Source organism: Vipera ursinii, assembly GCF_947247035.1.
Source record: "Vipera ursinii genome assembly, chromosome: 3".
Lineage (NCBI taxonomy): Eukaryota > Metazoa > Chordata > Lepidosauria > Squamata > Viperidae > Vipera > Vipera ursinii.
The window spans coordinates 92,973,551-93,025,613 of NC_139516.1; the positions used below are offsets into that span (position 1 = coordinate 92,973,551).

At 42.3% G+C, this 52,063-nt stretch overlaps 1 protein-coding gene across 1 annotated transcript; it reads left to right on the plus strand.

Annotated features, from left to right (window-relative positions):
* Positions 1-4,834: 4,834 nt before the first annotated feature.
* ATP6V1G3 (ATPase H+ transporting V1 subunit G3) lies at positions 4,835-42,558 on the plus strand. Its single transcript, XM_083359785.1, has 3 exons — positions 4,835-5,084; positions 28,758-28,858; positions 38,019-42,558. Exons 1-3 carry the CDS (start codon positions 5,003-5,005, stop codon positions 38,190-38,192), a joined length of 357 nt encoding a protein of 118 aa, XP_083215911.1. The 5' UTR covers positions 4,835-5,002; the 3' UTR covers positions 38,193-42,558.
* The last annotated feature ends 9,505 nt before the right edge of the window (positions 42,559-52,063 follow it).

Consider the following 52,063-nt stretch of genomic DNA (forward strand, 5'->3'; position numbering starts at 1 on the left):
TTTTGAAAGATAAAATTGAAATGCAAAAATTCCAGCAATTCTTCAATTGACACATAAGGTGAAAACAGTGGCATTTACTTCTCAACCTATAACACAGTTAAATTTGCTTTAGAAAGATACTGGCTTAAAACAAAAGCAATGCAAACCCACCAACTCTCAGGCCTACAATCTCACATGCACGCTAGTATTTATACCACTCTTTGCTTTTACAACTTTCTCAACCAAGAACAAAGACTTACCCTGTAAGTGTGCTGTTTTTAATCAGGCTCACTTTTAAATTTGCTAATATGGAGAAAGAGTGAATTCCAGGTAAAAGGGAATAAGTCAGAATGCCTGTTTCAAGAATTTGGGCTATTTCACTAGAGAGATAAATACTTTGTCAGAAGCTTGCAATAAGATCTTTTGAATGTTTTCTGTGTGTATTAATTTTTTTATTCTTTATTATGTTTATCTCTTTGTATAAGTTGTAAAATGGCCTATCCTAGCCAGGGTAGTTGGATTATGTTTTGGAGTTTTACAGATTTTTCTCACTGTTATGCCATGATAAACTGAAGCCTTGTAAAACCCACTCAAGGCAGTAAAATTAGTGATTTGTGTTCTGAGTCGATTTATTTGTGTTCTGAGTATGATTTATTTTACTTTTTTTAAATAAAAACAAGGTGCTAGTTATACATTGCCCAGCTCAGGAAGCTATCTTTTTCCCCTAACCTTTTGCATTTTCATATTTAAAAGGAAATAAGGGTTTTACATTTGAATTATAAAAATTATTTTCTTTAATTAAGCTTTATCTCCATGGGAGAAAGAAGATGGTACTGTAGTCCCTTGCCTCAATGCTATATCGCTGGGAAATAGCCCTATAACTTTTTTTTCTTAGAATTTGACCTAGTAATTGGAAAAAAAAAACCCCACAGGATGTGGGTGACCCCTCATGTGCCAGAATTAGCAGAAAGAGAAGGTTATAAGTAGTAGTTACGTGCAGTGCTGGGATTCAAATATGTGAACAACTGGTTCTCTGTGTGGATGCCGCTTCCAGAAGTCCATTCTGGGCCTGAGCAGCAAAAAATTAGCTACTGGTTCTGCCGAAGTGGTGCAAAATGGCTGAATCCCACCACTGGTTACGTGGTAAAAGTTAGAAGTTAGCTGGTTGGTAGTAATAAGAATTACGCAGCCTCTGTTCCAAGAAATAGAAGGCAGAAGCAAGTTATCCTTAGTCCTTCTTAAAAAGGTGATTTGAACCCAACACCCTTCCTATGGGTTCTGCCCTGCCCTATTAACTTTGGTTACATCTAATCTTGATTCTTTTTTCCTTTGGGGTGACTTCATGTATTGTGCAAACCTAGCCAAGTTTGGTTAATTTGTGATAAAATGTAATTTGCGTGTAAAATGGTGCAAATCCAGATTAAGCCTCTTGTTAGGATGCAACTAAAGAGTGCCTATGCAGGTTAGGAAATAAAAAATGTACTCTTTTAGTCTCTGGGTTCATTCCATTTTTTTTAGCTAAACTGAAGGAAGTGATTGGGACAATGGCAACTATAGATAACCAGGATCAGTGTTTTTAGGAACAAATAACTATTTCCATTGAAAAGTGCCATTTGCACTTTTCTTCATATTAGCTGAGCTTTGTGGTGATGGTGGTGGTGGTTTTCTGACCTCCCTAAAGAGAGTGAGCAGCATATACTAAATCCAGCTACTTCAATCTCCAGGAAGAGGCCCCAAATTTTACTCAGTGGTTTAAACATATCCTAACTCCATTGTTTACTTAGTGATACACATTATCCATCTGTGTCGTTTTTCCCCATCTTGTCATTCACAGCTACAGGGGTTTGCAATCTGCTTGCCAAAAACTGAAGCATGGAAAAGATGAAATTCATCCTTTTGTCTTTGCAAAGATTCCTAAGTTTCGTTAATAAAGAAAGTAGCTCCCCTACCTCTGGACCAGCAACAAAACTGTGTTCATTTGTAAATCTCTTTATACGTTTCTCCAAAAAGTGTTAAGATAATGAAGTTCTCTTTACTTGTTTGTCAGGCCAACAACAGATTAATAATCCAGTTTCTCATCTGTAGAAACTATAATAAAGTCAATCTGCTGCTAATTGGGAAGTCTACCTCTTTTGGGCAATGGCAGGCTTCCATGTAATGGTCACAGATAGAATTCACTGATATCCCATTTGCATAAAGTCATGAAAGGAAGCAATGCTGGTTTGCCACAAGCTGAAATGCTTATTTGATTACTTGGCCATGTAAACAATGCATAATGTGGGAGGGGGAGGGAGGGATACTCTATGTTTGTGTGAGGTCCGTGTGCGCATGCATGCATTTGAAGGCAAATGGTATGAATGGCCAAGCAAATGGTGCATCTGCTCCTTAGCACATTGCCAGTTTCAGGAATAATGAAATAGTTCCATGCTTGGCAACCAGTTCTAACAGGGGACATTTTTAGAATTGAACGAAGGACAGGAAAACCAACAGCCTATTAACTCTTAAGAAGCCAAAGAAACATTTTTTTTATCTCTTCTTCTAATTGGAATAGTACTGTGCCACAGATCTTCTTCCTGTGTTCTACCCTTACGTGATGAGGAAGAGAGTGAAAATGCATGGTAGTTTGATCAGAATGTAGTCTATTATTTGGCCTTTGAAATCCTCTTCAGAAGATAATAATCTTTGAAGGGGAAGAGAACCTCTGGCAGAATGCTGCAGTTCAATACCACAATTGTTCAAGACCCATTTGTACCTGGGGTGGAGCAGCTGGGCTGCAAAAGCAAGTCACACAGTGCATCTGTCATCTTTTGGGCATTCTGAATAGGAAGCGGTTAAAAAGATGTTTTTCTGTAGGTGCATTCTGTGTGCAGGAGAAAGCTTCTGCAATTGTGAGAAGTCAGTCTTTAGAATGGGGAACGGTACTGATAAACTAGTGAGAAGGGAGATTCCAGAGAGCAGAAGTGAGGTGTGTGGGGGGAGGGGGCTAGATGGAGCCTTGGCTGGGCTGCTAGGTTTATATCTGGAAAGTAAGCCCATTGGTTGGTAGACAAATGAAAACAGATTGTTTCAATTCACTTTCTTTTGCTGCTTTGCATTTTTGTTCCCAGAGTAAGTGTCAGGAAAAACCTATGTAGCTAAACAATGCCAGTTTGGCCTAGTAGTTAAGGCACCAGGCTAGAAACCAGGAGACTGTGAATTCTAGTCCTGCCTTATGCATGAAAGCCAGCTGGCTCTCTCAGCCCCATTTAGGTCCCAGAATTGTTGTTGTGGACAAAACAGGAGAAAGAAAGAACATTAGGTATATTTGCTGCATTGGGTTTTTTATAAAGTAATAAAGCCAGGGTAAAAAAATTTAATAAATAAAAGCAGCTCTAGCATTTTAGATAGATATCCTACACACTCCCTTTCACGGAAGGAAGGAAGGAAGGAAGGAAGGAAGGAAGGAAGGAAGGAAGGAAGGAAGGAAGGAAGGAAGGAAGGTTTAATCAGATAAAAGTAGATAAAAGCTTCTATCAGTCAGGATAGGTAGCTCCCTACCTCCTACTTTGCAATCCCTAAGTGAATCCCTACATCACAACTATCCTGCCAAAATATGGAAACTAAACAATCAGGGACATCTTTGGGAGGAGAGTAAAAAATATATATTTAGTTGTTGAATGAAATAATGGAATCAAACCCCTGTTTTTACATATATGTGATTCAGACTGACACCTTAATAGCACAATGTCTGCTATGTATAAAAATTTAATAAATATAAATATATGTCTGAATATGCCCAAAGACAGTGGAGAGGAGCTCAAAGGATAAAATACTATATACTTTTTCTTTCTTCCACTATATGACTTCAGCATCTACTTCAGCACCAAAGTGGCTCAGGGGTCTCAAGCCATCCCATGCCAGGATGGTAATTATATATATATATATATATATATATATATATATATATATATATATATATATATATATATATATATATATATATATATATATATATTGCTTCAGTCTGAAGAACATAGATCAAAATCTAATGGTATTCATTATAAGGAGAGACAAAGTTATGAACAACTTTATTTATTGAGGCCTTCTTCACAGGCTAATCCTTAAGAGCGATGCAGGCAGCAGAAAACCCAGTAAATGGGGGGAGGGGGGAGGAGAAGAGGGATAATCATTCCTCATTGGACTAGTCCTAGCTATGTGTAATTCTATTGACTATGAATTGTTTAAAAAAACTAAACAAAAATGTCTCAATGCATAGAATTTACATATATTTGTGTGCTTTAATGCACTTTTGGAAAATCATGTTTATCTTTTTGGAAATGTTTGTTGACCATTTCTGTATTATTATTGTCTCAAGAATAGAAATCAAGGGTATAAATGTATATATGTACAACTGAAAAATAAAAATATGTGCAAACAATACCAAATACTAAAATGGAAGCCATGTCATCACATGATCCATATATCCTGACTTTTAATCCTAGTAATGGTAGTCACTTTGGAGATCTTGACATGCCTAAGTGCTCATGTCTGCAATATTAAACAAAGAAGTGGGGGATATAATATCAATGATTGATATGCCTGCATTAATGGCAGCTACTGCACAGGAAAAGATCTGCAATGCAAGCAAGTATTAAGGAAAAAAATCCAGGTGGTTTCTGAGTTTTACTTACTCAAATCATGCTGCTACCTTGATATTTTTAATCTAAACATTGCATAAATATCACTGTCAAACAGAGCTGGCAAAGATTTTGTGTTGATAGTTACATATAAGCCATGTTGAAGAGGGCAGCTATGGTGGGGGGGGAAGGAAATCCCTCAAACCAGTTGATCCACTTCTTTGCACCTGCTTTTTGTTTTCTTCCATGGTTTTTAATCTGGCTTCATCCTGAAAGGAACAGAGCAAAGTTTATGATTTGATTATTGACACAACAGAAGAAGTGTTGAATAAATATGGTGTCACGCCATAAAGCCTTCTTCCTCCTTTGTAGTTACCATAGGCATTTTCTGAACTCAAGGAGGCAAAATGACTAGCCAGTCTCAGGGAATACAGCAACTTCTCCAGGCAGAAAAACGGGCCAAAGATAAGCTTGAAGAAGCCAAAAAAAGTAAGTAGCACCCTATGATGGAACTCTATTGAACCTCCAGAAAACATTTGTAATATATAACTACAGATAAATCACAGAGGCATCGACGAGGAAGTGATATAATGCATTTAAAGGTTATTGTAATTTAACTTTTTTCCCCATTGGATTAATTTTTAAAACTAACTCCAATGTCTTTTTCCCAACATTTTAATAATGGGGTGTCTAATTTTTGAGCTGAATTAATGTGAATCAACAATCATCTTTCTAGATTCTTTTCTGGTCCTTTAATGAAAATTGTGTCTTCCATTTTGGGGTCTAGAATAGGGAGAGTGAAATAACATATGTGGCATTTTTGTGTTTGTGTGAGTGCGAATAGAATCCATCTTTTCCAGCTGTGCCATTATAACCTTCTATGCTTTAATGTTGGTTGCCTCTCAGAACTAAAGGAACCATTGCTCTCTGTCTATTCATTCACTACATTTCCTATCAGCCTCAGCCAACGAGGCCTGTGGTTAGTAGCACTAGTTCTTGTAGATCTTCTATGTAAGGTAGACTTGTTTCAATTGCCAATATTATTTATCACTTTTTAATCCACCTACTAACATTTTGTTAATCTAATTATACATTTCAGGCTTTGTTGAAAGTTACACACTACAAAAGAAAAACCACATGTAATTTTATTCTACAGCAGCTTCTATAAAGTATTATTCATCCTTACACAAGATTTCATGTCTTGTTTCCTTAGATCTCTTTCTCCTTATTATATTGGGGCCCATCAGCAACTCTGCATCTGCTACCAGGATTTTTTAAAATATTTTTATCAATTAAATTGATTTCATTTCCATGAAATTGGGTTTTGCTATTATTCCTTTCAGAGTCTTTCATTCACGTAAGCTACTACAAAAAGGTATTTGAGGAACTCCATCTTTATGAAAACCTTGATAATCTGCCCTGCCTTTATTTTATGATCTAATGGGCTGTTGGGGATAAAATGACCTTTAAGACAGACAGTTTCACTTAGTGGGGAAGGTGGTGGTCTAGCAACTCAAACACTCAATTCTAGTCCTTTCATAGCATGAAAACCAGCTGAGTGACTTTGGGTCAGTTACTCTTTCTCAGACCAATCCACTTCACAGATTTTTTTTTGTGGGAAAGTAGGTATTATGTACACCACCCTGAGTTGTATAAAATAAAGATGAAATATAAATGTAGTGAGAAAAGAAATCATCTTTTAGATTATACATTTCTCTGATTTGGTGAGGGACAAAATTTCCAAAGAAAAATCTATAAATAGTAGACTCAGCAATATGGACTTTGAATTAAAGGATACTTTTCAAGCTATGTTTCATGACAATGTGTTCAAAATTTGGGTTTGCTAGTCTCAGTTCTGTAGAGGTTTTGTATTGCAATGGTGACACTGTGTGCCTTGTGCAGATGCACTGATGATGTGATTTTTTTCCCCCTCAGGAATTCACTTTGGAGTGCTTTCTCCAACAGAAGCCTTTTCTGTCTACTAAAGATCCAGAAAAGGTCCCAGGAGAAACATAACATGATATGACACATTTGCTTTATTCTTTGAATTTGGGGGTATTGCTTGGTAGAATATCTTCAGAATACAGTAAAGCACTCTACTAAAGCTTTACACTGCCTTCATATTTCATAGAATCATAGGACTGAAGGGATCTTGGTGGTCTTCTAGTTCAATCCCCTGACCAAGGCAAGAGTTCTTATATTATTTATTAGGATTTTTTAAAAAATTGCCAATAAATACAAAATCTGGCTAGAATGGACTTTTCCCAATAACATTCCCAATAACAGCTGATAACAATCTTCTGTTTGTTACTCCAGAGTCAGTAGCCCATTATTAAATGACTTCATAATGTGTGACCTAGCAGGTGCTCCTGAAATCCTGATTCCCACCATGCTCAAGTTGACCATGTTGGCAGGGACTATCAGGAGTTGGAGTTCAGCAATATCTAGAGAAGCATCCATTGTTCTTCCATGTCTTTGGAGGGGAAAATGTGCTTTCCAAAAACAATGAGAATAAATGTTCACAGGTGACACCCATAATAAGGATGTACTAACCTTAATTACAAAGCATCTGAGAAGTCTGTGGGAGTTCAAGCAACCAACAGCAAGTATCGGTTCTCCTGTGAACAGCTTCCCATGCTTCCATTAAAGTCCAGTGAAAATATCTTCCTATGAAGCCTTTGCATGGCTTACATGGGAACATAAACAACATTAAAGAACACCATACAAAATAAGAACCAGGAGAAAATAATTACTATCTGTTGTGTAGTGAGTTCGTTGTGCAGGAATGAGACGAGGCAAGTGAGTTCAGCAATGGTCATGTTTATTTGCTTGCAGGATCTGAACTGAGAACTGGGCTGCAGCCTGCAGCAATTTATAGCCTGGCTCCTAGGTGGCAGCCAATAGGTTTAAAGCAACCCATTGCCACCTTGGAGCAGCCAATAGCAGCACTGGAAACCAGGAGTCTGAGTTGCTGGAGAGCGTTAGCTGGCTCCAGCTTACCACGTGGTGTTACAATTGAGCTCAATACATAACACCCCTCCCCTCTTAGAACAGACAACATCATAGCAACAATTAGCAAAACAACACAAGTTACATGATTTAACATCATAGCAACAGTTAGGCAAGTTACACAATTTTAACACCAGAATGAATAGGCTTCTATTAACAGCACAGTAGACAGTTAACAACATCATAGTTCCATTATTGTTTCAGTACAGCAACAAGTCAACAGTACAGACAACGTTATAGTTGTCAACATTATAGTTCCTTTATTTTACAACATAATCTGCTAGATAAGTAGGAGGCTTGTGTGCCCTTGTGGAATGCCTCAGGGTTCCAGTCACTTTCTGGTCTACCAGCTTACCCATTGGGCCAGGCAGACCAATGTCCCTTAATGCACTTGAGTCAAAGGAATTAGGTGCTCTCTGGATGGCCTCCCTGGGTCGGCCAACCCCAGAGTCAGATTGTTCAGCAGAGTTGGCACAGTGGCTGTTAAAATCTGGTTGGCTTGCTCCGTCAGGGAATCCATGTTGTACTTCTGGATTCCCCTCCTCCATGCCCAATTCTTCATTGCTTATGACGAAAGAGTCTTTATAGTCCATGTGTGGGCTGGCTTGGCTGCAAGTTTGGGGACTTTGGGAGGGACTTATGATGCAGTCCTCGCTTAATGGCCGTTCTGGAAACTGTTTTCTGAGTTGATCAATGTGGCGTCTGACGACTCACCCTCCCTCCATCCCCACTTTGTAAGAGAGGGGACCAGATGATTTGGTAATTTTACCAGGAACCCACAGATTCACATGTCCATAGTTTCTGGCCCATACCCAATCGCTCACTTGCAGCCCCCTTGGGGGTTTTGGTCGAGAGGCTTCTGCTGCCACTCTCTCTGGATGCAACCTGTCCAGTTTAGTGATCAGTCGCCTCCCCCAATGAAGTTCTGCAGGACTTTTGCCTGTAGCCGTGCAGGGTGTAGAATGCTGGCAAAGTAAAAAATCTGCCAGTCTGTGATGCTAGTCCTCTGTTACTATGCATTTAAGTGACTCCTTTGTTGTCCTCACCATACGTTCTGCTTGACCATTAGAGGACAGAAAAAAGGGGCAGACATTGCGTGTCTGATGAGATTTGCTCTTAGAAAGGCCTGAAATTCAGCAGCAGTGAATTGAGCCCTATTGTCTGAAACTAAGACATCTGGCAACCCATGTGTGGCAAAGAGTTTTTTCAGCACCTGGATGGTCCTAGCAGTAGTCATGTTTGCAACTGGGATTACTTCAAGCCATTTGTCTACTACTATGAGGAAGAGCTGCCCCTGAAAGGGCCCAGCGTAGTCTATGTGAATTCTAGACCAGGGGGTGTGCGTCTCCTCCCACCTGTGAACTGGAGCATGTGGCATTTCAGGACTTGATTGATGGCATGCATAATATCCATGTACCTGTGCCTCAATGTCCTTGTTTAGACCTGGCCACCAAAGGTAGCTTCTTGCTAAAGCTTTCATTCTGACAATCCCTGGATGGCCTTCATGTAGTGACTGTAAAACAATATCTCTCACTGATGAGGAAATTATGACTCTGTTCCCCCATAGGATGCACCCCTTGTGAGCTGATAGCTCGTGTCTTCTAACAAAGTAACTCTGGAACTCAGAGCCTGGGCTTTTATCTAACCACCCCGTGAGTACCCATGAAAGCACTCTACTAAGTGTTCTATCTGTAGCTGTTTCTGCGGTTATGTCCCCAGCGTGGAGGGGAAATTCTAGCAGGTCCTGAATGGACAGAATTCTGTCCGCAGGGGCCGGGTCTGGTTCTGTTAGTGGCAGTAGAAGTCTGCTCAGGTCATCAGCATGGCCCATTTCTTTGCCGGGTTTGTGAACCAGCTTAAATGTGTATGCAGACAGGAAAATAGACCATCTCAGCATTCTTGAGGAAAGTATGTGGGGAGTTTGTTTCTCTGTTGTGAAGAGTCCCAGCAGTGGTTTGTGGTCTGTGAAGACCGTGAAGTCACTGCCATATAAATAGTCATAGAATTTTTTAATTCCTGCTACAATGGCTAAGGCCTCTTTGTCAATTTGAGCGTAGTTACGCTCAGCAGAGGACAGTGTCCTCATTTAAAATGCAATAGGGACTTGTGTTCCATTCTTTTCTAAATAACTCGACTGCCCCCACCCCATAAGGAGATGCACCACATGCTAAACAGACTGCTTTAGACTCCCTAAAATGAGTTACAGTAGATTTAACTGACAATAGTGCCTTTAGGTCCTGGAAACATTTCTCATGAATGCTGGTCCATTTCCATGGAGCTTTTTTTATCTAAGAGCCTGTGAAGAGACTCTGCCAATGCGGCCTTGTTAGGCAGAAATGCATGGTAGAAATTGAGGAGGCCCAAGAATGCTTGTAGCTCTCCTTTGGATTTAGGACTAGGAGCCAATTGAATGGCCTTCACTTTGGACTCAGCAGGGTGAATACCATTAGCATCAATTCAAAATCCCAGAAATTTAGTTGAAGAAACCCCAATACTACATTTACTCTTTTTTAATTTGAGGCCTGCTTCATGCAGCCTTTGTAGGACAGCTCTGAGCCTGCTGGCTAATACCTCTGTAGATTCTCCAGCAATTAGTACATCATCAAAATAAGGGCAAACACCCTGAATGCCTTTAAGTGTGCGTTCCATGATTCCCTGGAAAATGCCTGCAGCAACACTAACCTAAATTGTAAACACTTCACTTTGAAAGCCCCCCTGTGAGTCACGATCCTCTGAGCTGCAGCTGTGGCCTCATTGACCAGTAATTGCTGATAGGCCTGTGCCAAATCTAACTTTGCGAAAATAGTGCCCCCTTGCAAAGAAGTTAAATGTGGTTCACCACTGGGACAGGGTATGCGTGTTGCTTAAGGGCTTTGTTAATAGTACATTTATAGTCTGCACATATTCTAATTTTTCCGTTGGCCTTGAGTGGTGTGACTATAGGAGTTTCCCACTCCCCACCATCAACTGGTTGTAAAATGCCCTGTTCTACAAGCTTGTCTATTTCTGAGTTAATTTTATGTTTGAGGGCAAAGGGGACCCTTCAAGGCTTAACCCTAATGGGGACCACACTGGGATCTACCTTGAATGAAATAGGCGGGCCTGTGTATGTTCCTAGGGCTGAATCAAAAACATCTGCAATGTCCTCGCAAACTGACGTTAGATTCGCAGCTTGTGTCCAGTTGATACCGGTTACTTGAATGCCTAAAGCATCAAACCAATTGAGTCCTATTAGACTTGTTCTCTGGCCCCCTACTACTATGACATCCAGGTGCCCATAAAACCTTTAAATTTTACAGCCAAGGTGGCTTCCCCTTTAACTTTGACTTTAGCGCTTTGAAAATCAGTTAAAATTATGTCGGAGGGCCTTAGCTTGGCATATTTTCTACTGCGAGTGCACACAAAATTAAATGTGTCCAGGGAAATAATGGAGACAGCTGAGCCTGTGTCCAACTCCATTTTACAGGGGATGCCTTGTAGCTCCACCTGAAGTTTAAATTTTGGTTTGAGGGGGCGTTGAGCCCCAGTGTGGCATACACTTCTGCGGCTTTTACAAAACCCCACACTAAACGGTCCCTGGGCCCCGGTACCTTTCCTGGTCGGATCTTCCGACTGGTGTTTCAGTGGCCGGTCCCTCTGGTGAGCTCTGCAAACTGCTGCGATGTGGCCGGTTTTGCCGCAGGCCCTGCACATGGCTGACCAGAATCTGCAATCAGCACATTGGTGGCTGCCACCACAACCTTTACATCTAGGTAAGAGAACTGCCTTGTAAGGAGTCTCTTGTTGCTTGCTGCTGTGGTGCTGTGTGTTGGGCTGCTTGTGTAGCTTGTTGACTTTGGCATCTTCTTCCTCTGATGATTCCTCTGAGCATTTGGCATCCTCGTGGTGTACTGTTTCTTCGTCTGCCATGACTTCGTCCTGGGCTTCAGTGAAGGTTAAATTCAGTCTAGCAAACAGTCTTTGCTGCAGTGTTCGGTTTCGTAGGCCGCAGACGAGGCAGTCTCGCAGTCGTTCTTCAACGTCCACGGCCTGCCTCAAGGCTGTGATGTATTCTAATGCTGTCTCACTGGGCTGCTGCATTCGCTGTTCAAATTTGTAATGCCAAGCAATCACCGACATCTACAGCTGGAAATGTTCTCCCAGCTTCTTCTTAAGCTCAGTGTAGGAGACTGACTCCAGTGGCGTCGGGGCGAACAGATTTTCAGCCAGGTCGAATGTGGCTGGGCCGCACACACAGAGCAGTGTGGCAGCCTTCAGCCCATCTTCTGCAACCTGATTTGCCCAGAGGTAATTTTCTACCTGGGACAAGTAGGATGGCCATCCCTCCAGACACTTGATATCGAACTTTCCCACCAGGTGTGTGCTGCCTCTCCCCAGTGAACTTCAGCTCTTTCGGAGAAGCAGGATCCCATCCTCATCACCAGTGTTGTGTAGTGAGTTCATTGCGCAGGAATGGAGATGAGGCAAGTGAGTTCAGCAATGGTCATGTTTATTTGCTTGCAGGATCTGAACTGAGAACTGGGCTGCAGCCTGCAGCAATTTATAGCCTGGCCCCTAGGTGACAGCCAATAGGTTTAAAGCAACCCATTGCTGCCTAGGGGCAGCCAATAGCAGCACTGGAGATGGGGAGTCTTAGTTGCTGGACAACCGTTTGCTAGCTCCAGCTTACCACATGGTGTTACAATTGAGCTCAATACATAACACTATCAACTTTAATTATGGTCAAAGACCAGCATAACAATGGTGGGGTATAAGGAATTTAAAAGCATTAAAAATACAAAAATTAAATTACATAAAAACATTAAAATACTTTTTAAAACCTTTTTAATCTCTAAAAAGAGGAACAAAAATCATAAATGAACATTAAAAATGGCAAACTAAACCTATCTAATATAAATAATGCAATGAATCTAATACAACACATGATATAATAACAGACTAGGTCAGGGGTAGGCAACCTCGGCTCTTTTATGACTCATGGACTTCAACTCCCAGAATTCCTGAGCCAGCCATGCTGGCTCAGGAATTCTGGTAGTTGAAGTCCAAGAGTCATAAAAGAGCCGAGGTTGCCTATCCCTGGACTACGTGCACATTAAAACAAATATGAACAAAATCTCATGAGCTCTGAGAAAAGAGAAACAACCATGTTTCCTAGCAATTTTTTTAGGAAAGAAGATAGCAGTTTTAGACTCTACAGCAAGCTGCAGTGATATTTTTCCCTATTCTTTTTTCCAGCAAGAGTAGCTGAATTGGCTTTAGATTAGCACTTGGCAGGCCTGTGCCCATTGTTTTGTCAATGAAATTGGTTTCATTTCCATGAAATGAGGTTATGCTATTATTCTTCTAACAATGGCAATAGCCCTTAGACTTATATACCACTTCATAGTGCTTTACAGCTCTCTCTAAGTGGTTTACAGAGTCAGCATATTGCCCTCAACAATCTAGGTCATTTTAGGGTTTTACCAACCTCGTAAGAATGGAAGGCTGAGTCAACCTTTAGCTGACCAGGATCAAACTCCTTCTATCTCTTATAGCTCTTTTATCTCCTACATTTTTTCATAGCCAATCTCAATGTATTCATGGTTGTACTTTGACAATAAAGGTTCATTCATTCATTTCCTTAAGCTTCTATAAAGATGCATTTACTGTAAAGAATGTTGTCATGTTATAGGGCTCCCTGCTTGGACCTCCCTTTCAACTCTATTATTCTGTTGTCTTTCTGAAACTCTGAAAATCTGACCTATCTTTATAGGTTGTTGGGGATATAATTATCTTTAAGACAGACAATTTGGTATACTGATTAAGGAACCAGACTAGAAACTGGGAGACCATAAATTTTAGGCCCACCTTAGGCACAAAGCCAGCTAGGTGACCTTGAGCCAGTCACTATCTTGCCAAGAAAAGTACAGGGACTTGTCCAGGCAGTCGCCAGGAGTCAAAACCTGTGCCATATTCAGGAAATACCAGTTCCAAGGCACCCTGCACAAGTTTAAAGAGGTACACCCTGCTTGCTCTTCCACCTTCAGCAAGATTTAATTGCAATGTGAAACAGGTTTGACCTTCCTGAACTGGAAAATTGAAAACATGACTCTCATGTTCACAAGAATAGGATCATTTCTTGTTGGCTCTGAAGAAGAAGAAGGAAACCATCCAAAAAAGGTTTCCAATAGTATATGTAGAAAGCTTTCACAGCCTACTGAAAATCAGCTTTGCGTGTATTGGTTTTTTCCAGTTTAAGGTAATACACTCTCTCTCTCTCTCTCTCTCTCTCTCTCTCTCTCTCTCTCTCTCTCTCTCTCTCTCTCTCTCTCTCTCTCTCTCTCTCTCTCTCTCTCTCTCTCTCTCTCTCTCTCACACACACACACACACACACACACACACAACTTGAGTAAGCAAGTTTGTGAATTATTTCTAGAAAATAAAACATTAGAAATTCATCTTTCAACAAAACCTTGATAGAAAATATCTATCAAAAAGTATGAAGTATCTGATTATTGTTTTCTACAGTATGCCTTCAAAATACAGAACAAGGATCACTTGCAACATGGCTTATCCTGCTGGCACATTTCAGTTCAGAACATATGTTTTTTAAATGTGTTCAAACTTTTGTAAGTCCATGAATCAAAGCATTCCAGATCCCAATCCTTGTAATCAACTATATGTGTAAATGATCAAATCACACAACCCAAATGCTTTGGGGAATAAAAATTACTGGGATCCAAACCAGCCATTAGTTTTTCATTCACCTTGAGTGAGCAACAGGTTTTGCTCTAGCTTCAGGTACACTTGGTTATAACGCAACCTGATATTGAATATCTACAGTATTGATAGTAATTGAAAAATATCCATTATACTGAAATAGCTGGCTGATTTACTCAGTTTCCAAAGAATAGAATAGAATAGAATAGAATAGAATAGAATAGAATAGAATAGAATAGAATAGAATAGAATAGAATAGAATAGAATAGAATAGAATAGAATAGAATAGAATAGAATAGAATAGAATAGAATAGAATACTTTATTGGCTAAGTGTGATTGGACACACACTAGGAATTTGTCTCCAGTGCATAAGCTCTCAGTGTACATATAAGCAACAAGTAATAATTATAATCATAAAATACAATCATGAAATGAAGTGAGATACCACATATCATTGGTATGGGTGGAACAATGACACAATGGGAGACCCCAAAAAAGATGTCATGTACAATCTGGACTTGAAAATATATATATTGACAAGCTAGTTTGATTTTGCAGGGTTAAAGTGAGAGAGAAGAAGCTATTTTATGAGACAAACGTCTGGTAACAAAGATTATGGTATTTTATAGTATTTTAGTAGATAATTTCAGTAGTCACGGATAATATATTTTTTTAAAGTTTTAAAATGTCATGTCTAATTTAGAAGCAGTGTGATTGTATATAAAATTCTTAATCATTTGAGAAATATTTGAAGTGAAGTATTGTAGTCTAATAAAAATTGTAAATAAATAAATTTGGGACATTATTCATAAAACATGTAATGTTACTTAAGGAACATATGTAACTTTTATATAGTGTCATTCTTACTATATATCCTGTGGTAATGAAACCAAGTGTCACTGGAAATCCATCAAAAATTGAAACTAGAGCACAGAAAATAATATAGTGGCCAACAAATTATGCCAAAGTGGATTTCCAAAATGAACTGGATAGTTCTTCTCAAAAGCAACCTTCTGTACAAATTTCAACCTAGTTTTCAGAATAAGAGGTTGGGAAAGGCTAATCTAAGGAATTAATGATAATGATAACTTTATTGTCACTTTGAATGTACACCAATCGACATACATCAAAATGAAATTTCGTTGCATACAGCTCTCAAAGGGTCACCACCTCCGATATATACTTCTTGTTCGTGGCCCGCTCAAATTTCACATTGTCCATTTTAGTCTCTAGGGAGTGAACGATGGCACACAGGACAGATGGAAATGGGGCTTGTTGTGTCAGTAGATTATTTGCAAAAGGTTTCTTTGAAGCGGGAAGCCCGGTTGCATTTATTGGTTAATGTTGTAACGGTGGGAAAGTCCGGGCTGGGGATTGGATACAGTTCAAACGGCCCGACTATATAAGCCGGAGTTATTCTGACAGTTGACAGTTGACATATGTGTATTAATAAACGTTCTTACTGTTAAACCTCACTGAGTCATTCGTCTATCTGAACCTAACAAGTGGCGACGAAGGTGGGATTGACGGCGGACTAGTGAAGGATCAGCGACAATCAGCTGAGCGTAAGGCGGTAAAATTTAAAAATACACAGTCAACCACTAGCGGCCGCGGCGGAATTAAACAAACCTCCGAATGGCGCAACTTGGCTCTTTGAAAGAATTTGATCCAAACTACCCAGAGGATTGGGAAGAGTATGTTGGACAGGTCGAAGGGTTTTTGCTCGTTAACGGCATAACCGACGACCGGAAGAAGGCTGCTGCCTTATTGACCATCAGTGGCACACCCGTGTACCGGGTTGCCGTTGGACTCTGTCAACCTATGCCGGTATCTAGCGTCTCGTACGCTGATTTACAAGCCAAATTAAAAGTACATTTTACGCCGAAAAGATCAGAACTCTATTGGCGGTGCATTTTCGAAAAACGCAATCAGAGACCGGGCGAGTCAATCACGAAATTCGTCGCTGCGGTCAGAGAAGCAGCATTACGCTGTAAATATGACAATCTTGAAATTAGGATTCGAGATAGAGTGGTGCTGGACTTGCGAGATGAACAGTTACAAAATCGTATTATCGCTAAGCCCACCGGCGATCTACAAGAAGTCCTTGACGAACTTTTAACTTATGAATCTACTGGAAGTCGCGACCCCCCCCCCCGCAATAGCATGGCTGCTTCAGCCGAAATAAATCTAGAAAGCCGTGTGGACACTGGGGAGGTGGATCAACAATGGGAAGCCGACATAGCCGAAGTCACCCGAAGATTTGGGAAAATGGCGGCAAGACCCTCTCGCAGCGAAGGACCAGAACCGGGACGCCGATTTCAACCAACAGCACCACAACGACAACCGAGAGACAACCCGACCAGACCGCGTGACAGCGACACCAGATGTGGAAGCTGCAGGGGCAACCACCCCAGAGCAACATGCAGATTCCGCTCTGCTAAGTGCAGAATGTGCGGAAAGACCGGCCACATTCAGGCCATTTGCCAGGGACGTCCTCGCGACAATCGTCTTCACGAAATCGACATTTGGGCCGAAGGTAAGGTAACCCCCTACTATAGTGGCAAGGAGACCCCCAGACCTTTGGCATGTTAGCCCAACCGCGGGGAGGTGGCACGAGTCAACCACATAGGGAAGTCAAAAATAAACCATATTCTGAGGCCAAAATTAAAAATCGTAGTCCATCTGCAAGGAATCCCTTGCAAAATGGAAGTCGATTCTGGGGCCTCAGTATCAATAATTTCCAATGAGACCCTTAAATATATTGAACTTAAAAGTGGCAGAAAATTTCCACTTAGTTCAACTAAAATTCAATTAGCTGATTTTCAAAAAAAACCCAATAAATATTAAAGGGAAGGTCACCCTTAAAGTTAAGTATAAATGGTTTAATGGCTTCTTAGACTTGTTAGTCACCGAAGGCCATAGAACTAGTTTAATTGGTCTTAATTGGTTCCCAGCCCTGGGAATTTGGGTTGGGGGAATAAATACCATTAATAATAATAAGACCCTCAAATCTGTCTGCGATGAATTCGCAGACGTATTTGATGGGTCTTTAGGTAAATATAAAGGGCCCCCAATTAATTTTAATCTAGACCCGGCAGTTAAACCCATTAGGCTTAAGGCCCGACGGGTGCCTTTCGCCCTTAAGCAAAAAATCAAGGCCGAGCTCGATAAGCTTGTAGGCCAAGGCGTATTAGAACCGGTCGAGGGTGGCTTGTGGGAAACACCAATCGTCACACCCCTAAAACCCAATGGGGATGTGAGGATTTGTGCTGATTACAAAGCCACCCTGAACTTAGGAATGAAAAAGCATGCTTACCCGGTCCCGACGGTGAAACAGGTCCTCGCGACGATCCAGGACGGCGCCATCTTTGCCAAGCTCGACTTGGCACAGGCGTATTTGCAACTCACTGTTTCCAGGGAAGCTGCTGAAGCTCAAACTATTGTTACCCACAAGGGGGCGTTCCGAGTCCACAGATTGCAATTTGGTATTGCAGCAGCTCCAGGCATCTTCCAGGAGGTGATGGAGAGGACTTTGAAGGGCATACCTGGTGTATGCCCTTACTTTGATGATGTCCTGATTGCTGGAAGAACTGAAGAAATTTTAGCTGAGCGTCTGGAACAGGTACTGGGGAAATTTAGAGAGGCTGGACTCAAATTAAAAAAGGAAAAATGCTGTATTGGAGTTAAATCCACTGAATTCTTAGGGTTTAGAATAGATGAAAAGGGAATTCACCCTACAGCTGAAAAAATTAAAGCAATTAAATTAGCCCCTGAACCTAAAAACAAGGCTGAATTACAAGCCTTTTTAGGATTAGTCAATTTCTATCACACATTCTTGCCACATAAAGCTGCCATCGCTGAACCATTACACAGACTATTAGATAGAAAAACCCCATGGCAGTGGCAAGAAAAACATAGAATCAGCTTTCAAACCTTAAAAGATATTTTATCTAGCCAATCCACGGTTACACATTTTATTGAGAACAAACCGATCTATTTAGCTTGTGATGCTTCACCTTATGGTGTAGGGGCTGTCATCAGCCACATGGATAGTCAGGGTAATCAAAAGCCAATTGCATACTATTCCAGGACGCTTACCAAAGCTGAACGGAATTATGCACAGATTGATAGAGAAGCATTAGCTATCGTGGCAGGAGTAAAAAAGTTCCATGATTACCTTTATGGTAGGAACTTTACCATATTCACTGACCACAAACCATTACTGGGACTGTTTACCACTGATAAACAGACACCCCAGATAATGTCTCCCAGGATGCTGAGGTGGTCAATTTTCCTCTCTGCATATTCATTTTCCTTGCAACATAGACCTGGTAAAGAAATGGGTCATGCGGATGCTCTTAGCAGACTACCTTTAACTAACACTGATGGTGACCCTGCGCCGGTTGGACAAATTCTGTCACTACACGAAATACCTGAATGCCCCTTAACAGCTAGAGAAATAGCTGAGGCCACTAAAAAGGACTGTATTCTCAATAGGATTATGACCTGGGTACTAGGTGGATGGCCAAGTAAAAACCCTGACCCTAACTACACTCCATATTTTAGAAGGAAAGATGAATTATCTTCTCACTTGGGTTGTATATTATGGGGTAACCGAGTTGTCATTCCTGAACTTCACAGGAATACTGTTATAACTGAATTACATGAAGGTCACCCAGGGATTGTCCGCATGAAGGCATTAGCCAGAAGTCATTTGTGGTGGCCGGGGTTAGATAAGGCAATAGAAGAGTGTGTTTCAGGGTGTTATCAGTGTCAGCGCTCTAGGCTTGAACAGGCACACGCGCACACGCATAAGTGGGAAATGGCCAGGAATCCATGGTCTCGGATTCACATTGATTTTGCGGGGCCATTTCAAGGCCTAACCTTCCTAGTTGTGGTGGACAGCTTCTCCCGGTGGTTGGAGGTTGTGCCTGTTACTTCTATGTCATCTGCTAGAACAATACAGGTTTTGAGGGGCCTCTTTGCCACTCATGGGTTACCTGATGTGATTGTATCTGATAATGGGCCCCAATTCACCTCTGCTGAATTTCAGGATTTCCTCAAGGCCAACTCGATTAGACACGCAACATCGGCACCCTTCCACCCTTCCACCAACGGCTTGGCTGAACGCAACGTTAGAACCACTAAAGACGCCCTGAAGCGAATCATCCGAGGCGACTGGCACCAAAGACTTGCAGACTTTTTGCTGACCCAACACACAACCCCTTGCACGGCTACTGGGAAAAGCCCTGCGGAAATGAGGTGGGGCAGACGGCTAACCACTAAACTGGACAGGTTACACCCTGACAGATTACCCTCAAGTGCTGAACCTGACATCCCAAACAGGTCCCTCAACATTGGAGACTTAGTTTGGGCCAGAAACTATGGACCGGGGGACAAATGGGTTCCAGGGGTAGTCACTGACATATTGGGGCCGTTGTCTTACACCATTGAGGGGGAAGGGAATAGAGTAAGCAAAAGACATATTGATCAATTAAGGAAGAGGGTTCCCAAAAGTGTGTCAGTCAATGGGAGTCAAATAGAACACAGGAGTGATACTGCATCTTGGCTTACCCAACATGACTCTTCAGTTAGTGGGGGGGAAGTGGAAACTCAACCCTGGTTATCTGTAGCAACTCCACAGCATAGTCAAATCGATTGGGAGTTGTTTACTATGGAAAGGCCAGTAGTACCTGTACAACAACAACAGCAACATCAACAACAACAACAACAACAACAACAACAACAGCCACAACAGCAACAACAATCTGCTGTTAGAGAATCTTCAGAGCCAGTGACCCAAAATTCTAGGGCCATAACAATTAGCCAGTCTGTTAACAATGATGTAAGTTGCAAGTCCAATAGATACCCATCAAGGGTCCATAAGCCACCAAAATACTTGAGAGATTACGTCAACAAATAACATCAACTGGGGGGGGGAAGGGGTGTTGTGTCAGTAGATTATTTGCAAAAGGTTTCTTTGAAGCGGGAAGCCCGGTTGCATTTATTGGTTAATGTTGTAACGGCGGGAAAGTCCGGGCTGGGGATTGGATACAGTTCAAACGGCCCGACTATATAAGCCGGAGTTATTCTGACAGTTGACAGTTGACATATGTGTATTAATAAACGTTCTTACTGTTAAACCTCACTGAGTCATTCGTCTATCTGAACCTAACAGGGCTCCATGCGGATTAGCCCTCAAATTCGCTTGTATTCTGACAACCTCGCCTTCTTTCCTTTTTCTGATCCTGACTCTTCCACCTTTTCCTTAAAGAGGCCTTGCTTCTTTTCGCCCCTGGAGCACGCTGCTGCCGCCGCCACCAACTCCTCCAAAAGCCTCTCTCTCTTCCTCTGGGCCTGCTGACAGCCTCATCCAGTTCCTTCACTCCATAAGCTCCAGGTCCTCTCCTCCTCTGCCTCCTCTGGAAACAGCCCTGATTTGCAATACAATCCATCACTGGGCCAGCAGTCAGATCTTGCTGCTGGTAGAACAAATTCAAACAGTGCCAATGACTTTTAACGGCCTCACCAACAGTTCCAAAACAACTAGAAACTTGCCATGCCAGCAAAGATTGTTGGTCGTATGTCGTATGTTACCTTAGTTCCACCATGTTGCTCAAACACATTAAAATCTTCCTGATCATGTGGCCTATAGCCCTTACTATCCCTCCCAAAACTATTTGCCTTCAAGAGCCAATGCAGCCGCAGCCATTCCAGGCGCCGCCATCTTAGATCAGGAGAAAAATAAAAGATCCTGACAAATCTCATATGATTCTTCAGTGCTTATTGTCATCTATCTCAATATTGCTAGATATCACCTTGGAAGGATATACAGCTTCTTCAGTTTTCAAAAGTAGCAGGTGAAATGATGGATGAATGGATGGATGGATGGATGGATGGATGGATGGATGGATAGATATTTCAGGATCCACAGGTAACCCTGAGGCTCAGAACAAAAACTGCATTTCATAGGAGCAAGATCCACATAGGTTTCTTTTTATTATCTGTGTGGTATAGTAGATGTTACAACTGTAATTTCTATTCAAGGATTAAACACTGCAAATTCCCTTTTTCAAGACATTTTTATATCCATTCCCTTTTTCAAGACATTTTTATATCCATGGCTGAAAGTCCAAAAATGTTCATATTGGATATGATATTGAGATTAAATAGACATATTTGGATTCACCCTATAATTTTCAGCTGGCAAAGCAATGGCTCCTGAAATCTTCAGAATAGTTACTTAACATGTTGCATCCTAATCATCTTAAATTTTAACCACAATAAATAAGGCAGGAAAAATAAGCCTATATTGCAAAATAGTTTGCCTAATCCAAGACCTCTACATAATAACTAGATCTGGGCAAGTGCAATTAACTGATGGACAGAGGATTGTTTGTGCCTTTGAAGAAAAGGGATATTCAAAGTGATTGCTTAATCACTTCAGGACTTCGGCTTCATCACTCACTTAAATCATCAGCGAAACAACATTAGCAAAACTGACATAAGGTCTGAAAAAGTTTTCAGTTCATTTGGTGTTTGGCCACTTCTTAAATCTACTAATTCAGAATGTTGGTTCTCATTGACAAAGAATGTACTGCCAAATTGATCAGCTCTATTCAAAGTTGTCTCAAAACACAGATCCAGGATTTCTAACCTCAGCTGTGCCATGCCCAGTTTCCAGTGTGCAACATAACTCAATCCAACATGGCATGGCAACCTAAAGAAAATATATGAGAGTTAATAATGGCTTCCAAGCTGAGATATAACCATGCATCCATTTATTCATTGTGGTATGGCTAAGATTTGAGCCTGATTTTTTTTAGCAAAGAACATCCATATATATCCTGGAATATCAAAGAAAACAGTGTCTCTGTCAAATTTTCATGGATAAGAAGCAGAAAGTAACACAGATACTTTCCTCCAGGGCACAAAGGCTTTCCAGAATTAGAGAAGGAACTGTGGGAAGTCAGCCCCCCACCCCACTGCAGAAGGAAATATTTTGTGGGATATTAAAAAGGACAGAATATTATATTTCCACAAAGGAATAATGAAAACTTTTAGGCAAAGACAGGCCCAAGTCTCTCTCCCCCAAGCAGAAACCAAGCAGGCCAACTTAGAAATGCAGATCTGATAATCCTTTCAGAAAGACTGTAGCCAGGAAGCTTGGAGCTGATGGGATTAGAAAGACAAAGATCCCTAAAATCAACAACCGCTCACCCTAAAAAATCCAACACAGGACATAGCCATCAGCCACAAACCCAGGGAAGCAGGATATGACCTTTAGGACATAATAGGATTAATCCACCACCATTGGAATACCAAAAAGGACACACACAAAAGCTGAGGTCAAAGTTCATGCCACAGGAACAGGAAACAACTCCAAACACAAAAGCCCAAGAAGGTATAAAAACCCACTGCTCCCAGCTACATGTGGCCCGCTTTCCCAGAGCCACATTTCTGTCTGGCTCTGCTCTTCAATAAACTACAACCTCCTTTCTAAAACAGTTTCCATTTTGTTTATTCCTGACTTGGATTGGACCCTGATGAAGATTTTTCTTTCAAAAAAAAACAACCAAATAATATTATGGTTTTATGCAAAGCATGAATCCAAACAGCTATTATTTGTATCCTTGGAGGCAGACTATGCATGAGGTTGTATATGTAAACATGTATATGCTATCTGAAAACAGTATATAGACTTTCTGAGCCATCATTATTAAGGTAAGGCCCAGATTTGAGCCAGGTGTTGCATTAAGTCCATAGTTCACCTCTTCCAATAATCAGATAGCACCTAGAACAAAATAAACGTACCATATTTGGACTGAGATGCCCTATGCACAGTCACTCATGTGCTCGTTACCTCCCGGTTGGACTACTGCAACGCTCTCTACATGGGGCTGCCCTTGAGGACCACTCGGAGGCTTCAGCTGGTGCAAAATGCAGCTGAGCGAGTAGTAATGGGAGTTTCCCAATACTCTCATGTAACACCTCTTCTCCGCGAGCTGCATTGGCTTCCAATTCTCCTCCGGGTGAGATTCATGGTGCTGGTGATGACCTATAAAGCCCTAAATGGCATGGGTCCGGATTATCTTAGGGAGCACCTGCTGCCAGCATCAGCCTCCCAGCGTCCTGTGTGCTCCCACAGGGAGGGCCTCCTTAGGGTTCCGCTGGTTAGGGAATGCCAACGGATGGTTCCAAGGGGGAGGGCATTCTCTGTGGGCGCACCTGCCCTATGGAATGAACTGCCGGTAGAACTTCGGACTGCTCCAGACCTTCACTCATTTCGCCGGGACCTTAAAACTTGGTTGTTTGATCTTGCTGGCCTGGACTGAGGGAGTTTAATTTTAATTTTAATTTTAATTTTAATTAATTTTAATTTTAATTTTAATTTTAATTTTAATTATTTTAATTTTAATTTTAATTTTAATTTTAATTATTTTAATTTTAATTTTAATTTTAATTTTAATTTTAATTAATTTTAATTTTAATTATTTGTTTAATTGTGGGCTAGTCTTATTTAATTCTATTTTAAAGTGTACTTATTTGTATTGTTTTAACTCATCCTGTAAACCACCCTGAGTCCTTCGGGAATAGGGCGGTATATAAAATCAATTAAATAAATAAATAAATAAATAAATATTGCTGCTATAATTTCTAGTGTATAATCTCTATTAGAGGAGAGGCATGTTGCTCTCTATTGAAACACCCAGGCATTTAATTTAGGATGAAAGGCTATGCCAATAGCCTTTCCAATCTGCAGGTATTGTTACATTACAATGGAGTCACGAGACCTTTCTCCACAGTTTTTTTAAGTGCTTTTAGCATGCTTCTTCAAAACAAAGATAAATTAAACCATAGTTTTTGATGACATATATTGTTAATTATGGTTAACACAAAAAGCATATCCTGTTCAGAGGAAGGGAATAGAAGAAAAGGCATGTGAGCTTTAATAATGTGTAGTCGTATTATTAAACCATAACAGGGCATTTGATTATAGTAAATACGTACCTCCTATGATGTAAATTTGGCTTCCATGTGATTTTGTTTCCAAGGTTCTTTTTTAATTCTTTTCAGGGAATTCTACAAACATATTTCTAACATAATGCTTATTCCCAAGAATGTTTTTAGAGACTACATATACCCAGAGGCATTTGCTGAAAATAATAATGAGTGATTAGAGCCTACTGCTTTGCTTATCTTTGATAAACATTGCATATTATTCTAGACTGGCAAGGACCCCTTTACTAGTTTGCCTACTGATGAACTGGCATTTTGACAGGACATACTTCGCATGGCAGCCATTTTATGAATAAGGGCAGCCATTTTATAAGAAAGCTCACAAATTGTTTTAAAAAATCTAAATTTGCCCACCAGACCAAAAGTCACCTTAGCATTATTTTTAAGACAAAGAAAATAAACATTTGGTGTTCTGAAGAATGCTTTAATTTTCACTATTCCACAATGTTTCAGTACTTTATTGCAATTTCTTGACAAAGTAAACTATGCTGATTTCTTATTCTGTTTTATCTTCAGTTTCAATGCCATGGATAGTTTTACTTCTGTTAGCTGCAATAGGAAGCCATGCAACATTTTCAGTATGCCAGAAACCAAGTCTTTGTCTCCAACTGTTTTGTTTCTCCTTACTTTTTGCAGTACTGTGGTATGACAGCTCTTCCTTCACTTTTCTATAAACTTGCTTTTGATGACATTGCTTCTGACTGACATGACACCAGATACAGCACTGTATTGCCTTTTTTATGGAGACAGGATCCCTTCAGCAGTGGAACATCTAATCTAAATTCTGGCAGAAGAGATAAATGTGAATAAAGGACTAGATAGAATGCATCTAACTGCAGATATGGCTAATTATCTCATTACTGCACTGAAACTTGGAACAACTTACCTCATGTGCTTTATCACAAAATAGCTGTGTCTGATCAATTCCTTTGCCCACATCTGCATGTTGCCTGGAATGCAAAAGCATGCTTGCATTATCACCTCTTCCATAGTATGTAATTATACAAGCTGTGTAGTCAGGGCTATTTGCAAAGCAAGCTGAAAACTTGAAACTATTGGATGTCATTCCTAATGGTATGTCTCTGCTGTTGTAAGTAATGCTGCTGATCAGTCTATAGTTCCAGACATTCTAGATTTCTAAAGAGTGAATACTCTGCAATTCTTCAGAAGCTGTGTTTTCCTTTAGGATGTGATTATTGGAGGCAAGATGGCATTTTATAAATTTTACATACATTAATAGACAAAGCTCAAGAACTGGAAGAAATTATAGCTTACGTAGGGGGCAATCCACACTTTCAGAATGTTTCTTGTCATCCTTTTTTCTTATCTAAATTAGAGGGAAATGGAATCTCAGTGTAAAAACATTAATTCTTCTCCTTCTGGCTGCTAGAACTTGTCCTTTAGTTGTTTCAGTACTTTCCTAAATTCATGTCTTTACACTCTGCTTTTGCATCTGAAAGAGGGCTGTCTCTTCTGGGTACTAAAGCTTTATATTTAAGAGAACATCATATGGAGCTAAAAACCTCATAGGATTCATTTTAACACTTCAACCTTAGGTAGAACAATTAATCCAAATAAATGCATAAATACCTAAATACCTGACTAAACTGGAATTTGCAAGACCAAGATATTAATCATTACGTTAATACTTTAAAAAATCAGCTGGACATCACTGTTGTCATAATGCCTTTAGTATGAAATGAGTCACTAGACTTTGATGTTACCTTTACCTTCATGTCTAAAATGTGTTAGTGCTTGAAATGTGCTTTAATATTCCCACTAGCAAACAGTAGCGAAGGGGAGGTGGAAACTCAATAAATATAAATTGTGCAATTTAGGGATCTGAGATGTAACATTGTATTGGTTTGGATTTATGCCAGAGTTTAACAAAATTCAATTGTTATGAACTAAAAGGTTCCTGTCAGCAAATCAGTTAGGCAAATCTTGCAGAATGATGCCTTTTCTTGACAACAGCATCTACAATCTGTTCTCTGACTATTGCAAAAAACAAAAAGAAATTTTATTTAAAGTTCAGGTCATATAAGAAGTTGTCCAGGTTTCAATGAGCAATGCTCTGTGACGGTATCAATGTTTTTCAGTAAGAAAACCTGGAACCATTTGACTGTTGATGTGAAAGTACGTAAACACAATATTTCGGATCCTAAAGTCAATACATAGTAATACAAAAAAATATATAACAAAATGAATGTTAAATGTTCTCCCCATAGTTAGCACATAGAGAACAGAGAAAGAAGACAAAGCAGTTGTGCTTGGTCTCAGATTTACCCATAACCATTAAAAAGTAGATTCATTAAAATATATACATTCTTTTAAAAGTCCATTATTTGCATAAATTAGGCAAATAAGTAAGATTCCTTTTGATTGGATTGAAAAGAGAGAAAGAGAGAGAGATGTATATTCAAAGTGCAAGATGCACACATGCTTATTAATTTCATGGCTGTACATGTGTGTGTGTGTGTGTGTGTGTGTGTGTGTGTGTGTGTGTGTGTGTGCTAGATGTTTTTTAAGTATTTAGAATGCACTTGCTTAAGTCCCAAACACAGGACAAATCTTATTTCCTGTTTCAGCCTAACCCAAGGCCATCTACAGGCAGTAGTCACAGCAGTGGCAGCTCATATTTGTGTAAATTTTTTGGCTTGCTAACAAAGAATAAAGGGAGACAGATATGATCATTTCAAACTTATTTGTTCTCATCAGTCAGCCATACCCTTCTGAGATTTGTTCTGATGAGAACAAATAAGTTTGAAATGATCATATCTGTCTCCCTTTATTCTTTGTTAGCAAGCCAAAAAGTTTACATACACACACACACACACACACACACACACACACACACACATGGATATATGCATTCTAATCTGGAGACTCTATACCTGATGAGATGTCAGGACTGTGTTCTGTCCTCCCTTGTAGAACCCTGTATGTTATATACATATGAGCATTTATTTACTTTTATTTACTTTTATTCTTTTAATATATCCATTAACTTTTTATTTGCAATGAATTAAGAATAGGCTTGTAATGAAATGTATGTGTGACCTTGGGGAACAAGGGGAAGGCAACTGTCTAACAAACAATCAGACAAGAGAGGCAGGAGCCCCCAGTAGCTTAACTATCAGAGAGAGAAACTTAGGCAGGACCTGCCCTATTTAATCAGATGTTTAAATGTGGCACCAGGAAGTTTGTACTTTCAGACCTGGAAAATTTGGTTAATGTAGCCTTACAGAATTAGTTCATCTAATCATGTTTGCTGTCTAGTTTACCTGGGAGGGCTAATAATTCTTGTATAGCATAGGGCTGTGGTAGCGAACCTATGGCATGTGTGCCACAGGCAGCACGCAGAGCCCTCTCTGTGGGCACGTGCGCCGTTACCCTAGTCCTAGGCCTTCAGCTGGGTTTTATAAAACCTTTCGGTCTCTAAAAGGTTCGCCATCACTGGCATAGGGTATCTAAGCAGAGTATTGCTCAGGATAATAAAATAATTTGTCCAATTTGGATACATCATGTTGTACCAATCTAACTCTGTGGTTTGTATTTCATTATTTATAGTTTAGTGCTGTGTGTGTAGGTCAACTATACTTTAAACCATTTAGCGAATTGAAGGACCACCTTTCCCAGTCACATCTACTTGACCCACTAGAGGGAGGAAGCAGGGAATGCTATGAGTCTCCTCTCCTAAGGAGGTCCATCTAGTGGGATTAAGAAGAAAGGCCTTCTCTGTGATGGCTCCCTCCCTGTGGAATATCATCCTCACAAATTGGCCCCCACTTTGACACCCTTTCTCAAGACCCTGTAGACCTAATTTTGTCCATGGGCCTGGAGACTTCACAATGGGATTAAGTGGTTTATTTGATTGTTGTTGCCCAATGGTAGAGGGTTGTTGCTTTTTATTATTTTTCTATTGGGTTTTTATCTTTGTAAGCTGCCCAAAGTTACAGAGAGTGAGTTGGACAGCCATATACATTTTCTTAAATAACTGAATGTGACAAGGAAATTGGGTCATTCTGTATAAGATGATAGTGACAAAGACGCTTGAGCCCTTGAGATCAGTTCAATTCAAAGCTTCCCAAGAAATTATGGGAATCTATTTTTTTAAAGAGTACCGGTATTAAACAGTGATCAACAAAACACTGAGAAATTTCTTCAAATCTCTCCAGTAGATGCAAAAATAATTTATGGCATAATTCCTGACTATATTGCATTCAGACTGTTCTTGAACTAAGGAAGGGACTGAGTTTTCATTTTTTTATTTATTTTTTTATTTTAATCCCATTTATATCCCGCCCTTCTCCGAAGACTCAGGGCGGCTTACAATTTAAGCACAAACCAATGTGCTTAGCAATTTTGTCTGACCTCCTGCAGTAAATAAATGTACAAAATAATCCAATTAAAATGGATGGTTTCTTTTTCAGGAAAAGGAAAGAGACTGAAGCAGGCCAAGGAAGAAGCCATAGCAGAGATAGACCACTATAGGCTCCAGAGGGAAAAAGATTTCAGATGGAAGCATTCCAAAGTAAGACTATCAAGGGAAGGTTAGATCATTGAAACCTTTCAAGTTTGAAGTCCTCAAGATGTTTCTGACTAGTTACATGGGCTACGCTGGCTAGTGCTGATGCCAACTGGAAATAAAGTGTCTGAAACCACAAACTGGGGAAAGCAGGGGCAGTACATATTAGGAATTGTTCATACATTTTGTGTAATCTGTCAGGCCCAAAGAGCCAAGAACAATGTGCTGAATTGCTTCAGAATATTGTTGTTTGCCTATAGACAGGAATCTTGCCCAACTAAATCGCTTATTTGCATAACTACTAGATATTCCCTGCCAACTGCTAGGGAGAGTTCACCTTCACCCTCTTTTGGCATACCAAAGATTCCAAGCTTCTTACCGGGAAAGAGCCCTCCCATCCTGTAACTCTGGCCTACATTCCATCACAATTCAGATTTTGTATGAAATGTGAAATGTGTGAAATGCACACATTCCTTTATTGAGCAAGTAAAAAGCTTAACTACTAGTCCTGATATGTTCATTTGATGTAAATAATACAAAATATAGATTGTTGTTGTTGTTACCAAAACATTCCTTAAACCCCAGGAAAGGGGATAATATTAAAATTATTATCCCTATCCTCAGCCTGGCTCCTTGCTTGATTCAAAGGGATAAGAAGGAGGGAAGATAAAACACTAGCAGATTTGCAAGATTCTGTTACTATAATCCAGGGCTTTTCAACCAGTGGTATGGGTACCATCTGTGGTACATTGGCATCTGGCAGGTGGAACGCGACCATCCTAGAAAAGTGGTAGTGGTGCAGGGGAATGAGTTGAACCGGTGGCAGCACTGCACAAGCCTGAGCAAGAGATGGCTTCAGGGCTGTCAGTGCTCAGCAGAAGCACCAGGATCAGTGCCGCTTTCCAGCTGGAGCTCGGCACTGATCCTGGCGCTTCTGAGCCCAGAAGAAGCGCCAATCAGCTGGAAAGTTGCAGCATCCCTAGGGTCTTGTGATTTACATTCAGATGCTTGGCAACTGATTCATATTTATGACGGTCACAGTGTCCCAGGGTCATGTGAAGTGACCCAAACCTGCCGCAACCACCCAGCAGATGGGTGGGGAATAAAAACCAAACACCCCCCACCCCATCCCCGCTGCCAACCCCCACAGAAATGCTCACAACAATGAAAACCTCGGACAGGAGGAAGAGTGCCACCAGGCGGGCTGGAAGCTGTCTTGCTTGGCTGTGGCTTGGAGGGCACTTTTTTCAGTGCCATTGTAACTTCAAATAGTCACTAAGTGAACTGTTGTAAGTTGAGGACTACCTGTACTTCATCACTTTTTTCCTTTTTTTTTTTTTGGTCATCAAGTTTTTTTGACACCTTGCTAGGTGACAGGTGGTACTCGGATGTTGCCATATCCTAAAAGTGGTACAATGGGTGAAAAGGTTGAAAAGCCCTGCTATAATCTATCTCAATAACATATATTTATAAACTTCTTGTGGAGGCTGTTTCCTGATCTGGCCCATCTTACAGAGAGAAGCTGACCACGCTAGCCAGACACCTAAACTGATTGAGGCAACTGACTGAGCTTTTAAAATTAGGTTGTCTATTTCTCAAAAATCAGTGTGATCCCTGGCTGAGGATTAAGTTCATAAAAAGCCACTCTTTTTATGCACTAAAAAAATCAATGAATAGAAAATTTAATCTTATATCTGTTGTCATTCATATTAGTCGTTCTTGAAGGTCTCCTCTGAAAAAGTAAAGAATGATGAAAGGGTTTTGCCCACATATTTGGCAGCAATTCCCAAGTAGTGTATTTAGAATTCTGTAAGGTTAAAACATTTAAATTGGTGTGAAAAGGAAGCACAAAACTAGAAGAAAGGAGTCACAGTTTGGAATGTATGCATCTGTTTTTAACATCACCTTGCTAAATTGTTCAATTGATGTGGAAATATTATTTAATTAAATGGTAGGTCAATGTTGTTTCCACCACAATCTGTCAAATATTTAGTTAATTAAAAACAATTATCACAAAACCCCAACCCTGTGCATACTGTTCAGGCAAATTCATGCTTAGTATGGAATGCTGCAGGATACAATTTCATACTTTTTCCATCTCTGCATCAATGATGGTTATAACAATGGGTAACAATATAATATTGCACACAGTAAGTATATTCACTCAATAAACTGATCGCATTTACTTTTTCTCAATTCCCACAATGAAATATCAGGAAAAAAGATAAATCAAATTCTTTTGCAACCCAGATTAACCATGTGAGGCCTGCGGAGACATTTCTCTTACTTTGTGTATCGCTTTTAAAAACTGTTTATATATCTTGATTTATTAATGTTCCACCTCTCCTTCAGAAGTCAAAGTGGCATACTTGACACTTCCTCTTATTTTTTGCTCACAGTAACAAGTTGGTGAGGTAAATTGAGCTGAGTGTCTGACGATAGACTTGACTCTGAGTATACCTGTCCTACCCAGCATCTAAATCACTATACCACACTGCCTCTCAGAGACCTAAAACCCAGCCTAAATGCTCTAGTTGGAAGTTGGGATCTAATACTCCTTCTCCCAAAGGTGCTTTTTCAAGAGACAGCTGGACTTTTTCTTTGAAGACTTTTTGCTTCTCATCCAAGAAGCTTATTCAACTCTGACTGGATGGTGGGAAATGAAAGGATTTATATTCCTTGCAGACAGCTGGCCATTTGCATTTTTAGAGAGTTGTTGAGGCTACTTGGAGGTTTATCTGTGTCTCAAGGTCACCTGAAAGGTGCAAATGGTGTGGAGCCTTCTTGGAACTGCTGGAACAGTTTGGTTTTGTTGCAGATGTTTTATTACCCAACTAGAGAATATAAGTGTTATTAGAGTGTGGGGTTTGCTCTCTTTTTATATATTAGTGCAGTGGCCTCCAATCTTTCGGGTGCCAGGGAGTGGTTCTGTGGAGAGTGGCTTTTCCAGGGACTGGTAGGGTGTGGTTTTACATGCTAGCTGCCTCCTGTGCATGCGCAGAAGGGGTTTCACTCACTTGCATGGCCCAGTTCCTGGTGGGCCACAGCTTGGTGCCAGTCCATGGCCTGGGGGTTGGGGACCCCTGTACTAATGGCTTGCCCAATCAGTGTTGGTGGGAGTTGTTGTGACTCAGGGCCAGCCTGTGGGTCCGACAGCCGGTTCCGATGTATCGGATGACTCAGATGAGGGGGAGGAGGGAAACGAACCGGCTGATGATGGTTTGGAGACTTTGCAGAGCCCTCAGCCGGGGACCTCTTCTCAGCTGCGTGAGCCCGAGAGTGCGGAGGAAGATGACCCACAGCTGGCCCTGTTCAAGGACGCCCGACGCAGGAGGCAGTCGAGCAGGAACAAACAAAGAAAGGCTGTGGGACTCCTCGGGAGGAGGCACAGGGAGACCACGCCCTGAGCTCTCTATAAAAGGAGTGTTTGGGGAGGGGCTGGTTGCTGAAAGCAACTTTTCCGCTTGAGAAGACAAGCTCTAGTGTTTTTGTTAACTGCGTAATTAAATCTTGGCAGATGCCTTTTAGCCTTGGACGCTCTCCAGTCTCTTCTTTCTGAATAGGGGTTTGCCTTACTACAAGGCCAGAAGAGGGCTGGTTCAGAACAGTTTGCTTTCAGCCACCCACCCCTTATTACTACGATGGAGCAGCTTCTTGCCGAGAATGCCCAGCTCACCCAGCAACTCATTTTGCTGGCAGCTCAGGTGGCTCAACTGCAAGCTCAGGTACATGCTGCACCCCCACCCAGGAGGAAATGTCAGATAGCTATGCTGGATAAATTTGCTGGTAAACCAGAACTGTTTCCTGCCTTCCTGGGACAATGCCAGCTTTTTATCAGCGTGAGAGCAGCTGATTTCCCCACTGACCGAGATAAGGTGGGATTCGTGTTGAGCCTTCTGTCGGGAGATGCAGCTCGTTGGGGCACGCCTCTGTTGGCACAGCCTAGCCCTTTGTTGGATAACTTTGGGGGGTTTTGTGACCATATGCGCCTCATGTACGAGGACCCGATTAAGGCGCAGACTGCCACCCGACGCCTGAAAGCTTTGAGGCAGGGTCAGCGCCCTCTACAGGCCTATATCAGCGATTTCCGGCTGCTTAGCCAGGATTCTGCCTGGAATGAGGCTGCGCTCGTGGATGCCTTTCAGGATGGCTTGTCAGAGGAGATGTTGGATGAGCTGGCCCGCGTGGACATTCCCTCAGATCTGAATGGGCTGATCCATCTTTGTCTGCGGATCGATGCCCGGCTGCAGCAGCGAAAGAGTCGCCGTGCCACCCCACAGACCCCTGCCGCCCCTGTTGTGCGTGAGCCCCCAGTCCAGAGGGAGGAGCCAATGGAGCTGGGTGCCGCCAGGTCCCGTCTATCGGTGACAGAAATGGACAGACGACGATCGGAGGGGTTGTGTTTTTACTGTGGGGACCCTGGACATTTGGCTGCTTCTTGTCCAAAGAAGCGTCAGCGGGCATCAGTGACCAAGCCGGCCCCGAGAAAGTCCCCTGCTTTGCTGTCGGGAAACGGCCCGAGCCCGATCTAGTCGGTGTGATAGATTGGACGACCCACCACGACCACGCCGAGCGACGCCATTCCGATGGTGCCTGTGAACCTCCACGGCATTTGATTTTGGAGGCACGACTGATCCTTCCTGGCAAGCCAGAGGGGATTCCGGTCCATGCCTTAATTGACTCTGGGGCTACCACTAACTTTATGGACTCGGCCTTCGTGGCCAAATGGGCTGTTCCTCAGTGTCCGGTGGATCCGCCCATGCTAGTGGAGACTATTGATGGTCGAGTGCTCCTGTCCGGGCCTATTACGGCCGCCACGCAACCAGTGAGTATGGCTATCAGTTCCCATGTGGAGGCCATTCAGTTCTACATCACTTCGGATCTGCACTTCCCCGTGGTCCTGGGACTGGCGTGGCTCCGGGCGCATGATCCACAGATCTATTGGTCTCAGAACTTGGTCACCTTCCCAAGTTTGCAGTGCGTGGACCACACCCGCCATATCTGTGCCGGCCAGGTGGAGGGCTCCCCAGGAGTTTCTTTGCCTCCCGAACTGTCCGACTTTGCTGATGTGTTCAGTGAGTCAGAGGCGGACCAATTACCCCCGCACAGGCCCTATGACTGTTCCATTGATCTAGTTCCTGATGCACCTCTCCCAGTGGGGCGTTTGTATTCCATGTCGGAGCCCGAGTTGGCTGCATTGCGGGACTTCTTGACAAAGAATTTGGCTCGTGGTTTCATCCGGCCCTCGTCCTCGCCAGTGTCTGCGCCCGTGCTCTTCGTCAAAAAGAAGTCGGGCGAGTTACGGCTCTGCTGTGACTACCGGAAACTCAACGCCATCACGGTGCGTAACCGCTACCCACTGCCCCTCATCCCCGAGCTCTTGGACCGACTCCGGGAGGCTAAGATCTTCACGAAACTGGACCTGCGTGGAGCTTACAACCTCGTCAGGGTTCAGCCGGGTGATGAGTGGAAGACGGCGTTTGGTACTCGCTATGGACATTTCGAGTACACGGTGATGCCGTTTGGCCTGACCAACGCCCCCACGGTGTTTCAGCATTTTATGAACGACATCTTTCGAGATCTGTTGGACCAGTTTGTCGTAATTTACCTGGACGACATCCTGATTTACTCCCCGTCGCGTGAAGCGCATCATCAGCATCTCCGTCAGGTCCTGCAGCGCCTCCGGAAACATCGGCTGTTTGCCAAGTTGGAGAAGTGCCAGTTCTACCAGGTGACCATCGATTTTCTGGGTCACCGCATTTCTCCTGAGGGCATCGCCATGGAACCGAGTAAAGTTGAGTCGTTGCAGAGTTGGCAACCCCCACGTCGCGTGAAGGATGTTCAGCGACTTCTTGGATTTGCCAACTACTATCGAACATTCATCCCTGGCTTTGCTGCCTTGACAGCCCCCCTCACCCGGCTCCTGCAGAAGAAGACTCGGTTCCAGTGGAACGCCCCCGAACAACAGGCGTTCCAAGCTTTGAAGGACGCCTTCATGAAGGAGCCCATTTTGAAGCATCCTGACCTGCAACGGCCGTTTGTCGTGGAGGCGGACACCTCCGACATTGCCATTGGGGCCGTGTTACTCCAGGCAACGACGCCCAATGGTACCCTTTTCCCCTGCGCGTATCACTCTCGGAAATTGAACCCCTCGGAGCGCAACTATACCATCTGGGAGAAGGAGCTGCTGGCCATCAAGGCGGCGTTCGAGGCTTGGAGGCATCATCTGGAGGGGGCGCGGCATCAAATCGAGGTCCGGATGGACCACAAGAATCTGGAAAGCCTGCAGACCGCTCGGAATTTGAACCAACGCCAGATCCGGTGGTCCCTCTTCTTTGCGAGGTTTGACTTCCGGGTGCGGTACATACCAAGCGGGCAGAACCAGAGAGCGGATGCTCTGTCCAGGAAGCCCGAGTACACCCGAGTGGAAGACAAGCTTCCGCCCAGGACAGTGATCCCCGTCGAGTCTTTTGCTGCGGTGCGGGAGCCGGTGGATATACGGGCTCGGATCCGGGAGGCGCAGCAGCAGGAGGCGTGGGTGGCTCAGCAGAAGGAAGAGGTGGGGCCAGATTCGCCTTGGTCGGTCACGGATGGACTCCTGTATTATCGTGACCGGCTCTATGTTCCAGGAGGGCCACTCAGGGGACTCGTCCTCAGCCAATGTCATGATAACCCGGCTGCGGGGCATTTTGGCCTGTTCAAGACTCTGAACCTGGTCTCCCGTACCTTCTGGTGGCCCCGAGTCCGACACGATGTCCAGTCTTATGTCACCTCCTGCGTCCCATGCAGGCAGGCCAAGTCAGCGACAGGGGCCCCGCCTGGTTTACTGCAGCCTTTGCCAACGCCCAAGAGACCCTGGGGGGCTGTGTCCATGGACTTTCTGACGGATCTACCCCCATCCTCCGGCTTCACGACAGTGTTTGTGGTGGTGGACATGTTGACCAAGATGGCGCACTTCATCCCCTGTCACGGCTTACCGTCAGCTCGCGCCACTAGTCGCATGTTCATCCAACAGGTGTTCCGGCTGCACGGCCTTCCCGATAGGGTCGTCTCCGATAGGGGGGCCCAGTTTACAGCCCGCTTCTGGCAGGAGTTGATGCGGGCGTTGGACATCAAGGTTTGCCTCTCGTCCGCGCATCATCCTCAGACCGACGGGGGTACCGAGAAGGTCATCGGCATCTTAGAGCAGTATCTGCGCTGCTATGTTAACCTGCAGCAGGACAATTGGGTGGACTATTTGGCCATAGCCGAGTTTGCCTTTAACAACTCGCAGCACACCTCCACGCAGATGACACCGTTCTTGGCCAACGTGGGTTATCACCCCAGGTTTTTCCCCCTTTCTCCCGTGGACTCACCGGAGCCGGCAGCGAACGAATTCATGGCGGAATTACAGGCGATCCATCGGTTGGTGCGACGGCAGCTGGAGAAGGCCAAGGCCGACTACAAGAGGTTCGCCGATCGGTCGAGAAGGGATACGCCTCCATTATCGGTGGGGGATCGGGTCTGGCTGTCCACCAGGAACCTACCATCCACTCGGCCGGCGAGGAAGCTGGACCACCGTTACCTTGGACCATTCCCAGTCGAGGCCGTCATCAACCCGGTCGCCTATCGTTTAACTCTGCCACGTTCCCTGCGCGTGCACCCCGTCTTCCATCGGTCCTTGTTGGTCCCCGAACAACCGGCTTGTCCACTTCGCCAAGCGGAACCTCCCCCATCAGGACCTCGTGATGGCGACAGCACCCCCGAGTACGAGGTCGCCAGCATCAGGGATTCCCGCTGGCTGAAAGGTCGCTTCCAGTACCTGATCGAGTGGAAAGGGTACGGGCCGGAGGACTTCACATGGGAAGACGCGACCGCCGTTCATGCCCCTGCGTTGGTGACTGCTTTTCACGAACAGTTCCCATCCCGACCGCATCCGGATCGGCAGACCCGGGGGAAGGGCCCTGCGGTGCGGGATAGTGTTGTGACTCAGGGCCAGCCTGTGGGTCCGACAGCCGGTTCCGATGTATCGGATGACTCAGATGAGGGGGAGGAGGGAAACGAACCGGCTGATGATGGTTTGGAGACTTTGCAGAGCCCTCAGCCGGGGACCTCTTCTCAGCTGCGTGAGCCCGAGAGTGCGGAGGAAGATGACCCACAGCTGGCCCTGTTCAAGGACGCCCGACGCAGGAGGCAGTCGAGCAGGAACAAACAAAGAAAGGCTGTGGGACTCCTCGGGAGGAGGCACAGGGAGACCACGCCCTGAGCTCTCTATAAAAGGAGTGTTTGGGGAGGGGCTGGTTGCTGAAAGCAACTTTTCCGCTTGAGAAGACAAGCTCTAGTGTTTTTGTTAACTGCGTAATTAAATCTTGGCAGATGCCTTTTAGCCTTGGACGCTCTCCAGTCTCTTCTTTCTGAATAGGGGTTTGCCTTACTACAAGGCCAGAAGAGGGCTGGTTCAGAACAGGAGTGTTGTTGTTGGTTCTTTGGCGATTTAGCAACTGGGTTAGGACGCTGAGCTTGTCGATCAGAAGGTCCGGCAGTTTGGCGGGTCGAATCCCGAGTGCCACATAACAAAGTGAGTGCCTGTTACTCGTCCCAGCTTCTGCCAACCTAGCAGTTCGAAAGCATGTAAAAATGCAAGTAGAAAAATAGGGACCACTACGGTGGGAAGGTAACAGCGTTCCATGCGCCTTTGGCATCTAGTCATGCCGGCCACATGACCACGGAGACGTCCTCAGACAAGCGCTGGCTCTTTGGCTTTGAAACGGAGATGAGCACCGGCCCCTAGAGTCGGAAACGACTAGCACGCATGTGCTGGGGAACCTTTACCTTTACCTTTACCTAATTTAGCATGGGGGTAGCAAAGTGCACTAGCTTTGTAGATAGTCTTGTAAGAACTTTGCCATCTTCTATTTTTTTGTTGTTTTTTTATTTTCTTTGGCTGCTTCAGAGAGATAAATACACACAAACACACCCAATACAAACCTCTCTAGCCCATAATCCTAGATCCCCACAAGAGGCAAGATGGCAAGAGAGATAATCCCTAAGAAAGGACTTTTTGAATAACAGCTTCCTGTTGTTAAAAGAGCATTATACAAATCACAGAGAAGAACATGAGTTCTCTTGAAACTTGTATAGACGTTTTTGCTTACTTTACATATTATATCTTGTTTTGTCTTTGCAGATAATGGGCTCTCATGATAATCTATCAACAAAAATAGATGAAGAAACTGCAGCAAAGATCCAAGGCCTTACTAATAATTATCACAAGAACATGGAGAATGTGCTTAGTGATCTATTAGGCAAAGTGTATGACATCAATCCTGATATCCATCCAAATTATACATATACAATTTAAATCCCCTATGGAAATGTTTTAAAAGAAGCAGTTCTTGCAAAATGAGACAGCCTAACGAAGATGGCAGATTGGGAACTATCATTTTATATTAGCTTGTTACCAATTATATTTTTATCACCAGCCAGGACCAAACAGAATCCATTTGGATTTTCTGTTTCCAACAGCCAAATTATTACACATAATTTTACTACAGGTTTTTTTAATTATTATTGCTTTCTTCATTCCAGCTGGATATATAATATAATCTCAAAGCTGAAACATATTCTTGAGCATAATATTTGTAATATGGCCAGCTTTTATAGGCAACTCTCTGGCAACATAGATTTCTACCCTCACCTTTTTTTTCTTTTTTATAGCAAAGATTGTATCACTTAAATATGGGCAAAAGCAGAAAAAAGAATTGCTTGACACCAGCAGCTTTTAAGTGGGTGTCTCTTTATTTTTCTTCTGATGTTCTCTACTGCTTGGAGCGTATTTTGTCATATGGCTTGTTGTAGGAAATCTGTTTGTCTCAATATGTGGAGTTTTAAAATAACTAAGTATACAATAAATATTATATATTATTAGACTTAACATTAACCATGTGTCTCTAGCGTGGTACATATGGGGAAACTACAGTCACATTTATTGGATGCCTTTACATATCAGACGTACAGTAATTGTCCCAAGTTATGTTGGAATTAGAAGTTCTGTCTGTGAGTTGGCACTTGGCCAAAATAATCCTCTCTCTTATTCATTGTGTCAAAAACATATTTGCTTGGTTACAGCAAAGATAGGTATGTGACACCTCTGAAATAAGTAAGCGTCCTATTCATGGGATAGGTTAAAGGTAGACTCCAACTCACAAGAAGTGGTAAGCAGTTCCATCTCTAAGTCTGACTAATGTCATAAGTAAAGAGCGGTTCTCCATAGGTTCTGCATGGTAGACTGGGTGGGATCAATCATAAAGAGACAATTTCTGCTGCTGAAGATCAGTTCCTCAGTGATGATTCAGTCAGTGGAGGGATACAAATACCTGAACAACCGGTTCTCTTATTGGATGCAGGCCTGGGCCTCCGAGGCCTAGAACAAACTTCCATGCACTTCCAGCGGGCCATTCTAGGCCTAGGAACAGACTTCTGGAAGCAGTGTTCATTCAACCAGTTCTCCAAGCTCAGCAAAATTTAGCTACCAGTTCTGCCAAACCTGTGCAAACTGGCTGAATCCCACCACTGGATACAGTGCCATTTATAGATAGAAGGGTTCTTCAATCTTGCTTACATATTGAGATCTAGAGGAACTGCAAAGATTAATTCAATGAGCTATAATAGTTGCCTATTCTAGTGGGCTTCTAGAACAGCTTGGATGACAAGAAATGACCTGCTTGGAGGTCATATCTCAGCAAAGTGAATGGCCAGTCTTTATCAGAAATGAATTGAGCTTGCTTTATGATATGTATTTTCCTGGAAGTAAGCTCTGGAGCTTACAGGCAAATAAATGTAGGCTTTCATGATCAAGGACATTCAAAAAGATGAATTTCTTGTCCTTTTATCTTTCCTTTGCAGTCACTTGTGCCTCTCAGAGCTCTGCAGCTGAATAGTGCAGGATGATCTATAGCAGGGGTCTTCAAACTTAGCAACTTTAAGACTTGTGGACTTCAACTCTCAAAATTCCTCAGCTGTCTGAGGAATTCTGGGAATTGAAGTCCACAAGTCTTAAAGTTGCCAAGTTCAAAGACCCCTGATCTATAGGGCCACTTAGTGGAAGAGAGAAAAGAAAATATTATTTCCATTAAGTTAATCTCTCTTAAGAGTTAAATTCTGCAAAGCACCTAGGGCTGTTCTCATATTTCTAATTAATAACATTACAACTAATGTAATGGGATGAGTTCCATGGACAGTTGCTAAGGGATTCCATCTAATGTCTTTTTGAAAAATAATTATCAAAATTGTTAAGATTTTAGTTACTTATAAACAAATGACACTTTCAGCAACATTTCCTGCCCTTGATTCTGTTCCAAGTTTTTTTTAGCACTCACCATTCTACTTCTGGCATTTCCATGTTTGGTAAAATATAACTTTTTTTTAAAACAGGCAATTTCTCTATATCAGAAAGTTAAAAATCTGGATGTTACTTTTCTAATCTTCCATTTCTTCAGAAGATTTCTATTCAGATTTCCTAAAATGCTTACATTATTGAAATAAGTGCACATGAATTTTATTGAAATACATGTTATGTTTTGGTTTTTGTGTTTCCTTTCTCGAGATGCAGCAATGCTGTTTTATGTTCATATGTATCCTTCTCTCTAGGACCAAAAGCACATTAAAAATCGCAAGTAATTGCGATACTACCTTACTTAATTTTGTAAGAATCATTGACAGAGATAGCACTATTAATTTTAGAATATTAATTTTAGAATGGAATGATAGAGTCTGAAATTTATTTCCATTAGTAGACAAATCCCAGCAGATGCAATAATATTATGAAAAAGGGAGAACTCGTAGTTGAATCTGTGCTGTTGGAATAGAACAGTGAAAGGACAAGAACCAGACTGTCTGCCATTTTATTCTAGTCAAAGAAAGTTGAATGGTCTGCCTCAACCAGTAGTTAGAATCTAGAATCAGGGACAGATATCCAGATTGAAAAAGGACAGGAAAAACATCCAAAAGGAGGGAAGGTTCATTTTATGACTGTTCTCTCTTTTTTAATTTGTTGAACACTAATATAATTTAATCTAAATATATAAAGAAGGGAAGGGAAGGGAAGGAAAAGAAAGGAAAGAAAAGAAAGGGAAAAGGGAGGAATTGAGATGCTTGCCTTGAAGCATTTGGGAAGTTTGAGAGGCATCAGCTCCCTTTGTTCCTGGAGGAAACTGATTATCTGGACCCGTACCAATCAGGCTTTAGGCCCGGGTACAGCACGGAGACGGCATTGGTCGCACTGGTGAATAATCTCTGGCGGGCTCGGGACAGGGGTTGTTCCTCTGTCCTAGTCCTATTAGACCTCCCAGCGGCTTTTGATACCATCGACCATGGTATCCTACTGCGGCGTCTCAGAGGGTTGGGAGTGGGGGGCACTGTTTTACAGTGGTTCTCCTCCTACCTCCTGGGCCATTCGCAGTCAGTGTTGACGGGAGGGCAGAGATCCACTCCGAGGCCTCTCGTTTGTGGAGTTCCTCAGGGGTCAGTTCTCCCCTCTTGTTCAACATCTATATGAAGCCACTGGGTGAGATCATTCGTGGTTTCGGGGTGGGGTATCATCAGGACGATGATGATACCCAGCTTTTTCTTTCCACCCCAAGCCAACCCAGTGATGCCCTCGACGTGATGTCCCGTTGCCTGGAGGCGGTCCGGGTTTGGATGGGGAGGAACAGACTTCGACTCAATCCCACCAAGACTGAGTGGGTGTGCATACCGGCATCTCGGGAGAACCAGTTTTGTCCATCGTTAACTATGGGGGGTGAGGTGTTACCCCCCATTGATAGGGCCCGCAACTTGGGTGTCCTCCTGGATTCATGGCTCAGTTTAGAAGACCACATAGGAGCCGTGACCAGGGGGGCTTTTGCCCAGGTTCGCCTGGTGCGCCAGTTGCGGCCCTATCTGGAGCAAGATGCCCTATGCACAGTCACTCATGCGCTCGTGACCTCCAGTTAGACTACTGCAACGCTCTCTACATGGGGCTGCCCTTGGGGACCACTCGGAGGCTTCAGCTGGTGCAGAATGCAGCTGTGTGAGTTGTGATGGGAGTCTCCCGATACTCCCATGTAACACCTCTTCTCCATGAGCTGCATTGGCTTCCAGTTGCCATCCGGGTGAGATTCAAGGTGCTGGTGATGACCTATAAAGCCCTACATGGCATGGGTCCGGATTATCTTAGGGAGCACCTGCTGCCAGCATCAACTTCCCATCGTCCTGTGCGCTCCCATAGAGAGGGCCTCCTTAGGGTGCCGCCGATTAGGGAGTGCTGGCGGGCGATCCCCAGAGAGAGGGCATTTTCTGTGGGCACGCCTGCCCTTTGGAATGATTTACCTGTGGAACTCCGGACCACCCCCGATCTGCGTTCATTTCGCCGGGACCTGAAAACCTGGCTTTTCGATCTATCAGGCCTGGACTGAAGGGGTTTTAGCTTTTTAATATTGTTTTAATTGTTGGGCTTTAATTAATGTAATTCATTTTAATTTTAGATTATCTTTTTATATTGTCTTTTATATGCTGCCCTGTAAACCGCCCTGAGTCCTTCGGGAATAGGGCGGTATAGAAAACTAATTAAATAAATAAATAAATAAGTGCATGTCCTTTCTACAAATGATCAAATACAATCTATGTTTCTTGTCATTAAGCACCATAACTGTACACAATGTCAGTGAAGGTTCTCAATCATCCAGGCAGAGATGACTGAAGATACATAACCATACACATACAACGTATGCAGAATACACCTAGTCTGATTTACAGCACATAAACTGATTACTTTCGTTCATCATTTGACATGTCTTCAGGGTTTTGTGTAAAAGAGTGGCTTTCCTTGTGTCTTTTCTTCTTTTTGGGTAGGCAAAACAATGAATCCCCTTCACTATAAATAATCATCAATGTCCCAATTTAGGCAAAATGTAACATGGTATAAGAGGTAAGCAATCTACTAGCATTTAATAAAGAACATTCGTATTACTCATTTATAAATAGGATTGCTGATCCAAAAAAGAAAAAAGAAAAAAAGAAAGAAAACCAAGTGGATTTTCTTTCCTGTGCAAATATAACACATCACAATAGTGTGATCTACAAAAATCAGGAGGTGCCGCATTTCACAACTTGGAAAAAAGCATAGTCAGCTGTCTCACATCAGAAATATCCTGGTTCTAGAATCTGATATTCTTTGTGTGATTACACATCCCTAGCCCCAAAATTACTATGATGGATGCTCTGCTTTGAATAGGACTACTACCTTGTAGAAATGCTCATAAAATATTCTCAGCTACAATTTGGAAGGAAGCAATACCCTACTGCCTTTATCAAGTATTATGTACAGTCAGAACTAGAAATTGGTTATTTCTTAGAGGTCTTCCTTTGAAGAATTAATCTGGATACTCTCCTGCTTTTTCTGCTGCAATCAAGGTAACCCAGGAATTGCTGAGACAGAAAAAGTGTCATAGGGGGCAATTTCTTAGCAACCTTTGCAAATGTTTGCTTTCGTCCTATTGTTACCTGTACTGCAGGTGACTAGGCATTCTTCCAATTCATTATCATTTTCCTTTGGTCAATGGCCAGATCAAGAACAAGTATACATGTATATTCAAGGTAGCATAAATTATAATAAAATCATGGTAATTCAAAATAAATTTTCTTGAGCTTCACAGTTAAAAGAAATTAGGCAAGCCTGCTTTAGGCTGACATGCAAAAATTTAGCCACACACACACCACACGCACACATGCACCTATGTTTGCCTGAATGGAGAAGCAAAAAAGAGACGATAAGTCTGTGTCATATACCTCTATCAAGTACCCAATTTAAGAGGGCATATCCCAGTGATGGCAAACCTTTTGGACACTGAGGGTCCCAAAACCACCCTGCCCCATGCACTCCCACCACCCCACCTGCACCCAGGGCCACCTACCACAGGGCTTTTCAACCAGTGGTACGAGTACCACCTGTGGTACATTGGCACCTGGCAGGTGGTACGCAACCATCCTAGAAAAGTGGTAGTGGGGGAGGGGAATGAGCTGAAACGGTGGCAGCACCGCACAAGCCTGAGCGAGAGACGGCTGGAGCTGCAGGGCTGTCAGGGCTCAGCTGAAGCGTCAGGATCAGTCCTGCTTTCCAGCTGATTGGTGCTTCTTTGGGGCTGTCAGGGCTCAGCAGAAGCACCAGGATCAGTGGCAGGCTACAGCTGGAGCTTGGTGCTGATTCCGGCGCTTCTGCTGAACCCAGAAGAAGCGCTGATCAGCTGGAATGTTGCAGCATCCCCAGAGTCTTGTGATTTACATTCAGATGCTTGGCAACTGATTCATATTTATGACGGTCACAGTGTCCCAGGGTCATGTGAAGTGACCAGAAGCTGCGGCAACCACCTAGCAGATGGGGGGGGAATAAAAACCAAACTCCCCACCCCACCCCACCCCCACTGCCAATCTTTAACAGAAATGCTCACAACAATGAAAACCTTGGACAGGAGAGAGAGCGCCAACGGGCGGGCAGGAAGCTGTCTTGCTCGGCTGTGGCTTGGGGGGGCACTTTATTCAGTTCCATTGTAACTTCAAACAGTCACTAAGTGAACTGTTGTAAGTTGAGGACTATCAGTACTTCATCACTTTTTTCCTTTTTTGTTTTTTGGTCATCAAGTTTTTGACACCTTGCTAGGTGACTGGTGGTACTCGGATGTTGCCATATCCTAAAAGTGGTACAATGGGTGAAAAGGTTGCATGCCCTGACCTACCACCTCCATGGCCCACCACAGATCAGCCAGGTGGCCCTGCAGCACCATGACAGCCACACCCTCCACCCGCACCCTGTAGCATTATCTGGGTGCGATGGGGCGTGAGAGTGGAGTCTTGTCCCTGCTGCCTGGATGACATGTCCTTGGCTGCACTGCGCTGCTTTGTGTGGGCCACGCCCAGGGGCAACTCTCCTATGGGGGGGCTGCTGGTGAGGAGGGGGCCACAGGGGGGGGCGGGGCCTGGGCAATGGTGCGCGTGCCCACAGAGAGGTCTCTGAGTGCCGCTGCTGGCACCCATGCCATAGGTTCGCCACCACTGGCATATCCTGTTGATTCATAAGAGCCACAGTAGCAAACAGATTCTTCTCTAAGCAGGAAATGACACATAAAATAGATAATTTTATAGCTTCAAAGAACAATTGGTTGCATATAAATTATAGTAAGAGGCACAGTGGCTCAGTGGCTTAAAAGATGCTAGAAAAGGTCTAAACTTTGAATCCTACCACTGCATGATGGAGTGAGCTCCTGTCACTTGCCTTAGCTCCTGCCAACTTAACAATTCAAAATGTGCAAATGTAAGTCAATAAATAGGTACCACTTTGGTGGGAAGGTAACAGCATTTCATGTTTCACCATATGCTTTGTGCTGTGGCATGATGACATGCTAGCCACATGAACATGGTAACATCTTCAGAGAGGCTTAATGAAACAGAGATGAGCATCACCCCCTAAAACTGGCTATGACTAGTGGAGTAAAACTCGCAGGGACTCCCTCAATTATAGTAAACTGTAACCACTGAAATATCCAATTGGTTATAACTCTTATCTCTTAATATTCACTTTGTAACACTTGTGTCAAAAATATCCTTCAAGAGAATAGCAATAAAATAGCACTAAGACATATACCGCTTCATAGTGCTTTACAGCTCTCTCTAAGTGGTTTACAGAGTCAGCTTATTGCCCCATTTTACAGAGTCAGCTTATTGACTCATTTTAGCGTCCTTGGAAAGATGGAAGGTTGAGTCAACCTTCAGCTGGTGAGAATCGAACTGCTGGCAGTCAGCAGAATTAGCCTGCAAAACTGCATTCTTATTAGCCTGCAATACTGCACCACCATGGGTCTTAGAAACCATGTCATTGAAACAAAGGTGATTCCTAGAAAATTGACAGAATTTGATAAGGAAACCCAAACCAGGAATTGCAATGCAATGAGAAAAAATAAATTTGATTAATTATAAGGGGTGTAATTTGGGTTTGAAGGGACGCGGTGGCTCAGTGGGTTAGGACGCTGAGCTTGTCGATCAGATAGTCGGCAGTTTGGCGGGTCAAATCCCAAGTGCCGCATAACAGAGTGAGCGCCTGTTACTCGTCCCAGCTTCTGCCAACCTAGCAGTTCGAAAGCACGTAAAAATGCAAGTAGAAAAATAGGGACCACTACGGTGGGAAGGTAACAGTGTTCCGTGTGCCTTTGGCATCTAGTCATGCCAGCCACATGACCATGGAGAGGTCCTTGGTGTCAGGACCCACCTCAATCCACATCTTAGGAAATAAGAACTCTTGGATGCAAGTTTAGTCCAAAAGGAAAATGTTTACTAGGAAGGAATCGATTGTGGGAATACAAGACGGAATCTGACAAAGGTTACATTTCAATCCTATATAAACCATTCCCATTTCAGCCCCTCCCCTCATCCATTTGGTCAGGCTGTCGTCAGTTGCTAGGTGTCAGGTCCTTCCATGGGAAAGGGAACTCTCCTTGGTTTTATGGTTATTGCTTTCCTTTTCAGTTGTAAATGAAGACACAAACCAGGTCTGTCCCCCTCCCTTCCCCCGTTAAAACATCCCCTGTTGTTTGAAAATCGCTTTAGTAACCATCCTCTCCCCCCCCTCGGAGAGATGGCAGAATCCCCAGTAATAGCACGTTGTTCTACCTATACAATTATGAAATGTGATATAAATGGATTCTGACACTCGTCCCAGCTTCTGCCAACCTAGCAGTTCGAAAGCACGTAAAAATGCAAGTAGAAAAATAGGGACCACTACGGTGGGAAGGTAACAGTGTTCCGTGTGCCTTTGGCATCTAGTCATGCCAGCCACATGACCATGGAGAGGTCCTTGGACAAGTGCTGGCTCTTTGGCTTTGAAACGGAGATGAGCATCGGCCCCTAGAGTTGGAAATGACTAGCACGCATTTGCGGGGGAACCTTTACCTTTACCTTAATTTGGGTTATGATAACAAGTTAAAATCCAAATAAGAATTGTGCTAGAATTTTTGCCTCAAAAGAAAAAAAAGGCAGGAAGTGGTATAAAATGACAATTCCTGGAACAAAAAGAAGTCCAACATTGCCACAGTACTATATTCAGTATTTGGACTATGGCCTTTGAATTTTTATTTATTTTTCACATTTTTTAACCACCTATCTCCCTCAGAGATGCTTTTTCTACGATATAATACTGAGAGCAATAATCCCCAGATACTTAAAACTTCATACCTGTTCAGTCTTACTTCATTAATGGACAAAAGCGACAGCTGTTTCCTAATATACAAGTATTGGCAATTTGAATTTTCAACTCCTTTCCAATTTTTAATGTTATTTCCTGGCCCCTAAATCCCAAGTCATGGGATTTTTAAAAAATCACAAATACTCTACATTTAAATAAACAAATGGTGACAAATTCAATAAGGCACCTTTTAAAGCTGAACAAAGAGTAGAATGATTTGAAATATAAGAAGAACTAATGCAACAAATCATTGTTAAGGAAGGTTACCCTTGGTGTTTGATTCTTCTATTCTCCCTCATCAATATTGAAAAGACTTCACAGAGTGCTCTGAACTCCCACATTTAAAGAAGTGGTTGAAAGTATGTTCACTTGTACAAAAAAGGCAGCCAATTGACATTATGAGTGGAGATTTTTATGCCTTTTTTGATGTTCCCTCAAGCGTTACATACTATCATAGTATCTAAATTCCAGGTTAATTAATGGAAGGAGACCTCAAAAGCTGTGGAGATAGTAAATACTGCACTGGAAACCAAGGCACGCAAACATTTGCCCTTCCCTATGAAGTAAAAAGCTTTACGTGATTACTTATAATTTATACCCAATTTTCTGCAGTGAGAGCCAGTTTGGCTTAGTAGTTAAGGCACCAGGCTAAAAACTGAGGATTATGAGTTCCAGTCTTGCCCTAGGCCTGGAGACAGCTGAGTTAACCTTGAGCCAGTCATTCTCTCTCATCCTTAGGAAGCAAGCCCAAAGCCACTTCTGAAATCTTGCCAAAAAGAGCTGCAGGGACTTGTCTAGGCAGTTGCCAGGAGTCAGCATTGACTCGAAGGCACCACTTAAATAAATAAATAATTCTGGAGTACTAAGTTCTCTGGAACTTATTTCTGAAGATGGTGTTGCAAATCAGTTAAAATTGCAATCCTAACAAAAACAAATTACTCTGCAGATCTTTCTCTTTATAGCTAAGCTGATTAGGCATTTACAGCAAAGTTTGCTATCTGCCTATTATACTTTAATCACAGTGCCTAAAAAAAGATCTAGTGAGGTGTGCAAAATGAATTTTAATTAACTGGTTTTGATTTTTTGTAAAAAATAAAAAGCAGAAAAAAATAAGCTAAAACAAAAAGAATATTACATCTACATTTTTTAAAACATAAGGAAAGACAAATTACTTCTTAGTAATTCATCCTCCCTTTCTCTTCTGTTTTTTTCCCCCCAACCAACTAGCTACCGTTTAAATATAAAAACTTTTCAACAAACATTACTAATTCCAGTGCTTTTTTTTGTAAAAGAAAAAGGTGCCAGAACTCACACATGTCATACAACCTGCCTTACCTACCCTACAAGGTTCCATCCAAACAAGGTGCCGGAACTCCGTTCTGAGCGTTCTATGAGAAAAAAAGGCCTGACTAATTGTTGTTAGATTTTTTAAGTTCTAAAAATCATATTCCAGATGATTAATTCAGGTTTGGTCTTTGATGTATTGTATAAAATTGCATATGCCAACAGAGCCACCTTATTAGTTGGATGGGCAGCATATTACATGATAGATAGATAGATAGATAGATAGATAGATAGATAGATAGATAGATAGATAGATAGATAGATAGATAGATGATAGATAGATAGATAGATAGATAGATAGATAGATAGATAGATAGATGATAGATAGATAGATAGATGAGTGAATGAGTGAGTGAGTGAATGAATGAATGAATGAATGAATGAATGAATGAATGACCTATTTCTACCTGAATTAGATTAAATTTCTATTGAGGATAGATGATGTTAATTTTGTCATTGCAGCATATTCTCCAATTTTAGTTTCCTGGTCTGATATTCTAAGCAATGTATCCCTTTTCCAGTCAATCAATTTATTACAGCCAAAGGCCAACACATAAATTAAACATTCAGATAAAACAAAACTAAACCGAACCATCGCAAGAGGACATAGCAATATATTACAATTAATGATGTAATCAATGGGTGACCAAGGTTTGCCTAGTTTTACAGACTGTATATCAAAAACTAGCTAGCTTCAGAAAAACTGAATCATACTGACCTGACAATAAAAATACATTGAGTATAGTCTAAAACTGGATAAAACATGTAATAAAATTAATTATAAAAGGTTATTAAAAAGATCTAAAAGGATTATTAATGTTTCTGGCAAATCCCCAATGCTGCTGCACAGAATCTAGTCACCTGCGCCATGATCACTGCCTGCTCATCCCTAAGCAGGCACTGGAGATAAATACTTTCCGAATGACCAGGATACCTATCAGTTATGGGGAGGATATGGTTTTTCTGAATAGCTCTGTAGAAGGAACATCAAAGGAGTATGTGTCCAATGGTCCCCACCTCTCCTGAGCCACAGGAGCAGAGTCTTTCCGACAGTGGTGTCTTTTTATACTTGCCTAACAGGATGGTCGATGGAAACACATGGCACCGTGCAAGCGAGAATGCTTTCTGGTGGTTTACTGACTCCAACTGACTAAGATACCTGGCAGATGTAACCACGTATCTAATAGAGTCTGGAGCCAGAAACAACAGAGCTATACCTAAGTCCGCTTGCCTCTCGATGTCCTCTACCCTTTGATGCAAGGTTTGTTTTGCTTGGTCGTAGTCCAATTTGAGAATTGAGGCTGATGGGAAGCCTAGTTTGGCAAGGTTGGACTCGACTGCCTTGATCCATGAAGAGGAGAATTTATCTTGTACAATTAATGGAGCAAGGCGTTGCGGAAAGTAATTAAGCCTTAGCCAGATGTTTAAGGAAGCTATACAGATTCTTGCATCAACTTTTATCAATCCTGCCTCCAGGCACAGAAGTGCATTTGGGACACAGCGTGGCATCTGGAGAATTGTTCTGATAAATTTGGATTGAACTCTTTCCAGTGGTGTAAAACACAAAGCTAAGGGTCCGAAGAATCTGTGCTAGCGACTTGGCCAGAAAGAGCTTAATTGCAGCTGGAACATAGTGTCCTCCCTTTATGCCAAAAAATTTAAGAATGGCATTCACTGATCGTTGGCCAGAGGCAACCACATATTTTCCATGGGCTTTTTGTGAGCCAGTGGCATGGATGACCACCCCTAGGTACTTAAAGGTGGTTACCTGTTCTATTTTGTGGCTATTTAAATACCATGGGTACTGTTTTGGCCTTTTTGCAAAAGCCATAACCTTTGTTTTCTCATAATTTATGTCCAGTTTATTATATCTGCAATACTGGACAAGGGCTCGCAAGGCTCTTTTAAGGCCAACTGGAGTCCTGGAGAAAATCACAGCACCATCTGCACAGAGCAGCAGAACAATGTTTCAGTCACCTATTTTTCGGGGGTGATAATTTGGATTATTTAACCATTTTACCATATCATTCATGTAAACACTGAAGAGCAAGGGAGCCAAAATGCACCCCTGTTTAACCCCCTTTCGAGTTTCAACTGACCTTGAGAGAGGTCATATTACACCTCACCTTGAGGGATGTTTTGGTATGTAAGACATTAAGTTGGTAAACTTGTACATAATGGAATTGCTGTTGATTGCTCAGGGTTCCTCTGTCTGCTACTTAAAGAAGTAGCAATGTCCTGCCATCTGCTGTCTTGGGGTCAGGGGTCTTCCTGAACTCAAGGCTGTTACTATAGGGACAGATGGAAGCCATGGTCAGGAGGCTTTTTACCTAGCTTTGGGTGGGGCACCAGTTTGACCCTAGCCAGAAAACAAAGTACACATTCACACCCTTGTCACTACCTGGCTGAACCACTGCAATGCACTCTGCCTAGGGCTTCCTTTAAAGACTGTTTTGAAGCTCCAGGTGACAACCTGCTTATTATCTGCAACTAGATGTCAGGAGCACAACACTACTATGCTTTGGGCCCTGAATTGATTGCCTGTACACTTCCAAGTGCAATGTAATGTGCTGACTTTGAGCCCTAGGTGCCATTGGCACTGAAACAGAACTCACTTGCTCAGTACAAACATTGTGGGGAAAACTTTCATCTCCTTAAGGTAAGGAGAATGAAGCATTCCATGGTGGCTACAGTGATTCCTTCTGTTCTATGGAATAGCCATTGCTTAGAAATCAGGTTATTCTCTACACTGACAGTGTTTTGGAAAATGTTAACGAGTTTTTTACAGGTTGGTAGATGACAGGCATGGTTAACTGTTGGTTTTTAGTAGGCTTTTGTTTTTAATGTATTATTACCACAGTTTTCACTGTTGTGTGCTGGTGAGAGTCTGATTTAGATAGCAGCAGGATAGAAACTGGAAAAATAACAATACTACCTGGTATCTTTCTGATATGTTAGCTGGCTTAATGATTGGGTTAGGGAAGCAGTCGTGGGAACTGAAGAATCTTGGGATTTGTAGTTTCAAAACATAAAGTGCCAATTTAGAGAAGTTTAAGCCAGAGAATATTAAGTTCCTGCACCAAACGAATCTCTTCCTGAAAGTGAAAATTATTATATGAGCTGTCTGATTCATTTGATTTTTAAAGAGTTCAGAAGCGGCATGAGAAATGGTATGGATATAATTTTTTATTCCAATTTATCAACCACATCTCTATTTTAGCTGATTCAAGATGTCCTGTAAATAAATCAATAAAAACTTCAGTAAAAAAATAACATTAACTTCATAATCAGGATTCCCCATTCTATTTCTTTTATTTTCTGCCCCACAAGTGATACATACCGTATTATTTTATATGCAAGGTTTTTAAAAAACTATTATACCTCTGCTAAACAAGTTGCAAGTAGATTTAAATGCTTCAGCTCAACCCTAGATGGCACTGTGGATTAATAAAACCCATAAAAAAAAGATTCAATTGCCTCCTTTTCACCAATTTCAAAAATTACATAGATCTGACATATTTTGACATGTATCAATTATGAATTAACCAAGTGCCAGGTTTCTCTCCCCCTCCACTGAATACCACAAAAATATCTTGTAAAAACTGACCCATAAAAATGTC

Coding starts and splice junctions, on each gene's coding strand:
- ATP6V1G3 (XM_083359785.1), top strand. CDS start 5,003: ATGACTAGCCAGTCTCAGGGAATACAGCAACTTCTCCAGGCAGAAAAA. Junction 5,085..28,757: donor GCTTGAAGAAGCCAAAAAAA/GTAAGTAGCACC, acceptor TTTCTTTTTCAG/GAAAAGGAAAGAGACTGAAG. Junction 28,859..38,018: donor TCAGATGGAAGCATTCCAAA/GTAAGACTATCA, acceptor TTGTCTTTGCAG/ATAATGGGCTCTCATGATAA.